General features: G+C 51.9%; 3 protein-coding genes across 8 annotated transcripts in view; 2 read left to right on the plus strand and 1 right to left on the minus strand.

Moving 5' to 3' along the window:
- LPCAT3 (lysophosphatidylcholine acyltransferase 3) overlaps window positions 1-9,062 on the plus strand; it is a 23,167-nt gene extending 14,105 nt beyond the window's left edge. The window contains exons 6-13 of the mRNA XM_073552989.1: window positions 7-185; window positions 270-378; window positions 929-1,015; window positions 1,104-1,270; window positions 2,674-2,821; window positions 2,941-3,099; window positions 4,937-5,065; window positions 8,413-9,062. Of these exons, the coding sequence (XP_073409090.1) occupies window positions 7-185; window positions 270-378; window positions 929-1,015; window positions 1,104-1,270; window positions 2,674-2,821; window positions 2,941-3,099; window positions 4,937-5,053 (966 nt within the window). The 3' untranslated portion in view covers window positions 5,054-5,065; window positions 8,413-9,062. The remainder of the gene's footprint in view (window positions 1-6; window positions 186-269; window positions 379-928; window positions 1,016-1,103; window positions 1,271-2,673; window positions 2,822-2,940; window positions 3,100-4,936; window positions 5,066-8,412) is intronic.
- A 10,095-nt stretch (window positions 9,063-19,157) lies between these two features.
- PEX5 (peroxisomal biogenesis factor 5) lies at window positions 19,158-33,231 on the plus strand. Of its 3 annotated transcripts, none has more exons than XM_073552991.1 (16): window positions 19,158-19,401; window positions 19,484-19,630; window positions 20,158-20,193; window positions 21,236-21,368; window positions 21,569-21,679; window positions 22,009-22,108; window positions 22,373-22,463; window positions 22,982-23,101; window positions 23,772-23,846; window positions 24,110-24,229; window positions 24,511-24,654; window positions 25,136-25,206; window positions 25,282-25,482; window positions 26,556-26,721; window positions 27,226-27,383; window positions 30,202-33,231. In XM_073552991.1, exons 2-16 carry the CDS (start codon window positions 19,493-19,495, stop codon window positions 30,404-30,406), a joined length of 1,869 nt encoding a protein of 622 aa, XP_073409092.1. In that variant the 5' UTR covers window positions 19,158-19,401; window positions 19,484-19,492; the 3' UTR covers window positions 30,407-33,231. The 3 variants fall into 3 exon arrangements, with proteins under 3 accessions (XP_073409092.1, XP_073409091.1, XP_073409093.1); XM_073552990.1 differs by having other exon boundaries at window positions 19,159-19,411; XM_073552992.1 differs by lacking the exon at window positions 22,982-23,101 and having other exon boundaries at window positions 19,160-19,411.
- A 6,707-nt stretch (window positions 33,232-39,938) lies between these two features.
- Window positions 39,939-58,758, minus strand: NECAP1 (NECAP endocytosis associated 1). Of its 4 annotated transcripts, none has more exons than XM_073552996.1 (8): window positions 58,595-58,758; window positions 58,421-58,521; window positions 51,262-51,366; window positions 50,599-50,680; window positions 47,591-47,699; window positions 47,036-47,207; window positions 43,716-43,806; window positions 39,939-40,709 (listed from the first exon to the last, which is right to left on the minus strand). In XM_073552996.1, exons 1-8 carry the CDS (start codon window positions 58,687-58,689, stop codon window positions 40,664-40,666), a joined length of 801 nt encoding a protein of 266 aa, XP_073409097.1. In that variant the 5' UTR covers window positions 58,690-58,758; the 3' UTR covers window positions 39,939-40,663. The 4 variants fall into 4 exon arrangements, with proteins under 4 accessions (XP_073409097.1, XP_073409095.1, XP_073409096.1 ...); XM_073552994.1 differs by having other exon boundaries at window positions 39,939-40,712; window positions 58,595-58,756; XM_073552995.1 differs by having other exon boundaries at window positions 47,036-47,210; window positions 58,595-58,756.
- Window positions 58,759-64,658: the final 5,900 nt, after the last annotated feature.

A 64,658-nucleotide genomic window follows, 5' to 3' on the forward strand; every position in this document is an offset into this window, starting at 1 on the left:
TGGCAGACATCGCTGTCCCCGGACCAGCAGCGCTGTGCAGTGATGGGAGTACCCACCTTACTGGAGGTCTGCGGCTTTTCCTATTATTACGGAGGGTTTTTAGTTGGACCTCAGTTTTCCATGTGCAGTTACCAGAAGTTGGTGACGGGCGAGCTGACCGATGTGGCGGGAGAGAGACCCAACAGGTGAGACGAGACCCGTACAGGAGACGGGGGTACTCCAGACTGGCGCCCTGAGTGTGACCGCCTTGTATCTCTGCCTCCACGCAGCATCCAGCCAGCGATGAAGCGCCTGTGCCTCGGCCTCTTCTTCCTCACCACGTACATGGTGTTCGGCCCCCACCTGCCTGACAGCTACTTCCTGACAGATGAGTATGCGGTAAGGCACGTCTCTGCCTGGCACCAGATGGCGGCACCTGTGATAAAATCTGCAATTAGGCAGCTCGCCATCCCTGTAAATGTGGATGTTTAATAATCAGCACCCTATCTGTGCCGATCGTTAACCCTTTCCTGTCCATTAACCATCTCATAAATGCATCTAAAAAAATATTTTTTTTTTTAGCAAACCATCTTGATTAGAAATCTACCGTTTTGTGTCCGCAGCTCCAGTGCAGACTTATGTGTTTCTATGGATAGAAGTTACATATAAGTGTAGTATGATCACCTCCACGTCAGCAGCAGGGTCAGACTACACAGGGTTTGTTTGCAGCCTGTAGGTAAAGAAACAAAAAAACAACACGGGGCTGTGTACCCAAAACGGTTACATTTTATTTATTTATTTTATTAGAACGATTTGCAAAGATTTTTTTTTTTAATGGCACTTGAGTAATTAAAAAAATAAAATAAAAAAAAAATAGTTTTTGAAGCCCACATAGCGTTAACCAGTCCTTTCTTCTTGCTTTATTGCTATTTTTCTTTTCCTCTTGTAGAACCAACCGTTCTGGTACCGCTGCGTGTACATGACCATCTGGGGCAAAATTATGCTGTATAAGTACGTCACCTGCTGGCTTGTAACGGTAAGTGCAGGTCTGATGATGACGTTGGAGGGGCTGGTCCAGTATCGTCTTCTGCGTCTCATGGGGTCTGTTCCCCTTCTCCCCACAGGAGGGCGTCTGCATCCTTTCTGGTCTTGGATATAATGGCAAGGATGAAACCGGTCAACCGCTGTGGAACGCCTGTGCCAATATGAAAGTCTGGCAGTTCGAGACCACGCCGCTATTCACAGGAACCATTGCCAGCTTCAATATTAATACCAATGACTGGGCAGCAAGGTGAGAATCTCCCATGTATGAGGGATGTTCTAAACAAATAAATTATTTATTGATCTTGAGTTACATCCTGTATTATTCTCCAGAGCTGCACTCACTATTCTGCTGGTGCAGTCACTGTGTACATACATTACTGATCCTGAGTTACATCCTGTATTATACTCCAGAGCTGCACTCACTATTCTGCTGGTGCAGTCACTGTGTACATACATTACTGATCCTGAGTTACATCCTGTATTATACTCCAGAGCTGCACTCACTATTCTGCTGGTGCAGTCACTGTGTACATACATTACATTACTGATCCTGAGTTACATCCTGTATTATACTCCAGAGCTGCACTCACTATTCTGCTGGTGCAGTCACTGTGTACATACATTACATTAATGATCCTGAGTTACATCCAGTATTATACTCCAGAGCTGCACTCACTATTCTGCTGGAGCAGTCACTGTGTACATACATTACATTACTGATCCTGAGTTACATCCAGTATTATACTCCAGAGCTGCACTCACTATTCTGCTGGTGCAGTCACTGTGTACATACATTACATTACTGATCCTGAGTTATATCCTGTATTATACTCCAGAGCTGCACTCACTATTCTGCTGGGGCAGTCACTGTGTACATACATTACATTACTGATCCTGAGTTACATCCTGTATTATACTCCAGAGCTGCACTCACTATTCTGCTGGTGGAGTCACTGTGTACATACATTACATTACTGATCCTGAGTTACATCCTGTATTATACTCCAGAGCTGCACTCACTATTCTGCTGGTGCAGTCACTGTGTACATACATTACATTACTGATCCTGAGTTACATCCAGTATTCTACTCCAGAGCTGCACTCACTATTCTGCTGGTGCAGTCACTGTGTACATACATTACATTACTGATCCTGAGTTATATCCTGTATTATACTCCAGAGCTGCACTCACTATTCTGCTGGTGCAGTCACTGTGTACATACATTACATTACTAATCCTGAGTTACATCCTGTATTATACCCCAGAGCTGCACTCACTATTCTGCTGGTGCAGTCACTGTGTACATACATTACATTACTAATCCTGAGTTAGATCCTGTATTATACCCCAGAGCTGCACTCACTATTCTGCTGGTGCAATCACTGTGTACATACATTACTGATCCTGAGTTACATCCTGTATTATACCCCAGAGCTGCACTCACTATTCTGCTGTGTGATGTCAGGTTTCTGAAGATTTTTGAATCATGAGCGCAGCTCTGGAGGGTAATAATGTACATAACTCGGAATCATTACAGCATGGCAGTTTTTTCTAATCCTCCTCTGCATCTGATGAATTTTGCTGCTGTTTTGTCGCTTTGTTGTCGCTGCGATCTTCGTGCTGTTAACTCCTTGTTCTCCTTTGCTCAGATACATTTTTAAGCGTCTCCGTTTTCTCGGTAACAAGGCCGTGTCTCAGGGAGCCACCCTCTTCTTCCTGGCCGTATGGCATGGTCTGCACTCCGGATACCTCGTCTGCTTCTCGCTGGAGTTCCTGATAGTCATAGTGGAGAAACAGGTCAGGTGCCCGGGGCTGTGGGTGGAGCAGTGGGTACGGAGCGCAGGCAGGCGACGCTCTCTGTATGTGACCGGTGGTTATGGTGCAGTGTATGGATGTGACGTTTCCCCTCTCTGCAGGTGATGGAGCTGGTGAATGACAGTCCGGTGCTCCGTCAGATCTGCTCCGTGCCTCTGCTGCGCCCTCCTCTGTATTTGGTGCAGCAGTTCTTCCACTGGCTCTTTATGGGATACCCGCTGGTGCCGTTCTGCCTTTTCACCTGGGACAAGTGGCTCAAGGTACGTGATAAATGCGCCGGCCCCCTCGCACAGTATGGGGTTAAACCTGGATGGGAGTAGACAGGCAGCGACGGAGCTTCGCACACCACCCAGCAGGTCCAGATGTCGTCTGAAGGCCTCCGCCGCCATCATTATTGTAGATCCCTTTTATGTTGGGGCTTCTGTTACCCCTAAAACTGTTCATGAGACTCCTCCAAACCAGCGAGTGCCGGATCCTGACACCCAGAACATCTCGTACCCCCCATTGTAGACACCCTCCCCTCCCTTTACTAAATGCCTGTGTTCCCCATGAGTATGAGCCGTCGTCCTCCTTCACGGTGATTCTCGATGACCACATTCTACAGATACCAAATAGCCTTGGGTGTTAACCCCTTCCCCTCGCCATGATGTAATAGTAGGTCACAGGGAGGGCGCGGGAGCATGATGAAAAACAAAGTATTAAAAACCCATTGTATATAATCACGTTTGATATCGATGTGACTGTAAAGTCCGATATGAAAAATTTATCACATAAGGTAAATTCACAGAAGGAGGGAAAATAAAACCTTAATATTTTGTGACGACTCAACTTTTTTTTTTTTTTTTTTTAAATGTAAAGACAAAGTGAGCAGAAGCAGTCTGTACTCCAACATGGTGGCAATAAAACTACAGATTGCCCCACAAAAGACAAGCCCCTCGCTGTGTGGATGTAAAAATGTTGGGAGACTTAAATGATTTGCTTTTTGACAGCATTTTCAATTTATTTATTTATTTTTTTTTACACTGCATTCTGTATTTTTTATTTTTTTTAACCTCTAAAAGCGGCACGTTTGGCATCGTCGGTATTGTAACGCCATCTCGCCATTTCTACTGTACAATGAATGCCGTCAGAACTGCATCTCATTATTTTCAGAGCACTGGGAATACTTTTCTTTTTTTTTTTTTTTTTTTAAATCGGTTTTCAGTGCGTAAATTGGCAGCTTGAACGTTGTCATTGAAAAGTACAACCAAAAATAAACCATCCCTCCTCCATGTGTCACTGGAAAAATAAGGCTATGTGCACACGTTGCGGATTCTGCTGCATTTCCGCAGCGGTTTTGGCCCTGCGGAAACGCAGCAGTTCCGCTGACATGGCACAGTACCATATAACCCTATGGCTTTTCAAAACCGCTGTGCTGACGGTGCGTTTTTTTCCGCGCGGTTTTGCTGAGGTTTACAAACCGCAGCATGTCAATTGTTTGGACGGTTTCCGCAGCGGTTTCACACCTTTAACATAGTAGAGGTGTGAAACCGCAGGGCAAACCCGCAGGAAAACCGCAGGTCACTTTACCTGCGGTTTTACCTGCGGATCTGCGTGGAAAAACCCGCAGCTGAATCAGAACGTTTGCACATAGACTCACAATAAGTGATGGCTCTTGGAAGTGGTTAATACCTTTATTATATATGACGAGCTGGCGTGCGCCCCTCTCCTGCGCTGTGGCGGGCTGGCGCGCGCCCTCTTCTGCGCTGTGGCGGGCTGGCGCGCGCCCTCTCCTGCGCTGTGGCGGGCTGGCGCGCGCCCTCTCCTGCGCTGTGGCGGGCTGGCGCGCGCCCTCTCCTGCGCTGTGGCGGGCTGGCGCGCGCCCTCTCCTGCGCTGTGGCGGGCTGGCGCGCGCCCTCTCCTGCGCTGTGGCGGGCTGGCGCGCGCCCTCTCCTGCGCTGTGACGAGCTGGCGCGCGCCCCTCTCCTGCGCTGTGGCGAGCCGCACACCCAGTCAGCAAATGAGAATGTTTCCGGTCACTGACAGTAAGCAGAGATACTAAAGATGGCGAGGATGTGAAAAGCTGCGTACTGATCTACTTTCTCCGTCTCTCCGCAGGTGTACATGTCGGTCTATTTTATAGGCCACTTATTCTTCTTATTGCTGCTGTTTGCACTGCCTTACTTACGGAAAGTCCTGGTGCAAAGAAAGGACAAGTTGCAGAAGTCCCACTGACAGCGCCTGACGGTGAGCGCCCGACGGTCAGCGCCCAGGAGCCTGCGCTCGCTTCTTTCCATCCGCTTTCTTTTAGGTTTCCTCAGGGCTCGTGCTGCTGCTCTGGGTGCAAATCCAGATCACTCCTGACAATCATTGCACCTACCGGCCCCTTGCATCCATCCCACTATGCACCATGCACCCCCTGCCCACTAATGCTCGGTGCACGTGCCGTCATGCCTCTGTGTCGAGACTACCGGTAATGTCTGACAGTTGCCACCCACCGGATATAAATATCTGAAAACTACAATTATTCCAGCTCTCACTGGTGCTTGCGGGTTTAGATGTACGCTCTATGGCCACTCTATTAGAGACCCCCTATAGTGGAGGGTTGGCCGCCACAAGCGCAATTAGTCATCACAAAGAAAACCTTTGCGGGGGGGGGGGGGGGGGGGTAATTGTCCATCCAAAGGTATCAGAAGTGTCAGGCTATGTGCACACGCTGCGGTTCCGCAGACATGGTACTTTACCATGTTAGCCTATGGGTTTTCAAAACGGCAGTGCTCACGCTGCGTCTTTTTCCGCGCGGTTTTGCTACGGTTTTTTTTCTGCAGCATGTCAATTATTTCTGCGGATTCTGCTGCGGTTTCACACCTTTAACATAGTAGAGGTGTGAAACCGCAGGCCAAACCGCAGCAAAACCGCAGGTCACTTTACCTGCGGTTCCGCGGGAAAAAACCTGCAGGTGAATCTGCAGTGTGTGCACATAGCCTCAGGGAGAGCTAAGAAAACCTTCCCCCCCCTACACAACTGTTGACATCTGACCTGGAGAGGTCGCCAATTTCAGACCCTCTCATCAGCACAGGGCAACAGAAAATTGTGTTCATTGGACCGTGCAGTGTTCTCCCTCTGATTAGCGATACATCCCTTGCTCTCTGGAGTCACCTGTTCTTATTACACAATATTGGCGCTGGACGTTGCCGTCTATTAAAGGGAATCTGTCACCCCTTTTTTGAGATATCATATAATGATATTCAATTGTGTGTCACATAAGGATTCTCTTAGTACATTTGCTTCCCCCTGACCCTGCACCTTTCATGCATAAATACCTTTTTTATATTGGTTCAGATGTATATAAACTGCCGCTGGGCGGGGCTTATTCACCTGCTCCCCCCGCCCTCCCTGTCTTGCTCTACACAAGAAGAAATGCGCAGAACAAGACAGGGAGGGGGGGAGCAGAATCAGAAGCATCCGTCACATCCTCCTCCGACCCCTTTCTTCAAGACTATGGTTCACATTCTCTTCTGAACCTTTCATCCCTAGGCTTTGTAAACCTCCTCTGTCCCCTTTCATCACAACGATTCCTCACATCCTCTAACCCCAGAATCATCCTTCACATCCTCCTCTAATCCCAGAATCATCCTTCACATCCTCCTCTAATCCCAGAATCATCCTTCACATCCTCCTCTAATCCCAGAATCATCCTTCACATCCTCCTCTAATCCCAGAATCATCCTTCACATCCTCCTCTAATCCCAGAATCATCCTTCACATCCTCCTCTAATCCCAGAATCATCCTTCACATCCTCCTCTAATCCCAGAATCCTCCTTCACATCCTCCTCTAATCCCAGAATCATCCTTCACATCCTCCTCTAATCCCAGAATCATCCTTCACATCCTCCTCTAATCCCAGAATCATCCGTCACATCCTCCTCTAATCCCAGAATCCTCCTTCACATCCTCCTCTAATCCCAGAATCCTCCTTCACATCCTCCTCTAATCCCAGAATCCTCCTTCACATCCTCCTCTAATCCCAGAATCCTCCTTCACATCCTCCTCTAATCCCAGAATCATCCTTCACATCCTCCTGTAATCCCAGAATCCTCCGTCACATCCTCCTCTAACCCCAGAATCCTCCTTCACATCCTCCTCTAACCCCAGAATCCTCCTTCACATCCTCCTCTAACCCCAGAATCCTCCTTCACATCCTCCTCTAACCCCAGAATCCTCCTTCACATCCTCCTCTAACCCCAGAATCCTCCTTCACATCCTCCTCTAACCCCAGAATCCTCCTTCCCATCCTCCTCTAACCCCAGAATCCTCCTTCCCATCCTCCTCTAACCCCAGAATCCTCCTTCGCATCCTCCTCTAACCCCAGAATCCTCCTTCGCATCCTCCTCTAACCCCAGAATCCTCCTTCGCATCCTCCTCTAACCCCAGAATCCTCCTTCGCATCCTCCTCTAACCCCAGAATCCTCCTTCGCATCCTCCTCTAACCCCAGAATCCTCCTTCGCATCCTCCTCTAACCCCAGAATCCTCCTTCGCATCCTCCTCTAACCCCAGAATCCTCCTTCGCATCCTCCTCTAACCCCAGAATCCTCCTTCGCATCCTCCTCTAACCCCAGAATCCTCCTTCGCATCCTCCTCTAACCCCAGAATCCTCCTTCGCATCCTCCTCTAACCCCAGAATCCTCCTTCGCATCCTCCTCTAACCCCAGAATCCTCCTTCGCATCCTCCTCTAACCCCAGAATCCTCCTTCGCATCCTCCTCTAACCCCAGAATCCTCCTTCGCATCCTCCTCTAACCCCAGAATCCTCCTTCGCATCCTCCTCTAATCCCAGAATCCTCCTTCGCATCCTCCTCTAATCCCAGAATCCTCCTTCGCATCCTCCTCTAATCCCAGAATCCTCCTTCGCATCCTCCTCTAATCCCAGAATCCTCCTTCGCATCCTCCTCTAATCCCAGAATCCTCCTTCGCATCCTCCTCTAATCCCAGAATCCTCCTTCGCATCCTCCTCTAATCCCAGAATCCTCCTTCGCATCCTCCTCTAACACCAGAATCCTCCTTCCCATCCTCCTCTAACCCCAGAATCCTCCTTCCCATCCTCCTCTAACCCCAGAATCCTCCTTCACATCCTCCTCTAACCCCAGAATCCTCCTTCACATCCTCCTCTAACCCCAGAATCCTCCTTCACATCCTCCTCTAACCCCAGAATCATCCTTCACATCCTCCTCTAACCCCAGAATCTTCCTTCACATCCTCCTCTAATCCCAGAATCCTCCTTCACATCCTCCTCTAATCCCTTTCATCAGGACGATTCTTCATACTCGTCAGACCCCTTTTCTCAGAACGATGTGGATTTTCTTAGGTTTTTCGTGGGGCCACATGTCTAACGTCCTCTCGGGGATGTTCCACCCGTGGAAGGGCCGGTGTCTCTAATAAGTGACCACTCAGTACATACGAGCGGTATGCTACATCCAGATCGCTTCACCCATCTTTCCCAGAAACTGAGCGGAGATGTTTTTCTTAGAGCGTTTTTTTTATTTTCTGAGTGCATGAAATATCTGACTTGCCTCCTTGCTTCCTGTCTCTGCAGATTGTATGTTGCTCCTCGTGGCGACGGTTAGCACACCTCCACCTTCCACGCTGGTCCCATCTGTACAGCGGACACCACACTGCCAGGAAGGACACAATTGCTGATATATTTTTTTTTTTTCTAACTACAAACTGGTTGCCGGCGCCAATAATCCTACAGAAATGTAGGACCCCCCTCACCCAAATGTTATTTTATAGACTTTTCTACTACTTGGGGAGGGGGGGGGTATTTTTGGACTTTCTATTACTTGAACTTTTTAGTTTTGCTGGAGACTTTCACCGACTTTTCTCCTTCTGCCGACACCCGCCCGCTGGGTCACGTCACAGGGCAGCTAACGACGGATGCCGATGGTAAAATTGCACTGGATTATGGCGGTCCAGGGACGCTGGATACAACGGCTTACAAGAAAAATGCTGGGGGTGACGGTGGGGAAAGGGGACTATTCATGGGGGAAGGGGTTATAAAAGTACAACAGAGACTGGCCAGAAAGCATGATGCCAAACGTGGCCGATCAGAGCAAAAAAAAAAAAAAGTGCACTTGGATTGGCTTTTGATATCGTGATCATAACGGGGGGTGGGGGGTAAAGAAGGGGGGGTCCGGTCATGTCCTGCCTTTTTAAGAGATGCAATAAAGCACTCTGCCAAGTCAACATGTCTGTGCCATGTATTCATTGCCATGCCCCCAAAGTGTCAGGTCGGACCAGTTTCCATCCCAATCCATCCTCCGTGAGCTCAGCTCATTAGCAGTACAAACACTCTCATTTTTAACCCCTTCCTGGAGCAGGTGCGCCGCCATGGAGTGGACTTGGAAGATCTGTCGTCAGAGACGGGAGCTCGGCTCCGATCGCTTCTTTTTTAATAATTTATTATGTTTCTATAGCGCCATCATCGCCGTCCCCTGTAACAATGCATCTCGCATGGAAGTGATCTGAGGTATCTCAGGAACAGTTTCTATTTCGGTGCCATACAGTAAAATGTTTAAAAAAAAAAAAAAAAAAATCATCCCTCCTTTATTATTTATCTTATTTACAAACGCAAGCATAATTTGTATTGCAATATCTGCAAAAGTCCGATCTGTTAAAATATGATGGTATCGGGGGGGTTCAAACCCCTCTAATCACATCTTCACCCAAAAATACATTGTTTTAATCTCTTCCTATACTGTATGTACCCCAAAATGGTAGTAATAAAAATGTCAGTTCACCACGCAAAAATTTTTTTTTTTTTTTTAAAAAAAAGCTCAATTATAACTCAATTGACAGGTGAAAAAAGTCAGGTCTCGGAAAATGGTGACGCAAATCTTAATTTTTTTTTTATTTGAGGACTTAATATTTTAACTTTAAAATAAAAACGAAAAATCTGTACAAGTGGAGTATCTCTAATTGAACTGACTTGGGAAATTATGGAACCAACTTTTACCATACAGTGCTCCCCCGTAACAGTAGAACCTCCAAAAAATGGCAAAATTGGTAAAACAAAAAAATATTTCACCCCACTAGAGGGCGCTCACTGAATGCACATCTATTATTGAGCTTCATTGGAGATGTAGAAGAGGGAGTGCCCTCTAGTGGTGACTGCTGGCTGCTCGAATATTATGTTGGGCCCGGAATTTGAAGCTCTTTAGCAGGAAAATGGAAGTCCTGCCCAGTATATCGGCAACTCATTTTTAACCTATTTTGGTTTATTTTTAAAAAGAAAAAAAAAAAGCAGAAGGACTTGATGATCACATCTGCCCGTGCCGTCCTGACGCTTTTCCAGTCTATCGGGCACTCCCTTATCTTGGTGAGCTCACATTCAGAGACATGACCCAGATCTGGCGCTCACACATGGCATGGGAAATTGGTGGCGTTTGTGTCACAGCTGGCGCACCACCTGCTTTAAGCATCTCATTAAAAGATGAGCTTCATTCAGGTTTTGCATATCCTCAAGTGTAATATTATAGTCCTGAGCTCCGGGGCCACATGTCAGTAGGAGACTCGCCAGCGTGACATATAGGGTGGAGGGGAAAAAAAAGCGTGTGCAGACATAGAGCACTAAGCTCCAGCATGGCAGAGGCCTTCATAAATCCCGGCTGTCCCCAAACTGCCATTTAGGGAACCAGAAGTGAGTTACCTCCTGTAATATACCTCAGAGCTGCTCTCACTATTCTGCTGGTGCAGTCACTGTGTACATACATTACATTACTGATCCTGAGTTACATCCTGTATTATACCCCAGAGCTGCACTCACTATTCTGCTGGTGCAGTCACTGTGTACATACATTACATTACTGATCCTGAGTTACATCCTGTATTATACTCCAGAGCTGCACTCACTATTCTGCTGGTACAGTCACTGTGTACATACATTACATTACTGATCCTGAGTTACATCCTGTATTATACTCCAGAGCTGCACTCACTATTCTGCTGGTGCAGTCACTGTGTACACACATTACATTACTGATCCTGAGTTACATCCTGTATTATACCCCAGAGCTGCACTCACTATTCTGCTGGTGCAGTCACTGTGCATTACATTACTGATCCTGAGTTACATCCTGTATTATACTCCAGAGCTGCACTCACTATTCTGCTGGTGCTGTCACTGTGTACATACTTTACATTACTGATCCTGAGTTACATCCTGTATTATACTCCAGAGCTGCACTCACTATTCTGCTGGTGCACTCACTGTGTACATACATTACTGATCCTGAGTTACCTCCTGTATTATACCCCAGAGCTGCACTCACTATTCTGCTGGTGCAGTCACTGTGTACATACATTACTGATCCTGAGTTACATCCTGTATTATACTCCAGAGCTGCACTCACTATTCTGGTGGTGCACTCACTGTGTACATACATTACTGATCCTGAGTTACATCCTGTATTATACCCCAGAGCTGCACTCACTATTCTGCTGGTGCAGTCACTGTGTACATACATTACATTACTGATCCTGAGTTACATCCTGTATTATACTCCAGAGCTGCACTCACTATTCTGCTGGTGCAGTCACTGTGTACATACATTACATTACTGATCCTGAGTTACATCCTGTATTATACCCCAGAGCTGCACTCACTATTCTGCTGGTGCACTCACTGTGTACATACATTACTGATCCTGAGTTACATCCTGTATTATACCCCAGAGCTGCACTCACTATTCTGCTGGTGCACTCACTGTGTACATACATTACTGATCCTGAGTTACATCCTGTATTATACCCCAGAGCTGCACACGGACTTTTTTGCCCTGCGGATTTTTCCTTGCAGAATTGAAGAAATCCGCAGGTCAAATGACCTGCATTTTTCCTGTGGATTTCTTCCATTTTTCCTGCGGTTTTTCCCCCTGCGGATTTGAAGACAGGGGAGGTGGAAAATCGCACAAAAGTAGTGACATGCTGCGGATTTTGTACTGCAGGAAAACCGAGCAGAAAAATCCTCAGCGTCTGCACAGCGTGTTTTTTTTTTTTCCATTGCTACTGTACATCACAATGCGGATATGCAACGTTTCTGCGCGGTAAAATCCGCTGGATATCTGCATCGTGTGCACACAGCGTAAAGCTGTCCCACCGTGATAAGCTATGATACCCGATTGGTACAGTTACTACGCTCTCTAAAGGTAAAACCTACCTAGTGTGAAGAGTTGCATTTGTTTTTTCTTTGCTGCTTTTTTATGCAACTTTTAAGCTGCGCTTTACAGTACCAGCAAAAGCTATGAGATTTCATACACACACTGGGTATTTTTTCCTGACTGGAAAACTGCAGCATGTAACTTTTTTTTTTTTTAGCATTTTTCCACCCATAGAAAACAATGAGTAATTGTAAAATCGCAGGTATCCGGTTTTCTTTTCTAGGGAGAGAAAAAAAAACAAAAAAAAAACCAGGAACAGCAGGATGTAAAACCCATTTATTTTTGTGATTTTTTCCCAAGTTTACACCCTAATGTCTCCTCACCTGCGAGAATGGATGTTGGGATTAGTACAGTTTCATTAGTATTAGTGATGTGAGCGCAGTAAACATTGGTGCGACATTGAACAATTCCTGACCAACTCAAAGTATAAAAGTAAACCACGTCCTACAAGCTCAATGCTCTGCCAATGTCTTCGGTAAACTATTCCCGACCAATTCACCTCCCCCCTGCTTTTACATAAGTAATTGTGTATTTTTTTATGAACTCGTGTAAACTTTTGTGCTCAGAATAGTCACTATTTTTTTTTTTTTTTATATTTCTGTGGTGGAAGCAAAGGTGAACTTTGAGATCCTGAAAAAAGCGCAGCAAAAAATGCAGCAAAATCGGCTTCTTTACTGCCAAGAGAGCAGGTGTTGCCTGCAGGAAAAAACGCTACGTGAAAATTTTTATTTTTCATCAAATGAAAATTGCAAATAAACATTACACAACAACCACAAGACAGATTTCATCACCAGGGATCCTTGTAATCATCATAACGGCACCGACCTGACACTGTGTGTAGGTTACGGTGCACAATCCTGCTGACAGGTTCCCTTTAATCCAGCACCCCCCCACCTTCAAAATATACAGATTAGGCCTGTTTTACACCAGCTAGAAACGCGGAATTTTCCGTGAAATTAATGAGCATGCTTCGTTTTTGACCGCGAAGCAGTTTTTTCACAGTAAAAAAAACGCATCAATATGCACAAAAAGTGCAAAATGCATAGAAATGAATGGAAAGCTTATTTTAAGCGGATTTTTTTGGCAAATCCACGAAAAAAACGCTACGTGTGAACACAGCCTTAATGTCACAGCAGTGGTATCAGGGAGACGGCATGACCCACATGATATAAGAGGGCCAGGACCGCTGTGTGGATTCCTAGGGCTGCTACAAGGACCCCCAGGACCAAGTTAAGGGGCACGAACACGAATGGCTGCCACACAGGATGAACCCACCTCTGCTTCTCTGTTGATTGAATTTCAATGGAAGCTGCTGCCTCTAGTGGTGAATGCAGGTGTACTACAGCAGTCATATGGTCCCCTGTATGGGACAGGAGGGTGGGGATTAGGAACCTGTGTGGGGGTCCACAGAATGAGTATCTGCAAAGACCCAGCAGATGTATTTTAATGCACACCTGAAACACACTGCTTCTTTGTGTAGCATCATGGGAAAGTCTCAAGAAATCAGCCAAGAGATCAGGAAGAGATTTGTGGACTTGCACAAGTCAGGCTCATCCTTGGGTACAATTTCAGGATAGGCGAAGGTGCCTCGTTCATCTGTACAATTATATGCAAGTACAAATAAGATGGGAATATCCAGTCACCATGCCGCTCAGGAAGGAGATGGGTTCTGTGTCCCAGAGATGAACGTGCTTTGATCCGACATGTACATATCAACCCAAGGACAAAAGCAAAAGACCGTGTGAAGATGATGGTGGAAGCTGGTAAGAATGTGTCAATATCCACAGAGAATCAAGCACTGTATCAACGTGGGCTGAAAGGCCACTCTGCCAGGAAGAAGCCATTACTCCAAAAGAAACAAAGAAGCCAGATTAATGTTTGCAAATGCACACAGGAACAAAGATGTTAATTTTTGGAGCCATGTTCTGTGGTCTAATGAAACTAAAACTTAGCTTTGTGGGCATAATGATCATTGTTACGTATGGAGGAAAAAGGGAGAAGTTTGGAAGCCTAAGAACACCATCCCAACTGTGAAACATGAAGGTGGCAGCATCATGTTGTGGGGTTAGGCTGCAGGAGGGACTGGTACACTTCACAAAATATATGGCACCATGAGAAAAGAACATTGTGGCAATACTGAAGCAACATCTCAAAACATCAGCCAGGAAGTTACAGCTTGGGCGGAAATGGGTCTTCCAAATGGACAATGACCCAAAGCATACTGCCAAAATGGTATCAAAGGGACTTAAGGATAACAAAGTCAATGTTGTGGAGCGGCCATCACAAAGCCCTGATCTCAATCCTATTGAAAATTTATGAGCAAAGCTGAAAAGTGCGGTGCGAGCAAGGCGACCTACAGACCTGGATCAGCTATACCAGTGTTGTCAGGAGGAATGGGCCCAAATTCTGACAAACTATTGTGAGAATCTTGTGGAAGGAGATCCCAAACGTCTAACCCAAGCCATTCAGCTTAAGGGCAATGGTACCAAATACTAATGAAATGGATGGAAACTTGTGACTTTGCAGTAAAAAAAATGCCTTAAAACATTCTCTCTCTTTATTCTGGCATTTGGCAAATATTAATAATGATGGTAATCCTGACTGACCTAAAACGGGAAAGGTTTATTCTGATTTCATGTCAGATATTGAGAAAAACCTGCGGATGTGTCATTATATACAGTGGATGGAAACTTCTGGTTTCAACTGTATGAAAGCAGCTGCATAATTCCACATTTACAAGAGTGAGGGTCCTGAGAGTGAGGGTCCCAATTACAAGCTACAATCTATGAGGAAAGAGGGCGGACAGGACAGGTAAAAAACTGCCTGTAATGTGCGTCCAGCCCTCAGTATAATACATGTGGGTCATATATAAATGGGCAGGCTCCGTCACCAGCCAGAGAGAGACAGAGTCCCTCCATGTTGTGACTGGCTGTCTCTCTCCTCCCTCCATGCTGTGACTGGCTGTCTCTCCTCCCTCCATGCTGTGACTGGCTGTCTCTCTCCTCCCTCCATGCTGTGACTGGCTGTCTCTCTCCCTCCATACTGTGACTGGCTGTCTCTCTCCTCCCTCCATACTGTGACTGGCTGTCTCTCTCCTCCCTCCATACTGTGACTGGCTGTCTCTCTCCTCCCTCCATACTGTGACTGGCTGTCTCTCTCCTCCCTCCATACTGTGACTGGCTGTCTCTCTCCTCCCTCCATACTGTGACTGGCTGTCTCTCTGCCATTCATGAAAAATATTCAGGATTGAGAGTCCTCAGTGGTTGATACATTTTAATGGCTAACTGAGAAGATGGTAATACATTGCAAGCTTTCGAGACTACTCAGGTCTCTTCATCAGGCTAGACTAATACAAAATCTGAAGAGTCACATATTTATGCACAATACAGCCTAGAAAAAATGCAACAGATGAGACAAGTGACGTGAAGCAGAACTATCAATATGGGAGAGGGAGAAACATAAATATAAACATTGGACCAGTTCATAGATAAGGAGTCCGGATGTTTTATGCTCCTCTGATTGGGGTCTAGTTTTAAAAGGAAATTCCTTAATTGTCTCTCCTCCCTCCCTCCATGCTGTGACTGGCTGTCTCTCCTCCCTCCCTCCATGCTGTGACTGGCTGTCTCTCCGCCCTCCATGCTGTGACTGGCTGTCTCTCTCTCCTCCCTCCCTCCATGCTGTGACTGGCTGTCTCTCCGCCCTCCATGCTGTGACTGGCTGTCTCTCTCTCCTCCCTCCCTCCATGCTGTGACTGGCTGTCTCTCTCTCCTCCCTCCCTCCATGCTGTGACTGGCTGTCTCTCCGCCCTCCATGTTGTGACTGGCTGTCTCTCTCTCCTCCCTCCCTCCATGCTGTGACTGGCTGTCTCTCCGCCCTCCATGCTGTGACTGGCTGTCTCTCCGCCCTCCATGCTGTGACTGGCTGTCTCTCTCCGCCCTCCATGCTGTGACTGGCTGTCTCTCCTCCCTCCATACTGTGACTGGCTGTCTCTCTCCGCCCTCCATGCTGTGACTGGCTGTCTCTCTCCTCCCTCCATTCTGTGACTGGCTGTCTCTCCTCCCTCCATACTGTGACTGGCTGTCTCTCTCCGCCCTCCATGCTGTGACTGGCTGTCTCTCCTCCCTCCATGCTGTGACTGGCTGTCTCTCCTCCCTCCATGCTGTGACTGGCTGTCTCTCCTTCCATGCTGTGACTGGCTGTCTCTCTCCTCCCTCCATGCTGTGACTGGCTGTCTCTCTCCGCCCTCCATGCTGTGACTGGCTGTCTCTCTCTCCTCCCTCCCTCCCTCCATGCTGTGACTGGCTGTCTCTCCTCCCTCCATACTGTGACTGGCTGTCTCTCTCCTCCCTCCATGCTGTGACTGGCTGTCTCTCTCCGCCCTCCATGCTGTGACTGGCTGTCTCTCTCCGCCCTCCATGCTGTGACTGGCTGTCTCTCCTCCCTCCATACTGTGACTGGCTGTCTCTCTCCGCCCTCCATGCTGTGACTGGCTGTCTCTCTCCTCCCTCCATTCTGTGACTGGCTGTCTCTCCTCCCTCCATACTGTGACTGGCTGTCTCTCTCCGCCCTCCATGCTGTGACTGGCTGTCTCTCTCTTCCCTCCATGCTGTGACTGGCTGTCTCTCTCTCCTCCCTCCCTCCATGCTGTGACTGGCTGTCTCTCCGCCCTCCATGCTGTGACTGGCTGTCTCTCTCTCCTCCCTCCCTCCATGCTGTGACTGGCTGTCTCTCCGCCCTCCATGCTGTGACTGGCTGTCTCTCCGCCCTCCATGCTGTGACTGGCTGTCTCTCTCCGCCCTCCATGCTGTGACTGGCTGTCTCTCCTCCCTCCATACTGTGACTGGCTGTCTCTCTCCGCCCTCCATGCTGTGACTGGCTGTCTCTCTCCTCCCTCCATTCTGTGACTGGCTGTCTCTCCTCCCTCCATACTGTGACTGGCTGTCTCTCTCCGCCCTCCATGCTGTGACTGGCTGTCTCTCCTCCCTCCATGCTGTGACTGGCTGTCTCTCCTCCCTCCATGCTGTGACTGGCTGTCTCTCCTTCCATGCTGTGACTGGCTGTCTCTCTCCTCCCTCCATGCTGTGACTGGCTGTCTCTCCTCCCTCCATACTGTGACTGGCTGTCTCTCTCCTCCCTCCATGCTGTGACTGGCTGTCTCTCTCCGCCCTCCATGCTGTGACTGGCTGTCTCTCTCCGCCCTCCATGCTGTGACTGGCTGTCTCTCCTCCCTCCATACTGTGACTGGCTGTCTCTCTCCGCCCTCCATGCTGTGACTGGCTGTCTCTCTCCTCCCTCCATTCTGTGACTGGCTGTCTCTCCTCCCTCCATACTGTGACTGGCTGTCTCTCTCCGCCCTCCATGCTGTGACTGGCTGTCTCTCTCTTCCCTCCATGCTGTGACTGGCTGTCTCTCCTCCCTCCATGCTGTGACTGGCTGTCTCTCCTCCCTCCATGCTGTGACTGGCTGCCTCTCCTCCCTCCATACTGTGACTGGCTGTCTCTCCGCCCTTCATACTGTGACTGGCTGTCTCTCCGCCCTCCATGCTGTGACTGGCTGTCTCTCTCCTCCCTCCATGCTGTGACTGGCTGTCTCTCTCCTCCCTCCATGTTGTGACTGGCTGTCTCTCTCCTCCCTCCATGCTGTGACTGGCTGTCTCTCTCCTCCCTCCATGCTGTGACTGGCTGTCTCTCTCCTCCCTCCATGCTGTGACTGGCTGTCTCTCTCCTCCCTCCATGCTGTGACTGGCTGTCTCTCTCCTCCCTCCATGCTGTGACTGGCTGTCTCTCTCCTCCCTCCATGCTGTGACTGGCTGTCTCTCCTCCCTCCATGCTGTGACTGGCTGTCTCTCTCCTCCCTCCATGCTGTGACTGGCTGTCTCTCTCCTCCCTCCATGCTGTGACTGGCTGTCTCTCCTCCCTCCATGCTGTGACTGGCTGTCTCTCTCCTCCCTCCATGCTGTGACTGGCTGTCTCTCCTCCCTCCATGCTGTGACTGGCTGTCTCTCCTCCCTCCATGCTGTGACTGGCTGTCTCTCTCCCTCCATACTGTGACTGGCTGTCTCTCTCCGCCCTCCATACTGTGACTGGCTGTCTCTCTCCTCCCTCCATACTGTGACTGGCTGTCTCTCTCCTCCCTCCATACTGTGACTGGCTGTCTCTCTCCTCCCTCCATACTGTGACTGGCTGTCTCTCTCCTCCCTCCATACTGTGACTGGCTGTCTCTCTGCCATTCATGAAAAATATTCAGGATTGAGAGTCCTCAGTGGTTGATACATTTTAATGGCTAACTGAGAAGATGGTAATACATTGCAAGCTTTCGAGACTACTCAGGTCTCTTCATCAGGCTAGACTAATACAAAATCTGAAGTCACATATTTATGCACAATACAGCCTAGAAAAAATGCAACAGATGAGACAAGTGACGTGAAGCAGAACTATCAATATGGGAGAGGGAGAAACATAAATATAAACATTGGACCAGTTCATAGATAAGGAGTCCGGATGTTTTATGCTCCTCTGATTGGGGTCTAGTTTTAAAAGGAAATTCCTTAATTGTCTCTCCTCCCTCCCTCCATGCTGTGACTGGCTGTCTCTCCGCCCTCCATGCTGTGACTGGCTGTCTCTCCTCCCTCCCTCCATGCTGTGACTGGCTGTCTCTCTCCTCCCTCCATGCTGTGACTGGCTGTCTCTCTCTCCTCCCTCCCTCCATGCTGTGACTGGCTGTCTCTCTCTCCTCCCTCCCTCCATGCTGCGACTGGCTGTCTCTCTCTCCTCCCTCCCTCCATACTGTGACTGGCTGTCTCTCTCCTCCCTCCATGCTGTGACTGGCTGTCTCTCTCCTCCCTCCATACTGTGACTGGCTGTCTCTCTCTCCTCCCTCCCTCCCTCCATGCTGTGACTGGCTGTCTCTCCTCCCTCCATGCTGTGACTGGCTGTCTCTCTCCGCCCTCCATGCTGTGACTGGCTGTCTCTCCTCCCTCCATGCTGTGACTGGCTGTCTCTCCGCCCTCCATGCTGTGACTGGCTGTCTCTCTCCTCCCTCCATACTGTGACTGGCTGTCTCTCCTCCCTCCATGCTGTGACTGGCTGTCTCTCCTCCCTCCATACTGTGACTGGCTGTCTCTCCGCCCTCCATGCTGTGACTGGCTGTCTCTCCTCCCTCCATGCTGTGACTGGCTGTCTCTCCGCCCTCCATGCTGTGACTGTCTCTCTCCTCCCCCTGATCTCTGTACTATTACTGTCTCTCCTCCCCTTGAGCTCTGTGTTCACAGGAAGAGACATCCGGGACAGAGAGACAGATACATGGCAGCGAGAGACTCCCTCCTAAAATAGAGGGCTGTGCAGGGGGAAGGAGCGCTCCAGACGGAGGTGACACAGGGTAAGGTTATGGGGGGAGACAGTCGTGCCTGGTGGGGCTGGTGTTTCACATGTTGCTGCCTCCATTTTGCAGGCCGTCACCATGGCAATGCGCGGACTGGTGGACGCGGAGTGTGGGGGAGCAAATCCCCTCATGAAGCTGACGGGTCACTTCACCCAGGATAAGGGTCTGCGGCAGGAAGGATTGCCCAGCGTGGCCTGGCCCCCGGGAGCCATCGCCGTAAGTGACGCCACCGCCTCAGTACAAATGGCGACCTCCGTACTGTCCTTAGGGGGAACTACAAGCCCCAGCACAGCAACAAAGCATTGATCATCGCTGGTTTCTTACAAGGATCAATTCTTCGCCATTCTCTAGACCTCTGCTTGCTGTCAGTAAGATGTATCATTCTTGGTTACGCCTAGAACCGGCTCCTACGTCTCACAGCTGAGCATTCGTTTCATTCGTGAGAAGTATTAGCCTACGAATGTAAACAGAAGGGTCGTATTCACCCACAGCAAGCGGAGGTCTTAAAAACGGAGAGGAGACATGTAAAGATAGAGATTCAGGCCGCCGTCTATAAGAGAAGCTGTGACCAATCACAGTGCAGCTTTCATTCTTTAAAAGCAGAATATGAAATGTAAGCTGCACTCTGATTGGTTGCTATGTGTAACAAAGATGGCTTCATCAATGTCCCCAGAGCTTTTCAGAAAGTGATTATTCAGGATTTCCTGATGCCTTTAATTCTTTTTTTTGTCTTTTTCTTGCAGATCTCAAAGCCTCTGGGAGAAGCGACGGAAGATGAGGTGAGCGTAACGCCGTTCAGCAGCAGAGAGGGAATAAGCGCAGTCTTACTAGTATTCCCTGTCATCAGGCTTGATAACCCATTCCTGACATCCGCTGTATATCCAATGTCAGGTGTCCATTACACAGCCGGTGCCTGCAACAGACGGTAGCAATAGGAGCTCGTGCTGATCGCTGCTTTTTAACCCCTTAAATGACACTGTAAATACTGGACAGCGACCTGTAAGGGGCGCCATCCCAATTCAGGCGGCAGGCCTTATAGGAGACCGTCACTTTTGTCATCTATATCAGTACTGACGTATCAAGAAGCCATCAACCATTTTTATCATGTAATTTTTTATTTTTTTTAATAATAAAAGTTTGTCTTTCCCTCCTATTCCTAATACAAAAGTAAAAGAAAAAAAAACCTTTTCTGGTTTTGCCACTTCTATAAGAGTCTGAAATATATAATTAATTATCCCAATGTGGCAAATGCCATAAAATAAAAAATTTATTACTGTTTTTTTTTTTTTTTTCGGGCTGCCGCAAAAGGCGCAATAAAAAGCGAGCAAAATGTTGTACGTACCCCCGAGATGGTAAAAAATAAAAGCGTCAGCTCAGGAGACATAAAGTGGGAAAGTAAGCCCCTCTAAACAACTCTAAAAGTTTTGCGTCGGCAGAACTATTTCATTTTTTTTTTTTAATATTTTGTAAAGTTCTAAACTCCGTCTTACTACTTAAATAATTAAAAAATTAACTATTCAAGTTCAGTATTGCCATAATCATACTGACCAGGAAAATCACATTACTAGGCTGTTTTTACCGCATAATGAACACTCCATAAAAAAAAAAAAAAAACGTCAAAAACATTAGCGGAATTGTGTTTTTAAATGTAAAAATAAAACCAGCCCTCATACGGCGATGTGGACGCAAAAATGAAAACCGTTATGGCTCCAGAAGGGGAGGAAAAAACCAATGTGTGATAATGAAAATGGATGATGGTGGAAGGATTAAAGCCTTTATTGTGCGCTCTTCTGTAATCCCTCTCTCCTTGCTTGCCGACAGCTGGTGTCAGAGTTCCTGCAGTCCCGCGCGCCCTCCCTGCATACTCGCGCTCCTCACACATTTAAGATGGACGGCCTCTTGGCCGAGATGCAGCAAATCGAGCAGAGCAGTTTCCGCCCTGAGCCGCTTCGAGGTAAGAACGAGCTCCGTCCTTCCGCTGCTGCTTCTTAGCATACTTTCTGCATCAGTTCTTCACTTGCTGTCAGTGAGTGGAAGCCTTATTGCCCAGTGGCCTTTTCCGATCATTGCCAGCTGACATTGTACCGCGCCATGCAGCTGTCTGAGCGGCAAGCTGTCCCTCCATACTTCCTCTCTTCCCTTGTTCTCCTGTAGCTCCTGGTGTCGCAGATCTCGCTCTCTCTGAACACTGGACGGATGAGTTTCTTGAGCAAGAACCAGCTGTAGAAGAAGAAGACTGGAGCCGCGAGTTCATTGATCAGGCGGGTAGGAATCTTCTCACCCTGGTGTCATGTGATCAGTGGTGTCCACCCAGTAAGGGAGCCGGCCGGGCCGCGGTGGATCTGCAAGGGAGCCAGCCGGACCGCGGTGGCCCCATACTGGAGCCAGCAGGGCCGCGGTGGCCCCGTAATTTAGCCAGCCAGGCCACAGTGGCCCCGTAATTTAGCCAGCCGGACCGCGGTGGCCCCGTAATGGAGCCAGCCGGACCGCGGTGGCCCCGTAATGGAGCCAGCCGGACCGCGGTGGCCCCGTAAGGGAGCCCTCTTGCAAGTGATAACAGTGGAAATGTCATAAATATTCTTCTCTCTTACAAGACCCCCACTCATCCCCATCTCGCTGGGCAGAAGAATACCTCCAGCAGTCAGAGGAGAAACTGTGGTTGGGAGAGAGTGAGGGAGTGATGGCGGAGAAATGGTGAGATGTGACAATGAGTAAGGGGATTTGTGTTATTAGACAGAGGTGGGACCCCTAATCCGCTACTACTGCAAGTCCCAGATAACCTACTGTACCATGTGACTGACCAGAAGGCATTATATGACCGGTGTAGGGTGCTGATGCCTTCAGGGTAGTAGAAAAGTTGTCCGGGTTCTCATCTCCCCTCTAGAACAATGACTCCCATCATGGTATATATTCCTTTTTTTGCATTTTAATATGTAATCCTTTCTTCCCCTCGTACAGGACGGAGGAGTACCAACCTGAAGACGACCTACAGAGAGAAGCAAAATCTCTTGTTTCCAAAGTCAATGACCCTAAACTAGTTAACAGCCAGGTACTGCGAGGGCGGTTCAGGACAGGCTGTAGGTTGTAAATATGGTATTAATCAATTTCATGATCATTTTTCTGACCATAACGTTCTCCCTCGTTCCACGGCTCTTGAAAAAATATTTTTTTTCTGATACAGAGCTCCAAACTCCCTGCATAGACACAGCTATGATAAAATTCTGCCTGCAGTCACCACTAGGGGGAGCTCAGTGCATTCATTCAATAGTCAGCTCTGGAGTTCCCCCCAGTGGTGGCTACAGAGAATCTGCCATTGGCGAAACAATTCAATTTACGTGCAGATATAGGGTTAATCTGCAAGTAAATAGCATTAGTATGAGCTTCCTGCACAATGTGCAGCCCACTCCCCCCCACCCCCCCTAAAAAGTAAAATCCTCTATAATACTGGGGCCCATCAGATGTAAGCTGTGCTCCCCATATTCGGCTCATATAATGCCCCCTATCTCCTCCACTGCCTCTTATCTGCATGTGTCAATGTCACTGTCTCCATCTCTCTTTCTCTATCAGTTCTTACAATTTGTGAGGAAGATAGGAGACGGGGAGGTGTCTCTCTCGCAGACTCCAGGCGCTCCCTCCCAGACGGTCTCGCAGGCAGAGCAGTGGTCAGAACAGTTTATACAAGAGCAGGTAGTGACCCGCACCGAGGGGTGAGGATAGTGAGAGCTGCCGTTCTTTGTGCCTACATCTTTTTTTTTTTTTTGTCAACTTTTTCAAAATTTCTGCTTGTTGTCAGTGAATTGAAATTCTCAAAACTTGTACAGATCTCATGCAGCTCTGCGTTCGTCACAGTTGTACCCAGTCTAGACTGATGAAACTGTAAGTAAAAACGCGGCATGGCTTTATAGTTTCTGAATATTATTCACTGACAGCAAGCAGAAATTGTGAAAGTGATATGAGAAAAGTGCAGAACTTTATCTAAGCAGGATTGGAAATTCTTTACTAATCTTCACATTGGTGGTCTGCAACCTGGGCCCCACCAGCTGTGGGGGGACGACTACAACTCTCAGCCTCGAGCTGTCAGGATGTGCCTGTAAGTCACGTGCCAGAGGATGTTGAGGCATGCTGAGAGTTGTAGTGTCTCACAGTATTTGGGGAGTGACCTGTTTCCATATAATGACCTTGATTTACCGGACCTGCATAGGAAACGGGCACCGTTGATCGGGGTCTCTCACCAGATCAGTCCTTCTGGTTCCCTTCTGCCGCTTGGGATGTCTGTATGCCGCACTGTCGCCTTAACGTAAGCTTCTTGTGTATCGCCCCCGTCTATTTCCGACCTCACTGTCTTCTTTCTCCGCAGGCCGTGTCTGAACAGTGGGTCGATCAGTTTACCCCCTTGGAGAAAGAGTTCGAGTCTGCCAAGGCCGCAGTGGAGGTAAAACAACAAGAAATGTCATGCTTGCAGCAGCACAGAGTGTTTCAGCCAGCTCTGGTAGAAAGAGACACGGGGTAATGTAGCTCTTCAGCTTTTGCACACCTCCTATAGAACAGAGGTTTTCAGCTTCTGTAAAACTACCACTCCCAGCATTCCCTGGGAGATGTAGTTTTGCAGAGTCATAGGGTGACATTTTTTTCTGGGCAGGACTTTTAGCGTTCAGGTGAAGTTTTACCATCACTCTCTGATCTTTACTCTGATAGGCTGATGTGGATTTCTGGGACAAGTTGCAAGAAGAATGGGAGGAGATGGCCAAGAGGGACGCAGAGGCGCATCCGTGGCTATCAGATTTCCAGGATTTGTCTGCCAAGTCTTACGACAAGGTAAGACATTGATGAAAGTTGATAAGGAGCTCCAAACCCTTTGCGCAGACATAGATACATGATAAAACGTGTTTACCTGTGGCCACCACTAGAGGGAGCTCACTGCATACTGTGTGTACACTGGACTCAATAATACAGTGTGCGGTGAGCTCCCCCTGGTGGTGTCTGCAGGGATTCACGTTTATCATGTAACTCTGAGCTGGGGATTTGGAGCTCTGTATCAGAAATACTCCAATAACTATAAGAAATGAATCGGCACGTCTCGGCTTGTCTTTTACTAGGGCTACGCGTTTGAAGATGATAATCCATTCTCCGAGGAGGCGCAGCCATTTGAGGAGGGTCTAAAACGCCTCCGGGAAGGAGACCTCCCCAGCGCAGTGCGACTTTTTGAGATTGCCGTACAGAGAGACCCCCAACACATGGAGGTAAGAGGACGATCAGGGGGTCAATACATGCTCCTGGCATTGTGGTACAGCGGCGGCCCTCTCTGCTCGCCTTCCACACAAGCTGAACCAGGTACCTCAGGATGAACAGAGCAGTAGCTTCCAGGTTGTTCTGCAGCCCATGGGGCTTCCTGGTGTAGCTGCTTCCTTACTCTTCAGTGCAGACTGCAAACATTAGATTAATCCCTGCTGTTCACTCATTAACAGCCGATGAGACCAAAGTCCCAAAGACATGACGACACAACTCCCCAGCGTGATGCACGGCTGGACGCCATGATGGTGCAAAATCTGTGATCTGTGATGTACCTTTATTAATATTGGTGTCTTACGCCTGCACCCCCTTTAGCTATGTTCCTGCACTGCTGACTGTTTCCTTCAGGCACAGCGTGAAGATCCTGTTGGTGCAGGATACGGGGAGGGACCCGTGTATTGTGTATGATACTTAACCCCTTGTATCTTCCAGGGCTGGCAATATCTGGGCACCACTCAGGCCGAAAATGAGCAGGAGCTGGCGGCTATCAGCGCCCTCCGCAGGTGAGGTCTCTTCCTGTGCTCTCGCACCAGCGTGTATGTCTCCTATATGATTTACCTTGTGATCTTTATTCTCAGGTGCCTTGATCTGAAGCCGGACAATCTCAGCGCCCTGATGGCGCTGGCGGTTAGTTTTACCAACGAATGCCTCCAGCAGCAGGCCTGCGAAACCCTGCGGGAGTGGTTGCGGCACAACCCCAGATACAGCCACCTGGTGAAGGTGGAGGGCGATGCCGCGGAAGCTTCTAGAAAGAAATCTCTGGGGACGTTACTGTCCGAGTGAGTAACAGCTGTCAATCTATACAACTGAATTTATAGGTTTATGGCGTATCCTGGGGTCAAAGTGCATCCAAGTTCTTATCAGTCCCACAGTTGGTTTAGCAAGTGTTCAATTTCCCTACAGTGCCCCCACAGGGGAAATTGCGTATTACATAGGTCTTATTAAAATCTTTAGGCTTTTTTGTGTAATGCTTAGATGTGTTGGATCCCCAAGAGAGAGAGATACTGACTCTTCTTGTAACTCCTCTCCAGCCAGCCATCAAAAGTTCTCTGCTTGCTGTCAGTGAATTGAAACCTCCCTGAAGTTTAAAACCTTGGTTATTCTCAATATCGCACATGATTCCCTATCCTGCTGATGGGTGGGGGTCTGACTGCTAGGACTTCCACCAACCCTGGGGACATGGCTCTGATAGTCTATAGGGCTGCAAACACAACTGGCTAAAGCCACAGGATAGGGAATAATGTGTTATCTTGGGAATAACCCTTTATCACCTGTCCTGATTAGTGGGGGTCCAACAGATCCCAGTAGGACTCTGAAATGCCTCCTCACTGTCGGGTGCCATCTTTGGCAGTCCCATAGACAATGGGGTATTTCAGAGACCCATTTTCCGGTTCGGTGGGAGTCTCAGTGGTCAGACCTTTATGATCAGCAAGTTATCATATTGCCACTTATGAGAGGATAGTCTGTAACTGTAACAAACCCTCAGCTGAGACAAGTATGAGGTTAGGATGGGCTAAAAAAGACACTGGTCCAGTAGCCACGGACATAGGACCCCAACCCAGGCACCTCTTCTGCAGACACAGCATGACGTTACACTTCCTACTAATCAGAAGGGGCACCAGGGCTGCCGGCAGGTTGGAAAAGGTTCTCCGGGCTCTGGTCTGATGGCCGCTGGACCAGCGTCCGTCCTGGGAATCTCTTATTTTCAGCCCATAGATGTAGACAAGAATATTCTCATACACTGCCAGCAAGCACAGGTATTGAAAATATACAAGAAAATTGGAAAACTTTGGAAAAAGATGAATTCGTGTCCAGTCGGTGGAACGATCACGTCTGTTCTTTTTGCTTTCAGCTCCTTGTTCTCCGAGGTGCGGGAGTTGTTCCTCGCTGCCGTCCGAATGGACCCCAATCAGGTGGATCCTGATGTTCAGTGTGGTCTTGGCGTCCTCTTCAACCTGAGCGGGGAGTATCAGAAAGCCGTCGACTGCTTCACGGCCGCGCTGAGCCAGAGACCGGACGTGAGTTGTGATTGTGAGAACACATGGGCGCGAGTGTGAGCTCTGTGGGCAAACAGTGGGGTAGTGATCCCTGGCAGCCAATCAGGTCGCTGCTTCTATTTTCTGGGATTAGTTTGCCATAGGTGACTACTCCACATTTCCATACCACGGCCTGGTGATTGTTGGGGGTCCGGCCTCTGGCTGCTCCACTGATCCCCATAACGGGAGGGGCCACAGGGTTAGTAAAGTATTTTTTGGCTTTCCTTGCCTCCATTTCAGGGCACCTGGTCGGAAGTGACACTGGGGTTTTTTGTTATACATCTTATACTTCTCAAAGCTGAGTGTTTGTTACTATTGTATCCAGTCTCTTCTGCGATCTAATCCTTCATAGTAACAAATAATGACTGGAGAAGGATTTGTGCTGGAGATGCAACTGTAACAAACCCACAGTTGTGAGAAGCGCGAGGCTTTTAGGGTCTCTGCTGTCCCCCTATCTGCGTGTTAATGCCGGGTTGTCTCCTGCAGGACTACTTACTGTGGAATAAGCTGGGAGCCACTCTGGCAAATGGCAACGACAGCGAGGCTGCGGTGGAGGCGTACCGACGGGCACTGCAGCTGCAGCCAGGCTTTATACGCTCCCGATACAACCTGGGCATTGCCTGCATCAATCTGGGGGCGCACAGGTGAGGGAGAAAATCCTATTAAATGTACAAATGCAAAAAAAAAAAAGTAGTGACTGCCCCCTGGGTTTTCTGGAGTCTGATAAAATCAGTGTCCCTCGTCTATTGCCCCTAGTCTGAGACAAATTAAAAAAGTTATTAGATTTGAGGACATTATAGCAGAAATGCCCCTGTGGAACAAAAATTATTTCCCGCTGCTGTTAAACCACCCATCTACTGGCTTTTGGATTCTATATGATGGCTCCTCGGTGGGCGATTTGTATGATCTTGGGACCTTGATGTCCTTTGAGCAAATACAGGCTAAATATAGTGTACTGAGGTCCCAATTTTTCTGTTATCTCCAACTGAGATCGGCTTTTCAGTCACATATACGTGGTATCAGTTTGGGCCGTGCTATCTCGTCTCTCCCTTTGATAGGTATTCTTAAAGCTGGAGTCACACATAGCGACTCACCAGCGATCCCGACAACGATATCAACGTGTCAGGATCGCTGGTGAGCTGTCACACAGACAGCTTCACCAGCGATCAGCACAGCGACGCCGAGCGCGCGGCGTCTCTGTGTTCGTTAGTTACCAGCGTGCTGATGCAGGGAGCTGGTAACTAACGTACGCATCGGGTATCCAAGGGACGTGCGTCCCTTAGAAACCCGATGTGTACTTTACCAGCTCCCTGCGTCAGCGCGCTGGTAACTAACGTACACATCGGGTATCCAAGGGACGCACGTAATTTGGATACCCGGTGTGTACGTTAGTTACCAGCAGATCGCTTGTTTCCCGCCTGTCACACGCAGCGATGCGTGTTGGCCAGCGGGAGACCAGCGACCAAAAAAATGTTCAGCGGTTTCCTTCAGCGATACCGGCAGGGGGGCCTGTCGCTGATTGCTGTCACACACAGCGATCTCGCTGGTGAGATCGCTGTTGTGTCACAAAACTTGTGACTCAGCAGCGATCTCGCTAGCGAGATCGCTATGTGTGACGGGGCCTTAACTCGCAGGGCCTTATCTCCTCCTTGTATACATACATGCGATCAGTGGGAGCTGAATCTGCTATAAGATCTATTAAGGGAAGTGGGAAGGGCTCAACCCCGATGTGCAGGAAGAGGAATGGGAAGAGATCCTGGAGTCTCCAATCAGGGTGTCCCCATCTATCAATGACAGAATGACACAGTTATATATAACATACCTATCATACTTAACTCCGACACGACACTTCAAGATGGGTTGATTCCAATCATCGGAATATCTGCGATGCCACTCATCAGATGCAGATTTTATACATATGATATGAGTATACCCTGTTAAGGGCCTGTCACACTAAGCGATATCGCTAGCAATATCGCTATAACGTCGCTGGTTTTTTATCGCTGTGTCTGATGCTTACCTCCGACTGCTCCCCTGCTGGTTATCGCTGATTGCGCGAGAACGTCCTGGGCCGCTTCTCGTCGTCAGCTTCCTTCTGGGCTTCCTGCTGTGACGATGAGCGACGGGAGGACGTCAGGATCGCCTCGTCTGACAGGTAAGTAGCGACCCCCGACCGCTGCTATGTCGCTGGTGAGATTTGCCTGTGTGGCAGCTCACTAGCGACCACTTAGCGATGCACCAGCGATCCTGACTGCATCATATCGCTGGTACATCGCTAAAAGTGACAGTACCTTTACTCTTCTCTACTGGAAAGAGGTGACATCATTGCTGACATCCCTGGTACAAGCTCCTGTTCCACTTGAACTGCTGTTCTGTTTATTTGGGGTGTGGGATGAGGAAACTTGGGGTCACTATGTTGGGATTTTTCTACGGGAGACGCTTTTTATGGCACGGAAGGTATTGGCATTACGCTGGATGGGGGGCTCACGTCCCTCCCTCAGAGCCTGGATTAAATTGGTGAATTCAGTTATTCCGTATCAGCGCACACTGTATCAGAATAGAGGATTTCCGAAAACAGTTGGGATAGCTGGATCTCTTCCCACCTTACTCTATTAATGTGTGATGACTCGACATCATCGTAAAAAGTTAATTTCTGTTTTGGGGCATCACATGGAGGGTAACACAATGTCAAATATTAGGCGGCGTGCTAGTAGTTGTTGTTGTTGTAGTTTAGGGACTTTGTCATATCTTCCCGAACATGTATAAGACTGAATGATACGCGATGTTCCTTGTTTATTTGTTCATAGGTTTATTACTTATGCAACAATATAAGGACTTGTATAATCCACATAGTACAATTGATTTAATGTGCACAACTTATTGTCCTTTTGCAAATGCTCCGTAGATCACACATATGTCATTTTGGATGTATATGAGAGTGTACATTCTATTTTATGTTTAATATTGTATACAAGTATGTACATTCTATTTTGTTTTTAATAAACAAATTAAAAAAGAAAAAAGAAATCTCATAATATGTCTACAGCTCCGATGAAGACGAATGTGTCTGATCCTCCACTCTGTGATGGAGGAGGAGGAGGCAGCAGCAGAGTGAGGCTACACAGTTGTTTGTAGTCTGTAAGCATGGAGACACAAAGGTCTGCATTAGCGCTGTGGATATAAAACAATTTTATTAAGTTGCTTTATTATTCAGTATTTTTGTTTTTTTTTAAGAAAATGAGTTTCAGAAGTCCACAGAGGCCTCTACTAAGGCCGAGTCTCGCATGTTAATACCTGGCATTGCCACCGGCACTCGGATCAGAGCGTGCGGCCGCATAGCAATACATGGAGCCGCACGCTCCGCTCCTGAGTGCCGGCGGCAGTGCTGGGTACTAACATGCAAGACTTGTCCATGTTTCACGCATGTGTGATCCCGGCCTAATTAGTATTCTTGGTTTGCAGGGAGGCTGTGGAGCACTTCATAGAGGCCTTGAGCATGCAGCAGCAGAGCGGAGGCCATGGAGGAGCCATGTCTGACAATATCTGGAGCACCCTGCGGATGGCGCTGTCCATGTTAGGACAGAGTGGCTTGTACTCGGCTGCGGATGCCCGGGATCTGGCTACTTTACAAGCAGCATTTCCTCCTCCCTCCGCATCGGCGCAATGACTGCAGTATGAGCAATTGCTGTGCGAGTGCATGCTCGCAGGTGTCAGTCAATGTACCGGGAAAACGGAACCCAGAACCATGCACTAAGCCTCCGCAGACCCAGACGGAGCCACAGATAACCCCCATCGAGTAGTGGCTGGACCTGGCGTGACCCTCACTAAGGCCTTGATCTTTCACTCCATTGGCTGGTACAGGAATGAAGGGACAAAGCTGATTTTTCTTTTTTTCTAATTATCATTGATTTTCATTTAATTACCTTGTGTATTGGGAGACGGACACTACAGACGAGTCCCAGCCATACATCTGACTTATCATCGTGGGTCGTCTTCACCTCTCAATACCTGCGTCCCTCTTCCCCGATGCTGATGAGACATTATAACCAGCGACGTATCATTATTTTCTTATAAATCTAGTATTTGTGTTCCTGGAGAAAACGTCCTGACTGTGAGAATCGATCCTGGGCCATGAGAACAACGCTGCAGCTTTCTCTGACACATTGGCCCGATTCATCCTTTGTGGGTTTTTTTTTTTTTTTTAAGTCTAATGGTACGGATAAAATTTAAATTTTTTTTGCCAAATTCTTCAGCATGGTGCAGATGGCTCATGAATTCTGCGCAAAATGGAAAAAAAAAAGCATTTTTGGGGTGTAAAAAAATCTCACATTTCACTAAACGTTTGCAAAAATAATAAAATATAATTTCGGACAAACATAGAAATCACTCCAAGAAGGATGAAAATTTGCGCAAAAATTTTGCAACTTTTTAAAAGAAAAAATGTATGAATTGGGCAAAAACATCCGGAAACTACAAAAAATGACTATTATAAAAAAAAAAAACCTGGCGTTACACATAATAAGACTTTAGAAAAACACCAAAAAAAGACGCTTTTGCAATAATGAATGAGACCCAATGAATTTCAGTTCTCACTACTGCCAAGATGCCTGCTTGCTGTCAGTGAGTAGGAGGTATAAAAATTGGTCCCAAGGACGTCCAGCTGACGTGGGCCAGGTAAGACGCAGCTGCCACGTGTTTGATGCAGTCTTCAGACTGACTGAGTATAGCCATGTGGCTTGGCACTGTAAGATAGTGCAGCCGTAAAGAGATTTACTTGCCAAACCGTGCGGCCATTATGTATAAAAAACAATAAACCAAACGGCACATGGCCATATTGCGGTACACGGTCAGATGGACGAACCTTGCAGCTGGGTCACTTGGACACGATTAGGACGTGTTTCTGGCCTCTGAATGGGTTACAATTCACTGACAGCAAGCAGAACTCATTTAAATGCTGGAGTCGGTCACACTTGAGAGAAACTCGCACGAGTCTCGCGTCTCAATGCCCGGCACTGCCGCCGGCACTCTGGACCGGAACGGTCAGCTGCATAGAAATACATGCAGCCGCACACTCCGGTCCCGAGTGCCAGGTATTGAGACGCGAGACTCGTGCGAGTTTCTTGCAAGTGTGACCCCGGCCAAAAGGTGAGAAACGGGAGTAAGAAGGTCTCCGGAACCTTTCGCTTGTGCAGCCTAAGGCGCTGCAATGACACAGTGTGAAATCCGCAGTTGTCTGGTAAGCGGCTGCGTCGTGCAAGGCCCTTTTTGCCTCCTAATGCGTCTCTAGCCATCCCCTTTAGAGCAGTGATCTGCAGATATCAGGCCATGCTGAGAGTTGTAGTACTAGAACATCTGAGCAGTCACGGGTTTATGTTATCGCTTAGATTCTCCCTTTCTTAATGTATGTGGCTGAGGATGCAGATAGATGAATGACTGCTCTGAAGCACTTAACGTGACTGTGGTGTTGTGTTTTGGTCTCTGTGTCTGACTGCATTTACTACATATCTATGCAATGGCTCCAGTGTGACGTAGCAGAGACTGGGGCTAGAAGAACAGCGCCCCCCGTCTGTAGGTGACGGTACTGTTACTTGTAGCTATTTATATTCAGTCTTATTGTCGTCCGTGCTCCAATATTACAGAATTGTCTTGGAGGACACGATGTGTGGAAGGTCTAGGGTTACCGTACAGACTGTAGTCCTCAGTGTATGGTGTGATGGTGGCGTGGCTCTTATAGAGAAATGCATAGGAATGCCGCCACCAGGTGCAAAAGTGACAGCAGGACCTGCCGCCAGCATGATAGACACTTACACAGAAAGTTTCTAACATAACAGGAGTGGGAGCGGTTTGTGAAAATGGCAAATATCTCATCTGGGAGAAGAGTCCATGGTCAGAGAGCACGTGGGCGGCGAGGGACGCTGTCCTCAGCTTCACCTGCACGCACGCCCACTGACCATGGATGGCTGATCCCTTTCATTACATAGTGCTGAAACAGACAAACGTGTGTAGAACGGGGGCCAGGATTAGAAATACAGCACCCCAGTGCCTCACGGGGTGTGTCTGGTCCTGTATGGATGTAATAAGTACCGAGATGCAATACCACACACAACCTGTGGTCAAGTGTGGTGCTGTATTTGGAAGACTATGACCCTATCCATGTGGCCCAAGTATGAACTTTGATGCACAGACCGGCCCCATAGGAAAATATCAAGTGGTCAAATTCATGCCAGGAGTCCTGAAGCCGGTCCGAGCTTTGGGGTAGTCCAACCTAAGCCACGGTTTTGCAGTTGTGTACATCCCTCTGGCATAGCAGTGACCCTCTCCCGGTTCGGAGGCGACAGGTGCTCGCTGATCACGGACGGTATGTGGGCGCATTGTGGGGCGGAATAAGCCGTAATGATGGCGTCCTGCTGGAGGAGCAGAGCGCAGATGTCGCTTTATTACACAATTATGTATACAATTGTAATAAAATATAAATAATGTGGAAACCCAAAACGCTGCAGACGATCCTTATTGTGTTGGGAACTTCCATAGAGGTGAATGGAGCGAGCCGGTGGCCCATCTCCGGGACAGGAGACGCGGTGTCACCTCTGGGCTCCGCACCTATCCGGCAGATCACGTAGATATGAGAGGGACAACCCCTTAATAGTCTGAGCAGATCCTAACATAAGACTTGTATAATAAGGTTATTTTCTCTATCGCTTCATTGGGGGACACAGAGACCATGGGTGTATGCTGCTGCCACTAGGAGGCTGACACTGTGCACAGAAAAAGGTTAGCTCCTCCTCCGCAGTGTACACCCCACCGACGGTCACTAATTTCCTCAGTTTAGCTTAGTGTCAGTAGGAGGTGGACACGGGTCTTTCATTAGAACCATATCTACCTCGGTGTGCGTCGTTTCTTTCCAGGTTTCCGGAAGGATACAGAGTGAATGGTCACATCTGTACTCACACAAAGAGACTATGAGTACGGCGTGTACTGCCACCCCTTATCCTCATAGCTCTCCACAGCAGGACCAAGAGCTTAGCACGGGTGCGTGCCAGCAATCCAGATGGTCCTCGCCCCCCGTCTCCCACCCACTCGCCTACCAGAGCCTGTCGGTTTGGATGAGGCGCGGACACAACAGAAGACGGATCAGACAGCGTTTGATAACGACAGGTACCTTTATTGACGGCAGAAACAGAGGTAAGTATGGGGCCCGAGTCGCGTCCTCAGCGGTTTCAAGATCCTTCACAGCAGTCTCTGCGCCGCCGGCGGGCGCCGCATTTACTCCAGGCCCCGGCTTCAGTGTGGGCCTTGTTCTACTCTTCGCCCCCGCCTTCATTCTCCCGCCCGGCAGACATCAGGCGGCGATCTTTAGGAGTGTTGCCGCGGCAGCGCTGTGGGACTTCCGCGCCAGCCCACGCTGACAGGCGGCCGCCGCTTTTACTTTAGGCCCCGGCTTCATTTCGGGCCTTCTCCAGGGTCTCGGCCAAGCCTCCCGCCCTCTTTCCTAGGCGGGCTTTTCTCCCGTCCGTTCTAGGCCCGCCCACCACCTCTCTCATGGACCCTAGCCTGTTTGCCAGCGGGTGGTGCCTTCTTCAGTTCGGCGGCTAGCTCCGCCCATCTTCACTGAAAGCGCGCGTTCCATCCTCTGCTCCTCTCAGGCTGCCGCCATCTTCTCAGCCTGTCAGCTGGACACAGTTCTCCTCTGCTGGGGCCCTGCATGTACAGACGGGCCATGTAGCATCGCTTTCTGGGAGTATCTACCGGACACCGGACCGTGAGTAGCTCTGCAGCTGCAGACTGACACCCTCCTCTGCCTCGGTCCCCCAACCTTCCGGCACTGCTTCAGTGACTTTCCTTCATTATGCCTAACTCTAAGCCTGACCGTGCCCGTCCTCTGGCTCCCACTGGCACCTTATTCAAGTTCTTTGCTTGTTGTTCTTGCAATCGCAAACTTCCCTCAGGTCAGTCCACTCCCCTCTGCCTAGATTGCAGCAATCCCATTCAACCCGACGCCACCCAGGAGCCATCTATTGCTCCACCTGAGAGAGAACCCCCATTCCTGGCTGGGCTTCTTCTCTATCACAATCAATGGCGGATCTCACCAGGGTGTTTCAGTCCCTAGTGGCAGTTCTTGATAAGTTGCCCCTGGACACTTCTGCAGGGTCCAGCAGGTCTCAAGAGGTTCCATCTGAGCCAGCCAGCATAAGTCGCAAAAGACCCAGACAGGATCTCCGGCCGGAATCCTCCCCTCGCCCCATCTCACCACATAGTCCTTCCCAGCAGTCTCCTTCCCGTGCCTCCTCACCCGAGTCAGGCGAAGTCTTCTCGGATGCGCCATCCAAAGAGATTTTAGAGCTGGATTCAGACCATGACGCGGACATGAAGGTTACGGTACAGAACCTCATTTCTGCGATTAACCACACTTTCGAAATCTCAGACTCCCCTGCGAAACCCTCAGATCAGGAGCTTTCATTCAGACAGGCAGAAGCACCTTCCAGAGTCTTCGCCTCCCACTCTGAGTTTGGCAATCTCCTTACCAGGGAAAGAGAAAATCCGACCAGGAGCTTTCAAAGAGCTCACCGACAACTGGTTGGCTTCCCCCTCTGTAGACGCTCCCGTGTCCAGACTATCTAACAACACAGTCCTTCCGATTTCAGGTGTGACATCTCTAAAGGATTCTAATGATAGGATCATAGAATCCTTTGGAAAGTCAGCATTCGAAGCGGCTGCGACGGTGCTAAGCTCGGTCTTCGCTTCAACTTGGGTAGCAAAGGCCATAGCTACTTGGGCGGAAGATCTCCGCCAGGGCATTCTAGATAGAGCCCAACCAGAGCGATTGGCCGAACTGGCCAACCAGATCTCCCATGCAGGGGATTATCTGGTCTCTGCCTCCTTGGATGCCGCATCTTGCGCAGCTCAGGCGTCCAGCAACGTAGTTGCAATCCAGCGTACAATTTGGCTCAAGGCTTGGCAGGCGGATTTGTCTTCAAAAAAGTCCCTTACCAATCTGCCTTTTCAGGGAGCGCGTCTCTTTGGCTCCCAGCTGGACCAGATTATTAAGGACGCCACTGGAGGTACAAGCTCTCTTCTCCCTCAGTCCAAGCCTCGTAGACCTCCTCCAAGGTGTCAGTTTCGGCCCTTTCAGTCTTTCCGCCGCTTCGCAACGGCAGAAACCTTTTCCGACCAACAAAGGCCGCAAGCACGCCAGGATAGGAAGAAGGTCTCCTTTAGACCCACTCCCTCCTGGCGTTCTCACTCCTCCCAGGGCAGATCCTCCAGGTCCTGAACTGGACAGTCCATATCAGCATGACTATTAACGAAATCTCGAGGCGCCTTCCCAACTAGGCGGTCGACTCCTTCAGAGACGTCTGGCTTGCCTCAGTAGAATACGCTTGGGTCAGAGAAGTTGTACCCTCAGGATACAAGATAGAGTTCGTTCTCGTCCCCGGGATCGTTTCTTCGAGTCCCGACCTCCAAAAGACCCTGCCTTAGTTCCGGGTTTCTCTGTATCCATCGACTCTCTCCTCAGTTCCGGGGTGATTGTGCCCATTCCCGAATCAAAACGATTCACAGGGTTTTATTCAAACCTGTTTGTAGTGCCGAAAAAAGGCGGTGCAATTCAACCCATCCTGGACCTCAAGTTACTGAACAAGAGGGTCCGCCTACGACATTTCAGGATGGAGTCTCTTCGTTCGGTAATCGCTTCCATGGAGGCGCAGGAATTCATGTGCTCAGTAGACATTCAAGATGCCTATCTGCATGTTCCCATCTTTCCCGGGCATCAGAAATTCCTACGTTTTGCGATTCACCAGGTCCACTACCAGTTTGTTGCCCTGCTGTTCGGTCTCGCCACCGCGCCAAGAGTATTTACAAAGATCTTGGCGGCGTTGATGGCCTTGTTGAGGATCAGAGGTCTCGTCCTCTTTCCGTACCTCGACGACATTCTAATCAAAGCTCAGTCTTTTCTCCAGACTCGCCAAAGTCTTACCATCGTTCTCGACACCATGTCCAATTTCGGGTGGCTCGTCAACAAAATGAAGTCCTGCCTGGTTCCGACACAACGTCTTGTGTTTCTAGGCTTATTGTTAGACACCCGTCGATCGAGGGTTTTTCTCCCAGTAGACAAGATAATCTCTGCAGCGAGATGTACAATCGCTGCAGAGCTCACGGCTTCCATCTCTCCGAGCAGCCATGAGATGGTGGCAACGACCGAAGCGGTTCCCTTTGCCCAATTCCACTCCAGACCGCTCCAACAGGCCATCCTGTCTCGGTGGGACAGGTCTGTTGCCTTTCCTACCTGGTCAAGCAGACCCTCAATTGGTGGCTGACGTCTCCCCTCATTTCTCTGGGCCGGTCATTCCTTCCAATCCACAGGCAGATTGTGACAATGGACGCCAGCCTCCTCGGCTGGGGGGCAGTGTTTCGCAATCAGACTGTTCAGGGTCGGTGGTCGACTCAAGAGACAGCTCTGCCGATCAACGTCCTCGAGATACGGGCGATCTGTCTCTCATTCACTGGGAGAGGCTTCTCAAGGATCTACCGATCCGGATTCAGACAGACAATGCCACAGCGGTGGCATATGTCAACCACCAAGGGGGGACATAGAGTTCCTCAGCTCTAGCGGAAGTGTCCGAAATTTTCCGCTGGGCAGAAGTTTCAGTCCCAGAAATATTCGCGGTGCACATTCCCGGCATGGACAACTGGGCCACCGATTTTCTAAGCCGCGAGAGTCTCGCGGCGGGAGGGTGGTCCTTACATCCGGACGTCTTTCATCAGCTTTGCCGTCGTTGGGGGACTCTGGACGTAGATCTGCTGGCGTCTCGCCTGAACAGGAAGGTCCCTCAGTTCGTATCCAGGGCTCGCGATCCTCTCTCAATGGGCGCCGACGCTCTGACCATTCCCTGGTCTCAGTTCAGGCTACCCTACCTGTTCCCTCCCCTTCCCAAGCTGTTAAAGAAAATCAAAGCGGAAGGGGTTCCAGTCATCCTCATCGCTCCGGATTGGGCCAGAAGGTCTTAGTTCGCGGACATCGTCAACCTTCTCGCGGACGCCCCCTGGAGGCTTCCAGACAGGGCAGATCTGCTGTCTCAGGGTCCGATTTGCCACCCCAATTCTCGGCCGCTCAATTTAACGGCGTGGCTGTTGAGACCGCGCTTCTGAAATGGCCAGGTTTTTCGGATCAGGTTATTCACACCATGATCCGGGCTAGAAAGCCATCGTCTTCCAAGATTTATTATCATACATGGAAGGCCTATTTCACTTGGTGCGAGGCCAATGACATTCCGCCCATTTCCTTTTCACTCCCTTCTGTCTTGGCGTTTCTCCAGACAGGCCTTGACGCGGGCCTTGCCCTCAGCTCTTTAAAGGGTCAAGTCTCGGCACTTTCCATTCTGTTCCAGAAGACGTTGGCCTCTCGTCCGCAGGTCAAGACCTTTCTTCAGGGAGTGGCTCATACGGCACCTCCGTACCGGGCACCTGTGGATCCATGGGATCTTAATCTGGTTCTCGAGGTTTTACAGGGTCCACCCTTTGAACCTCTCAGAGAAGTTTCCCTAGCCCTTCTCTCCTGGAAAGTAGCCTTCCTTGTGGCCATCACCTCCATTCGGCGCGTGTCGGAATTGGCGGCTCTTTCTTGTCGCCCCCCCTTTCTTGGTGCTCCACCAGGATAAGGTGGTCCTGCGGCCCCCACCTTCCTTCCTTCTTAAGGTAGTGTCTACTTTCCATCTGAATGAGGACATTGTTCTCCCGTCCTTTTGTCCGGGTCCAACTCACCCTCTTGAGCGCTCCTTGAACAAGCTATACCAGGTCAGGGCAATGAAGGTCTACCTGGCTAGGACGTCTCCCTTGCGGAAGACAGACTCTCTCTCCATCATTCCAGATGGTGCGTGGAAAGGTCAGCCGGCCTCCAAGGCTACTATTGCTCGCTGGATCAGATCGGCAATTTTGGAGGCCTACCGGGTCAAGCATCGAGTGGCCCCTCCTGGAGTCAGAGCTCACTCTACCCGGGCGGTGGGTGCCTCCTGGGCGGTGCGCCACAGAGCCTCCGCGCTGCAGCTTTGCAAGGCTGCAACATGGTCTTCCAATCACACGTTTGCCAAATTTTACAAGGTCCACACCTATGCTTCGGCGGACGCCAGCCTAGGCAGAAGGACCTTGAAGGCAGCGGTGGTGAGTTCTCAGACCTAATGGAAGTTTGCTTCTCCCTCCCCAGGAACTTTGGGACATCCCATGGTCTCTTTGTCCCCCAGTGAAGCGATAGAGAAAACAGGATTTTTGGGTTACTTACCGTAAAATCTGTTTCTCGGAGCCTTCATTGGGGGACACAGCACCCTCCCATGTTCTACAACTCCTGTTCTTATGTGGTTTGTTAATTAGTTGAGTTGTCTGTTTCTGTTTCAATCTATTTTGTTACTTCTCCTACTGCTTTCTCACTAACTGAGGAATTCCTTGCCGGTCGGTGGGGTGTATACTGCGGAGGAAGAGCTAACCTTTTTCTGTGCATGCTGTCATCCTCCTAGTGGCAGCAGCATACACCCATGGTCTCTGTGCCCCCAATGAAGGCTCCGAGAAACATTTTTCGGTAAGTAACCCAAAATTCCTGTTTTTCATTATATGGCGGATTATTGTGATGTGTGGCCTCCTCGCTGCCAGACGAAGGCTCTGGCTCCGCAGCGACGCACTGTGACCTCCCGTCATTCCTTTGACTACTCAAGTAGCATGAGACTCAGGCGCCGTAGACTTCAATGCGTCTCAAATTCGACTGCAACTCATCTACAATTTGGACTTTTTTTTTACCGCACAATCACAGCTCTAAAACATCAAAACTGCACAGAAGTTTTGTGTTGCAGGACTTTTCTGAAAAATGCCGTCCTGCAACCCTTATTGCCTTGTAGGTCCAGACTTGTACGGAAATTGTATAACTAAAAAAGATGTCAGTTTCTTACAATAAGATCCCGCCTGTCTCTTGTGCCTGGATGCAGCGTGACAGACCGCCGCAGCGGAAGGGCAAAGCCAGGTGTCTGCTGTTGGAGACTGATTACACCTGACAACAGGCAGCAGCCTGCAGGTGGCACACAAGGGAGATACCTGGTGGCCGGCGCTTTTGTAGGGATTTATGGGATCTCTATTAAATTAGATCAAGTCACGTAAAAATCCAGAGGTCAAATAAACACTGATGACGACGGTGAAAATAAGGAGACGCGAACACACAACTCTGAAGTGTCCATACATTAAATTTATTTTATATACACTTTGTTCTTTTCTTCCAGAATGATCACTATATAATAAATATGTTTCATGATTACGAGACAAGATACACGAGTCCATCTACCCCCTCCCCCATCTACCCTGCAGGAGGACATGATACGAGCAAAAAAAACCCATACGAGAGCCCCCCCAAAAAACGGCAGGAAATCATATCCTAGTAATGGCTGTACTCCGGGCGCCAGATCGGCTGAGTGCAAAGTCTCCCTGGCCAAGGACGGATCCACAGCGGCCCGGAGGACACAAACTCGGAAAGAAACAATTAAAAAAAGTAATGAATACATTGGTCAATCGTCAGTAAATGAAGCAGCTCTGGTCCAGGTTGGGTGCTTGGGCCGGGTGGGCATCTTGCCGCCAGTGCACAATACCCCGCATGTACGTGTGGAATGATTACAGCGTGGAGCTAGTAGTTTGGGGGTAGACAGACAGCAAAACAATGACATGGTAACGGGGCGCAGGCAGGGATGGGGGGGGGGGGGGGGGGTGGGACAGGGTGGCGGAAAAGGAAGAAAGAATGAGATGCACAATACGATGCCCCCTGGGAGACCCGCACAGCCCATATAATGAGGAGACGTCACAATGATAACGGCGGCACTGAGCAGCTGAGCTTCTGGCAGAGGACTTGGGACTGTCAGTTCTCCAGGGGACAGAAAGGAAGAGGTTCCAGGTGCGGCCATCAGAACTGAACCCAGCTAGAAGACTGCGGAGCTTGAGAGGACAGACTGCTGGACAGAAGAGAGCGCAAGCAGGTGAAGACTCAATGTCACACATCGCACAGGCAGGAAGAACTGTAAGTCTCGGCATGCTGCAGTGGCCCCTCCACCATCAAGAATACCCCGAGGGGAGCACAAAAGCCATAAGTGCAAGGTCAAGTTCAGAGTTGGTGGCGAGACACAACAGGACACTACTACTATGCAACACAAAACACGGCCAAAGCGAAGAGGCCGAACGATGGCTGTCCATCATCTTAAAGAAGGCAAGAGACCTGCAGTATGTTAAACAAAATCTTATTTTTCTGTAGACAGTTTTATTAAGATCACAATTTTATCCTGGGATTTTTGTGAATGAGACATCTCTATATTTATTTAGCACAGAGAAACCACTAAGTATGAACTTCACCCATGACGACCTAGCGCCCTAATCCCCTGAACACCAGCACTTATTCCTTATTATACTCCAGAGCTGCACTCACTATTCTGCTGGTGCAGTCACTGTGTACATACATTACTGATCCTGAGGGCCTCTTCCTGGTGCCCGGACCTAGTACTCACAATGTATCTATCTTGTATAGAGCCCTGAATGATCCTGACCCAGAGGTTAAACTGCAATTCATGAGACAATGGGAGGATGACTTGCAGGTCACCCTAGCGCCTGATGGGTGGCGGGAGACGGTGTTAGAGGTTCGGAGAGTTTCCTCTTGTTTAAACCATCTTTAACAATTGAAAAAAGTCAACTTACGCTGGTACTATTACCCAGATAAAGTTGCTCACTTTGCCCCTCAGTGCTCCCCATTGTGTTGGAGAGGCTGCGGTATGTTGGGGACACTTAGCCACATGTGGTGGTCGTGCCCGAAATTACTACATTTTTGGGCTAGCCTAGAGGACGTGATAGCTGAGGTAACTGGCATCCGGATGGCCTTACAATCCAGTATGGTTTTATTGCATATCGGTTTGGATGAGATCCCGTATGTGTTGAAAGGAGTGTTCTCACATTTGTTTATAGCCCCTAGACTGGCAGTGGAATCCAAATGGAGAGTGGCCAGCGCTCCGACCATACAATTTGTGATTGACAGGATGAACCTTCATTGCCAATACGAAAGGGCTCTGGTGTTATCTGCGTCATCTAAAAAGAAAGTCCCAGATTTGGGAACCATGGCTTGGTAGCAGTCTCTCCTTCAATCCACCGTGATGATGCTTGTGCTACTTCGATTCAGGGTCTGATATTCCCTGCCCACGAGGAACCCTGCTATGTGTCTAGCTTATATGCCACTTTGATATTCAGGAACCTGCACTTAAGCAGGTCAGTTTCTGTTAAGACCTTTGATCTAAGTAATTTCCAGTCGTATACTTAGGTGTACCTACCCCCTTTTCCCCCCTTATTCCTTGCCTCCTACGTTTGTATGTCTGTTTTCTTGATGTATTATTAATCTACTCTGCACTGTTTGCGGAATTGATGTGTTTTCCTGTTTTAACTATGTAAAATTTCAATAAATATGATTTTGGAAAAAAAAAAAAAAAAAATTACTGACCCTGAGTTACCTCCTGTATTATACCCCAGAGCTGCACTCACTATTCTGCTGGTGCAGTCACTGTGTACATACATTACTGATCCTGAGTTACATCCTGTATTATACTCCAGAGCTGCACTCACTATTCTGCTGGAGCAGTCACTGTGTACATACATTACATTGGTAGACAGCAGACTTCATTGTTCCAGTTACCACAGCAAGTCTTCCGGGTCCTCAAGCTGCAAAACAGCCCCAGACCATTACACTACCTCCACCATATTTTACTGTTGGTATGATGTTCCCTTTCTGAAATGATGTGTTACTTCTATGCCAGATATAATGGGACATTCATCTTCCAAAAAGTTTAACTTTTGTCTCGTCAGTCCACAGAGTATTTTCCCAAAAGTCTTGGGGATCATCAAGATGTTTTCTGACAAAACCGAGACAAGCCTTTACGTTCTTATTCCTCAGCAGTGGTTTTTGTCTTGAAATTCTGCCATGCAGGACATTTATGCTCAGTCTCTTTCATATGGTGGAGTTATGAACGCTGACCTTAACTAGGGCAAGCGAGGCCTGCAGTTCTTTGGATGTTGTTGTGTGGTCTTTTATGAACTCTTGGATGAGTCGTTGCAGCGCTCTTGGGGGTTATTTCAGTTGGCTGGCCACTCCTGGGAAGATTCACAACTGCTCCATGATTTAACCTTTTCCAGACTGATAGATCTCAATTACTTTGTTTTTGGTTTGTTCAACAATTTCTTTTGATCACGGCATGATGTCTAGATTTTGTCAGGCAGGTCCCATTTAAGTGATTTCTTGATTGAGAACAGGTGTTGCAGTAATGCGGCCTTGGTGTGGCAAGGGAATGTTAACTCAGCTTCCCGAAGATAAGAAACAACTAGGGTTGATCAAATATACAGCGCTTACCGAATAGTTGCCTCAGTAACCTGGAGCTCTCCCGATAATCAGCTGTTCGGCGCCGCAGCTGCACGTGTCGCGGCTGTGTGACAGTCACAACACATGCATGGAGAGCCCAACAAACAGGCTCTCCATGCATGTGTTGTGACTGAGAAACAGCTGCGACACATGAAGCTGTGGTGCCGAACAGTTGATTATCGGGAGCGCTCCAGGTATCCAGGTTACCAAGGCAGCTATTCGGATAAGTGCTTATCTGAAGCTATTAGATCAACCCTAGAAACTACTAAACCACAGTTAATTTATATGTTTTAAGGGGGGCCAATGACTTTTTCACACAGGACCCTGTAGGTTTGGATTTCTTTTTCCCTTAATAATAAAGACCTTCATTTAAAAACTGCATTTTTTGTTTACCTGTGTTTGGTGATTTGAAATATTTAAGTGTGACAAACATGCAAAAGAATAGGAAATCAAGAAGGGGGCAAACACTATTTCACACAACTCTACATCCTGAATTATACCCCAGAGCTGCACTCACTGTTCTGCTGGTGCAGTGAAGGTGTACATACATTACATTACTTATTCTCACCTGCTGGCAGTATTAAAGTCACCCCACAGGTCAGCGGAGGCAGGGGCAGCTTTAGGAGGTGGCAGCGGGGATCCCAAATCTAGCAGAATGTCTGAGGGAAAGAGATTAAAAAAAAAAATTACACTCACCCCAATTAGCAATGTAATTATTTATGTCCACTAGGGGCGCTGCTTTGGAGGGTTACCCTTGCTGACAGGTTATAGCTGAATCAGCTTGTTGTTTGGTAACCATTCCTTAAAACAAGAAGGGTAAAGGACCCCTGACATTTTTCTCTAGTTTATAGCCACACTAGCCGGGCGCGGGAGCGCCGCTTGAATTCCACTCATACTAAGGTCCAAAATTGGCCAGGATCACATATTAACTCCTTCCGATCGATGCTGTCAGCACCAACTTCATATTAGTCCCATATCCTCCAGGGACTATATGCCTATTTTCTACTTGAATCTTTTCTACAATTTGAATGGACTAAAGCGACAAATATGATTAAGGCTCTGGTGTTGCCGAAACGTCATTATTCTATTTAGTCGCCGTCCACCATCTATATTTGCTCCCACTATCTATAAAGTATATATAATTGCCTTAAATTGTCTGTCATCCACTTCCGTCTGGATGTCTACGAATCCCGCAATCCACTGCGCTGCACCGGAAGTACGCCGACCGCCATTTTGGTACACCCAAGTGATGCAACTGTGAACCGATCCCGAACGCAGCTGCGCTCTCGATGGCGCTCAGATCCAGGCCGCCGCTGCGATCATGAGGCTGTGAAAGGGGTGTAACAAGGGGGTATAACGAGAGGGGTGTAATAAAGGGGGTATAATGAGAGGCTGTAATGAGGGGGAGTAATGAGAGGGATGCTGCCGCCGGACCCCGTCAGGACCCACTGCCTAACTACACGCATCGGATCCCGCCGCTGCCTACCCAGCCACCCCCATGCAGTCACAGCCGGCAGGAAAGACCGCGGCTTGAGACCTGTGCTGGAGATTGGGTGCAGCCATCCTCTGGTGGCGCCACACACCATCTCCAGCACAGGCCGCAAAACACCATCTTTCCTGCCGGTTGTGACTGCATGGAAGTGGGTGGGCTGCCACCCCCAGCGCCACAAAGCTGCCCCCATCATGATGTTACTGCCCTCCTGATGCGATAGCATCGGGCACACATCTAGTTTGTTAATAAATTTACAATTTGCATGAGAAATCTTACTGATGTATGGGGAAAGATTCTGATCGTGGGTCCCCCGTCTCACAATAAGTTAAAATCTGTTGCTGCGCAGGAGATTCCTCCCGCATGGCAACAGTTAACAGCCGCCAGCCAATCACAGGCCGGCAGCTGACGTCAGCGCTCGCGTCACTGTCATACGCCGACACGACGCTGCGCGCCTCATCTGAATCGGAGAAGACGACAACGCTGGAGCTCGTCCAGGTAAGGAAAACCTTTTTTTTGTGTAAAGCCGCGGTATGGGACCTATTATACCGGTATGGGGGTGCATTGTACTATGGAGGTGGGGGAGGGAAAACGGGCTGCATTATACTATGGGGGTGTGTTATACTCCTATGGGGTGCATTATAGTACTAAAGAGTGCATTATACTACTCCTATGAGGGAGCATTATACTGCTATAGGGTGCATTATAATACTACTAAGGGACTGCGTCATACCGCAGTGGGGGTACATCATACCGCTATGTGAGTGCATTATCTACTATATAATCGTCTAATTCTGTCTGTCTGTCTGTAATGGAAATCCCGCATCGTTGATTGGTCGCGGCCGGCCGCGACCAATCAGCAACAGGCGCAGTCTGGTCGCGAATTGGCGCGGAATTTGAAGGACGCACGCCACAGCTACCGTAGGGAGATCTGCGGCGCTAGCTGCTGATCTCCCGACGGTTGCCGTGGGTCATCGCCAGCCGCACGGAGGTCAGCGGCGACGCAGCCGGGAGATGACCGGCGCTAGCCGGTACCCAGGGTCCGGAGGAGAGGAGACTGTCCTCCAGGCCCTTGGTACCATAAACCTGTAAAAAATAGAATTAAAATAAAAAATAGTGATATACTCACCTTCCGACGGCCCCAGGACTCTTTCCCTCCTCTCACCACGCGCCCGGCATCTTCCGGTCCCAGTAGTGCTTTGCGCGAAAGAACGCCGATGACGTTGCGCTCTCGCAAGAGTGTCGTCATCTCCGGTCCTTCGCACTAAGCATTACTGGGACCGGAAGATGCCGGGAGCGTGGAGAGATCGGGGGCCGTCGGAAGGTGAGAATAACCTTTTTTTTTTAATTATTTTTTTACATTCTATCTTTTACTATTGATGCAACATAGGCAGCCTCATCAATAGTAAAAAGTTGATCACAATTGTCAAACACTATGCTTGACGAGTGTGACCAACCTGTCGATCACATTCCAAGCGATGCTTCAAAACGCTTGGAATGTGCTTTAATTCCGCACGCGAAAATACTAGAATACCCGATGCGTTAGAATCGGGTCACCATCTAGTACTATATAAGACTATGGGGTAGATTATACTGCTATATAAGACTATGGGGTACATTATACTATTATGGATGACTATGGGGGCAATATGGAGAGACATGAGGCAGAATGGGATAAGATGTGGGGTCCAGAATGTGGGATATTATTACTGTACGGGCCAATTAAAGGATATTATTTTTGAGGATACTGTTTTCATTGTGGGGGAGGACACTATACACTGTATACAGAGCTCCTGTGTGTAATGCCACTGGTGATCACTGTATTACCTGTACACGGACACGTTATACAAAGTACAGATCTCCTGTGTATATAGGCACTTATGATATTAGTACTGAGATTTTTTTATAATGATCAGTATTGTAGTATTCGGTCACTATGTGGTGGTAATGTGGGGTCTGGACATGGTGCGCTGCTATTTATTCCTTGTATGTGCTATTGTTCGGTCACTATGGTAGCAATATGTGGTCTGGACATAAATGAAAAATAAATAAAAATACACCGAAATTGCATTGGATCCTTTAACAAATGTTTAGCAAATTACAGTAGAGTAGGGCTCGGCCAAAAGAGTCTACCTTGTCATGGTGGCGGACTAAAAAAATCTTTTGGCCAAAACCAAAGCTGCTGGCTATGTATGTGGTAATGGGAACTGTAAATGTGTGATTGATGAGGACGTGGTGCAGAAGTGGAGTTTTTCCAAGAGAGAGCGGTGGGACTGTTGATGGTTCAAGGGGTGGAGGCGGGGTTGGGGGTGGAGCCTGGGCAGACTCTTAAGGGGGCCTTGAAAATTCTGCCAGTATGGGGCCCTGAAATTCCTAGTGGCAGCCCTGGGCGCACGTACCTGGGCTGGTGGGCGTAACACTGGGCGGAGGAGTAACATGATTCGATATTGGAGTCGTCATGGGAGCAGTTGGTGTTGTGATTTTTCCCCCAGGAGGAGGAGGAAGCAGAGCGATGCCCCCTGTGCCTGCATTCCCTCGGGGCTTACAGGGACCATCTTTCTTTTTTATGTTCTGCTAAAAAAAGAAAAAAAAAAGGTTTAAGAAATTACAGGGATTTTTTAAAGGAGCTTTGTAAAAACAGGAAACTCTCCGCTCATCCTATTAAAAATCATAGCAGGATTCCTAATTCTATATCAGCAATGGCCGGTCTCCTAGGCAAGGAACGCAGCACTTACAAGCCCAGCTGCTGTAAAGCTGGCTGGCTCATCCCAGCCTGAGGGTCCCTGTGCCCCACCGATGCCAGAGAGGTAAAGCCGCTTCTTTTTGCAGCTTGGGGGAGTGCACGATTCAGGAAGTTGGGAGGATGGAGAGGGGAGCGTTCCCGAAGAAATAGGATGAGAAAACAATGACCCCACATAAGACACCAAAGCGGAGCGGACACATGAAGCACCTACCCCGATGTTCAGCTTGATTGTCTGGCCTTCTTTAAATCCCAAATCCAGCTTGGGTTGATTGTCCTGCCCTTGGGGTTCTTTGGAGAAATCAGATTCCTGCTTCACCCACCTGCAAGGAGAGGAAAGTGGCAGCAGGGCTTAGTTTCCTGACATTTTGTCACGTTTCTATCAGTTCCTAGTGACAACTATTGAGGCGGCCGTTCCCATGTGGGGTGGTCCCAGAAAGCTCCCATATTACTCGGGTGTTAATCTGCCCAGTTCTGCAGGGACTCCTAAAAGGACAGTGCAGCGCTGTCCCCTGTGGTGCTGGCCATACTGGTTGTCAGCTAGACAGAAAATGACAGGATCTGACGTTATTAAAGGGGTATTTCTTCCTGTAGGGTGGTGGAATGTCACCACTTCACTATAAATGGGGTCCGATCTGATCCGGAAATTGAATGGTCACAAGTCTAATCACTGGGACCCCCCATTTATCGAGAGACCGTGCCTGTGTGAATGGACCTCCGGTGCGCGCGCTCGGCCACCGTCAGTGCACGGACCTCCGGTGCACGCGCTCGGCCACCGTCGGTGCACGGAGCTCCGGCGCTCGGCCTCCGTCGGTGCACGCGCTCGGCCACCGTCGGTGCTCGGCCACCCTCAGTGCACGGACCTCCGGTGCACGCGCTCGGCCACCCTCAGTGCACGGACCTCCGGTGCACGCGCTCGGCCACCCTCAGTGCACGGACCTCCGGTGCACGCGCTCGGCCACCCTCAGTGCACGGACCTCCGGTGCACGCGCTCGGCCACCCTCAGTGCACGGACCTCCGGTGCACGCGCTCGGCCACCCTCAGTGCACGGACCTCCGGTGCACGCGCTCGGCCACCTTCAGTGCACGGACCTCCGGTGCACGCGCTCGGCCACCTTCAGTGCACGGACCTCCGGTGCACGCGCTCGGCCACCTTCAGTGCACGGACCTCTGGTGCACGGACCTCTGGTGCACGTGCTCGGCCACCCTCGGTGCACGGACCTCTGGTGCACGTGCTCGGCCACCCTCGGTGCACGGACCTCTGGTGCACGTGCTCGGCCACCCTCGGTGCACGGACCTCTGGTGCACGTGCTCGGCCACCCTCGGTGCACGGACCTCTGGTGCACGTGCTCGGCCACCCTCGGTGCACGGACCTCTGGTGCACGTGCTCGGCCACCCTCGGTGCACGGACCTCTGGTGCACGTGCTCGGCCACCCTCGGTGCACGGACCTCTGGTGCACGTGCTCGGCCACCCTCGGTGCACGGACCTCTGGTGCACGTGCTCGGCCACCCTCGGTGCACGGACCTCTGGTGCACGTGCTCGGCCACCCTCGGTGCACGGACCTCTGGTGCACGTGCTCGGCCACCCTCGGTGCACGGACCTCTGGTGCACGTGCTCGGCCACCCTCGGTGCACGGACCTCCGGTGCACGTGCTCGGCCACCCTCGGTGCACGGACCTCTGGTGCACGTGCTCGGCCACCCTCGGTGCACGGACCTCTGGTGCACGGACCTCTGGTGCACGTGCTCGGCCACCCTCGGTGCACGGACCTCTGGTGCACGTGCTCGGCCACCCTCGGTGCACGGACCTCTGGTGCACGTGCTCGGCCACCCTCGGTGCACGGACCTCTGGTGCACGTGCTCGGCCACCCTCGGTGCACGGACCTCTGGTGCACGTGCTCGGCCACCCTCGGTGCACGGACCTCTGGTGCACGTGCTCGGCCACCCTCAGTGCACGGACCTCCGGTGCACGCGCTCGGCCACCTTCAGTGCACGGACCTCCGGTGCACGCGCTCGGCCACCTTCAGTGCACGGACCTCCGGTGCACGCGCTCGGCCACCTTCAGTGCACGGACCTCTGGTGCACGGACCTCTGGTGCACGTGCTCGGCCACCCTCGGTGCACGGACCTCTGGTGCACGTGCTCGGCCACCCTCGGTGCACGGACCTCTGGTGCACGTGCTCGGCCACCCTCGGTGCACGGACCTCTGGTGCACGTGCTCGGCCACCCTCGGTGCACGGACCTCTGGTGCACGTGCTCGGCCACCCTCGGTGCACGGACCTCTGGTGCACGTGCTCGGCCACCCTCGGTGCACGGACCTCTGGTGCACGTGCTCGGCCACCCTCGGTGCACGGACCTCTGGTGCACGTGCTCGGCCACCCTCGGTGCACGGACCTCTGGTGCACGTGCTCGGCCACCCTCGGTGCACGGACCTCTGGTGCACGTGCTCGGCCACCCTCGGTGCACGGACCTCCGGTGCACGTGCTCGGCCACCCTCGGTGCACGGACCTCTGGTGCACGTGCTCGGCCACCCTCGGTGCACGGACCTCTGGTGCACGGACCTCTGGTGCACGTGCTCGGCCACCCTCGGTGCACGGACCTCTGGTGCACGTGCTCGGCCACCCTCGGTGCACGGACCTCTGGTGCACGTGCTCGGCCACCCTCGGTGCACGGACCTCTGGTGCACGTGCTCGGCCACCCTCGGTGCACGGACCTCTGGTGCACGTGCTCGGCCACCCTCGGTGCACGGACCTCTGGTGCACGTGCTCGGCCACCCTCGGTGCACGGACCTCTGGTGCACGTGCTCGGCCACCGTCAGTGCACGGAGCTCCGGTGCACGTGCTCGGCCACCGTCAGTGCACGGAGCTACGGTGCACGTGCTCGGCCACCGTCAGTGCACGGAGCTACGGTGCACGTGCTCGGCCACCGTCAGTGCACGGAGCTCCGGTGCACGCGCTGGGCCAACACTTTACATCTCCATCAGCGCACGCACACCAGGGTTCCATTAGGACAGAGGGTTGCAGAGACCCCCAGCCAAGTGACGGCGCAGGAGCAATGAGGGGGTTACACTAGAGGCATACTACAAGTCTCCTTGTAGGTTTCTATTCCTTACAAGTTGCAGGATTTTTACTAAAGTGTCAAATCCTATACGGGAGATTTTACTGCAAAAAAAAAAAAAAAGACAAATCCTGTTGTGGCATTAGATTCGGCTAGGTCTCGCGCTCACTTGAAGTGATCTTGTAAAGATACATTGAAGTCGAAAGCGTCCCCCCGATCTGCAAACCCGATGCCGATGAAGGCGCTTCTTCCTGAGAGAGAAGAGAAGTAACAATGAGATGGAGGGAGATGGCGAGATGTGCGGACCCCATTACCCCACCCATACGTATATGTGCAGTGAACCCCATGGGGGGGGAACGATTCCCAGAATTATCTTATCCATGAGGGATGTTATTCTCGCCGTGATGTGATTGGTTGCGGTGTGACACATGATGTCATGCTGGTACTACTAATCAGAGAAGCCAGCAGTTAGGAGGCGGGGTGCAGGGCTTCTGTCTGGTGGCCATGGACTACTGAAGTGGCCGCTGGACCAGGGTCCTGCAGAATTACCCCCTTAAGGACAAGTCCATATTTTTGCATAAGTAAAGGGGCACGCTTTGTTTCATCTCCGCCATCCTGTACTCCATATTGAAAACTTGTAATTCAACCAGGATGACATTGGTGTAAGATATCACTTGTCCTGAAGGGGTTAAAGTGAGATCATCCGACCGCTGCGCTCCTGGCAGAGCAGGGATTATATTCCACCGGGGAGCCCTCCTTGCTGACTTCCTCCTGGCAGATGCTCACATATCTGCTGATGCTTCCTCCACATCAGCACTTACTTATCACTCACCGTTTCCGTCCTGAATCCTGATCACAAAGTAACGGCTGGAATCAGTCACCGTCTCCACTGCGATCCCAGGAAACTGATCCACCGGAGCCTGAGCAAAGAGCTCCCCTGCGAGAGAGATGTGAGGTGTGAGGCAGACGGGGCCTCGCTGTAGGGACAGGCTATGACATGAATGGCCCCTGCTCCGTAGGGATCAGTGTACGCCCCATAGCGCCCCGTGTGCTCAGCACAGGCTTCAAGTCCCGGCCGTCAGATGTCACTGAGGCTTGTGCATCCCACCACTAAGATACCTGGGGTGTCAGCGTCCCACGCCTGCACTGCTACCCCTGACACGTCCATGTCATACACCGCTCTCTATAATGAGGGGCGACAGCGTTCTAATATGCTCAATTCTTCACTATTTTCAAAATATCTGAATGAAGTCACTTAATAATCCCACCCTGGAAGAAAGGAGGCAACCGGGGGTGGAGGGGTGAGACGACGGGAGGTGTAGTGGGGGGGTGAGACGACGGGAGGTGTAGTGGGGGGGGGGGGGAGACGACGGGAGGTGGGGGGGGAGACGACGGGAGGTGTGGGGGGGGAGACGACGGGAGGTGTGGGGGGGGAGACGACGGGAGGTGTGGGGGGGGAGACGACGGGAGGTGTGGGGGGGGAGACGACGGGAGGTGTGGGGGGGGAGACGACGGGAGGTGTGGGGGGGGAGACGACGGGAGGTGTGGGGGGGGGAGACGACGGGAGGTGTGGGGGGGGAGACGACGGGAGGTGTGGGGGGGGAGACGACGGGAGGTGTGGGGGGGGAGACGACGGGAGGTGTGGGGGGGGAGACGACGGGAGGTGTGGGGGGGGGAGACGACGGGAGGTGTGGGGGGGGGAGACGACGGGAGGTGTGGGGGGGGGAGACGACGGGAGGTGTGGGGGGGGAGACGACGGGAGGTGTGGGGGGGGGAGACGACGGGAGGTGTGGGGGGGGGAGACGACGGGAGGTGTGGGGGGGGGAGACGACGGGAGGTGTGGGGGGGGGAGACGACGGGAGGTGTGGGGGGGGGAGACGACGGGAGGTGTGGGGGGGGAGACGACGGGAGGTGTGGGGGGGGGAGACGACGGGAGGTGTGGGGGGGGGAGACGACGGGAGGTGTGGGGGGGGGAGACGACGGGAGGTGTGGGGGGGGGAGACGACGGGAGGTGTGGGGGGGGAGACGACGGGAGGTGTGGGGGGGGAGACGACGGGAGGTGTGGGGGGGGGAGACGACGGGAGGTGTGGGGGGGGAGACGACGGGAGGTGTGGGGGGGGAGACGACGGGAGGTGTGGGGGGGGGAGACGACGGGAGGTGTGGGGGGGGGGAGACGACGGGAGGTGTGGGGGGGGAGACGACGGGAGGTGTGGGGGGGGAGACGACGGGAGGTGTGGGGGGGGAGACGACGGGAGGTGTGGGGGGGGAGACGACGGGAGGTGTGGGGGGGGAGACGACGGGAGGTGTGGGGGGGAGACGACGGGAGGTGTGGGGGGGTGAGACGACTGGAGGTGTAGTGGGGGGGTGAGGTGATGGGGGGTGTAGTGGGGGGTGAGATGATGGGGGGTGAGGTGACGGGAGGTGTAGTGGGGGGTGAGGTGACGGGAGGTGTAGTGGGGGTGAGGTGACGGGAGGTGTAGTGGGGGGTGAGGTGACGGGAGGTGTAGTGGGGGGGTGAGGTGACGGGAGGTGTAGTGGGGGGTGAGGTGACGGGAGGTGTAGTGGGGGGTGAGGTGATGGGAGGTGTAGTGGGGGGGTGAGGTGATGGGAGGTGCAGTGGGGGGTGTATTGGGGGGTGAGGTGACGGGAGGTGTAGTGGGGGGTGAGGTGATGGGAGGTGTATTGGGGGGTGAGGTGACGGGAGGTGTAGTGGGGGGTGTGATAATGGGAGGTGTAGTGGGGGGTGAGGTGATGGGAGGTGTAGTGGGGGGTGAGGTGATGGGGGGTGAGGTGATGGGAGGTGTAGTGGGGGGTGAGGTGATGGGAGGTGTAGTGGGGGGGTGAGGTGATGGGAGGTGTAGTGGGGGGGTGAGGTGATGGGAGGTGTAGTGGGGGGTGAGGTGATGGGGGTGAGGTGATGGGAGGTGTAGTGGGGGGTGTGATGATGGGAGGTGTAGTGGGGGGTGAGGTGATGGGAGGTGTAGTGGGGGGTGTGGTGATGGGAGGTGTAGTGGGGGATGAGGTGATGGGAGGTGTGATGATGGGAGGTGTAGTGGGGGGTGAGGTGATGGGAGGTGTAGTGGGGGGTGTGATGATGGGAGATGTAGTGGGGGGTGAGGTGATGAGGTGTAGTGGGGGGTGAGGTGATGGGAGGTGCAGTGGGGGGTGTGATGATGGGAGGTGAGGTGATGGGAGGTGTAGTGGGGGGTGTGATGATGGGAGGTGTAGTGGGGGGTGAGGTGATGGGAGGTGTAGTGGGGGGTGTGATGATGGGGGGTGTGATGATGGGAGGTGTAGTGGGGGGGTGAGGTGATGGGAGGTGTAGTGGGGGGTGTGATGATGGGAGGTGCAGTGGGGGGTGTGATGATGGGAGGTGCAGTGGGGGGTGTATTGGGGGGTGAGGTGATGGGAGGTGTAGTGGGGGTGTGATGATGGGAGGTGTAGTGGGGGGGTGAGGTGATGGGAGGTGTAGTGGGGGGTGAGATGATGGGGGGTGAGGTGATGGGAGGTGTAGTGGGGGGTGAGGTGATGGGGGGGTGCAGTGGGGGGTGAGGTGATGGGAGGTGTAGTGGGGGGTGAGGTGATGGGAGGTGTAGTGGGGGGTGAGGTGATGGGGGGTGCAGTGGGGGTGTGAGGTGATGGGGGGTGCAGTGGGGGGGTGAGGTGATGGGGGGTGCGATGGGGGGTGTGATGATGGGGGGTGTGATGATGGGAGGTGTGATGATGGGAGGTGTAGTGGGGGGGTGAGGTGATGGGAGGTGTAGTGGGGGGTGTGATGATGGGAGGTGTAGTGGGGGGTGAGATGATGGGAGGTGCAGTGGGGGGTGTATTCGGGGGTGAGGTGACGGGAGGTGTAGTGGGGGGTGTGATGATGGGAGGTGTAGTGGGGGGGTGAGGTGATGGGAGGTGTAGTGGGGGGTGAGATGATGGGGGGTGAGGTGATGGGGGGTGCAGTGGGGGGTGAGGTGATGGGAGGTGTAGTGGGGGGTGAGATGATGGGGGGTGCAGTGGGGGGTGAGGTGATGGGAGGTGTAGTGGGGGGTGAGATGATGGGGGGTGAGGTGATGGGGGGTGCAGTGGGGGGGGTGAGGTGATGGGGGGTGCAGTGGGGGGTGAGGTGATGGGAGGTGCAGTGGGGGGTGAGGTGATGGGGGGTGCAGTGGGGGGTGAGGTGATGGGAGGTGTAGTGGGGGGTGAGGTGATGGGGGGTGCAGTGGGGGGTGAGGTGATGGGAGGTGTAGTGGGGGGTGAGGTGATGGGAGGTGTAGTGGGGGGTGAGGTGATGGGGGTGCAGTGGGGGGTGAGGTGATGGGAGGTGTAGTGGGGGGTGAGGTGATGGGAGGTGTAGTGGGGAGTGAGGTGATGGGGGGTGAGGTGATGGGGGGTGCAGTGGGGGGGTGAGGTGATGGGAGGTGCAGTGGGGGGTGAGGTGATGGGAGGTGCAGTGGGGGGTGAGGTGATGGGAGGTGTAGTGGGGGGTGAGATGATGGGGGGTGAGGTGATGGGGGGTGTAGTGGGGGGTGAGGTGATGGGGGGTGCAGTGGGGGGTGAGGTGATGGGGGGTGTAGTGGGGGGTGAGGTGATGGGAGGTGTAGTGGGGGGTGAGGTGATGGGGGGTGCAGTGGGGGGTGAGGTGATGGGAGGTGTAGTGGGGGGTGAGGTGATGGGGGGTGCAGTGGGGGGTGAGGTGATGGGGGGTGCAGTGGGGGGTGAGGTGATGGGGGTGTAGTGGGGGGTGAGGTGATGGGAGGTGTAGTGGGGGGTGCAGTGGGGGGGTGAGGTGATGGGGGATGCAGTGGGGGGCTGAGGTGATGGGAGGTGCAGTGGGGGGGTGAGGTGATGGGAGGTGCAGTGGGGGGGTGAGGTGATGGGAGGTGCAGTGGGGGGGTGAGGTGATGGGGGGTGCAGTGGGGGGGTGAGGTGATGGGAGGTGCGGTGATGGGAGGTGTAGTGGGGGGTGAGGTGATGGGGGTGAGGTGATGGGAGGTGTAGTGGGGGGGTGTAGTGGGGGGTGAGGTGATGGGAGGTGTAGTGGGGGGTGAGGTGATGGGGGGTGCAGTGGGGGGTGAGGTGATGGGAGGTGTAGTGGGGGGTGAGGTGATGGGGGTGCAGTGGGGGGTGAGGTGATGGGAGGTGTTGTGGGGGGTGAGGTGATGGGGGGTGTAGTGGGGGGTGAGGTGATGGGGGGTGTAGTGGGGGGGTGAGGTGATGGGGGGTGCAGTGGGGGGGTGAGGTGATGGGGGGTGTAGTGGTGGGTGCAGTGGGGGGTGAGGTGATGGGGGGTGCAGTGGGGGGGTGAGGTGATGGGGGGTGCAGTGGGGGGTGAGGTGATGGGAGGTGCAGTGGGGGGTGTAGTGGGGGGTGAGGTGATGGGGGGTGCAGTGGGGGGTGAGGTGATGGGGGGTGCAGTGGGGGGGTGAGGTGATGGGGGGTGCAGTGGGGGGGTGAGGTGATGGGGGGTGCAGTGGGGGGGGGTGAGGTGATGGGGGGTGCAGTGGGGGGGGGGGGTGAGGTGATGGGAGGTGCAGTGGGGGGTGTAGTGGGGGTGAGGTGATGGGGGGTGCAGTGGGGGGTGAGGTGATGGGAGGTGCAGTGGGAGGTGCAGTGGGGGGTGAGGTGATGGGGGGTGCAGTGGGGGGGTGAGGTGATGGGAGGTGCAGTGGGGGGTGAGGTGATGGGAGGTGCAGTGGGGGGTGTAGTGGGGGGTGAGGTGATGGGGGGTGTAGTGGGGGGGTGAGGTGATGGGGGGTGCAGTGAGGTGATGCGGGGTGTAGTGGGGGGTGTAGTGGGGGGTGAGGTGATGGGGGGTGCAGTGGGGGGGTGAGGTGATGGGCGGTGCAGTGGGGGGGTGAGGTGATGGGGGGTGTAGTGGGGGGTGTAGTGGGGGGTGAGGTGATGGGAGGTGTAGTGGGGGGTGAGGTGATGGGGGGGTGCAGTGGGGGGTGAGGTGATGGGAGGTGTAGTGGGGGGTGAGGTGATGGGGGTGCAGTGGGGGGTGAGGTGATGGGAGGTGTTGTGGGGGGTGAGGTGATGGGGGGTGTAGTGGGGGGTGAGGTGATGGGGGGTGTAGTGGGGGGGTGAGGTGATGGGGGGTGCAGTGGGGGGGTGAGGTGATGGGGGGTGTAGTGGGGGGTGTAGTGGGGGGTGAGGTGATGGGGGGTGCAGTGGGGGGGTGAGGTGATGGGGGGTGCAGTGGGGGGTGAGGTGATGGGGGGTGCAGTGGGGGGTGTAGTGGGGGGTGAGGTGATGGGGGGTGCAGTGGGGGGTGAGGTGATGGGAGGTGCAGTGGGGGGTGCAGTGGGGGGTGAGGTGATGGGGGGTGCAGTGGGGGGGGTGAGGTGATGGGGGGTGCAGTGGGGGGGGGTGAGGTGATGGGGGGTGCAGTGGGGGGTGTGATGATGGGAGGTGCAGTGGGGGGTGTAGTGGGGGGTGAGGTGATGGGGGGTGCAGTGGGGGGTGAGGTGATGGGGGGTGCAGTGGGAGGTGCAGTGGGGGGTGAGGTGATGGGGGGTGCAGTGGGGGGGTGAGGTGATGGGAGGTGCAGTGGGGGGGTGAGGTGATGGGAGGTGCAGTGGGGGGTGAGGTGATGGGAGGTGCAGTGGGGGGTGTAGTGGGGGGTGTAGTGGGGGGTGAGGTGATGGGGGGTGTAGTGGGGGGGTGAGGTGATGGGGGGTGCAGTGGGGGGGTGAGGTGATGCGGGGTGTAGTGGGGGGTGTAGTGGGGGGTGAGGTGATGGGGGGTGCAGTGGGGGGGTGAGGTGATGGGCGGTGCAGTGGGGGGGTGAGGTGATGGGGGGTGTAGTGGGGGGTGTAGTGGGGGGTGAGGTGATGGGGGGTGCAGTGGGGGGTGAGGTGATGGGCGGTGCAGTGGGGGGGTGAGGTGATGGGGGGTGTAGTGGGGGGTGTAGTGGGGGGTGAGGTGATGGGGGGTGCAGTGGGGGGTGAGGTGATGGGGGGTGAGGTGATGGGGGGTGCAGTGGGGGGTGAGGTGATGGGCGGTGCAGTGGGGGGGTGAGGTGATGGGGGGTGAGGTGATGGGGGGTGCAGTGGGGGGTGTAGTGGGGGGTGAGGTGATGGGGGGTGCAGTGGGGGGTGAGGTGATGGGAGGTGCAGTGGGGGGTGCAGTGGGGGGTGAGGTGATGGGGGGTGTAGTGGGGGGGTGAGGTGATGGGGGGTGCAGTGGGGGGGTGAGGTGATGCGGGGTGTAGTGGGGGGTGAGGTGATGGGCGGTGCAGTGGGGGGGTGAGGTGATGGGCGGTGCAGTGGGGGGGTGAGGTGATGGGGGGTGTAGTGGGGGGTGTAGTGGGGGGTGAGGTGATGGGGGGTGCAGTGGGGGGTGAGGTGATGGGGGGTGCAGTGGGGGGTGTAGTGGGGGGTGAGGTGATGGGGGGTGCAGTGGGGGGTGAGGTGATGGGAGGTGCAGTGGGGGGTGAGGTGATGGGGGGTGCAGTGGGGGGGTGAGGTGATGGGGGGTGCAGTGGGGTGTGAGTTGATGGGGGGTGCAGTGGGGGGTGTAGTGGGGGGTGAGGTGATGGGGGGTGCAGTGGGGGGTGAGGTGATGGGAGGTGCAGTGGGGGGTGAGGTGATGGGGGGTGCAGTGGGGGGTGAGGTGATGGGGGGTGCAGTGGGGGGTGAGGTGATGGGGGGTGCAGTGGGGGGTGTAGTGGGGGGTGAGGTGATGGGGGGTGCAGTGGGGGGTGAGGTGATGGGAGGTGCAGTGGGGGGTGAGGTGATGGGGGGTGCAGTGGGGGGGTGAGGTGATGGGGGGTGCAGTGGGGGGTGAGGTGATGGGGGGTGCAGTGGGGGGTGTAGTGGGGGGTGAGGTGATGGGGGGTGCAGTGGGGGGTGAGGTGATGGGAGGTGCAGTGGGGGGTGAGGTGATGGGGGGTGCAGTGGGGGGGTGAGGTGATGGGGGGTGCAGTGGGGTGTGAGTTGATGGGGGGTGCAGTGGGGGGTGTGATGATGGGAGGTGTAGTCGGAGGTTGTCGGTACCTGACACCTTGTCCTCCAGTTTGATGAAGGCCACTTTCCCCTTGGAGGTGAGCCGCATCCTCCCCGTCCAGTCCGGCTGATCCAGCTTCCAGTCCGAGGCCCTGAGGACACATCGTGCAGTCAGGACTCCGGTGACACAGCGGCGCCCGTCCACGCTGCTGCTCCGCCTCTCACCTGTAGCCCCGGTTGGACGCCCTCGGCGGGATCCGGTATACGCTGATCTCAGGCTTCACACACAGCACGGACTCGTACTCAGCCTCCGCCGCCATCTTTACCGAACCTACCTACCAGCTGACAGGCCGACTTCCGTCATCACCATGGAGACAGCATCCGGCCGCCATCTTCACCGTCACCTGAGACACGTGACAACAGACGCCGCATTCCTGCTCTACAGGTGACGTCATGGTGCAGTACCTACATACGGACTGTGAGTGTCGCTGTCGCACTTCTGGCGATCTGTGCATCTGTTACTGCTCGGTTTCGCCTCCCCTACAGTGTAAATGCCGTTGATGCGACAGCGGCGCCCACAGGCCATAGACGGAACTGACGGAGTGCACTCTTCAGCTCCTGTATATCGGCTGTGAAGATGCAGACAAAGCAAACAAGGCGTCCAGCGTGTGACAGAAAACTTCCCCAACTTATGCACACAGCTTACAGGGACGGTAAAAATATCCCAAAAAGGCAAGACTGACGCGTTTCGGACACAGAACTGTCCTTTTACAAGGAGTGGAATGGGATTTTCTGTCTGAAACGCGCCGGTTTGCCTTGGGGCAATATGTTTAATGTCCCGGAACCTATTAAGCTGTTACTAATAAAGTGGTAAAGTTTTATATTCACTTTGCTGGACACCTTCCTCTTCATAGAGTGTCCTGTGTTGGATGTATCATCACTTAGTCACCAAACACTACAAGTCCCAGCATGCGCAAATACACCACGTCTGCCAGGGAGAGATGAGGGTCCGCAAAGAAAAAAAAAAAAAAAATGTTTTAACCCCTTCACGCCCAAGGGTGGTTTGCACGTTAACTCCCGGGCCAATTTTTACAATTCTGACCACTGTCCCTTTATGAGGTAATAACTCTGAAACACTTCCATGGATCCCGGTGATTCTGAGATTGTTTTCTCGTGACATATTGTACTTCACTTTAGTGATAAAATTTCTTCGCTATAACTTGTGTTTATTTATGAAAAAAATGGAAATTTGGCAAAAATGTAGAAAATTTTGCGATTTTCAAGCTTTGAATTTTTATGCCCTTAAACCAGAGAGATACGTGACACAAAATAGTTAATAAATAACATTTCCCACCTGTTTACTTTACATCAGCACAATTTTGGAAACAAAATTATTTTTTCTTAGGAAGTTATAAGGGTTAAAAGTTGACCAGCGATTTCTCATTTTTACAACAAAATTTACAAAACCATTTTTTTTTTGGGACCACCTCACATTTGAAGTCACTTTGAGGGGTCTATATGGAAGAAAATACCCAAAGGTGGCACCATTCTAAAAACTGCACCCCTCAAGCTACTCAAAACGACATTCAAGAAGATTATTAACCCTTCAGGTGCTTCACAGCAGCTAAAGCAATGTGGAAGAAAAAAATGAACATTTAACTTTTTAGTCACAAAAATGATCTGTTAGCAACAATTTTTTAATTTTCCCAAGGGTAACAGGAGAAATTGGACCCCAAAAGTTGTTGTCCAATTTGTCCTGAGTACGCTGATACCCTATATGTGGGGGGACCACTGTTTAGGCGCACGGCAGGGCTCGGAAGGGAAAGAGCGTCGTTTGTCTTTTTCAACCTAAAATTGGCTGGAATTGAGATTGGACGCCATGTTGCGTTTGACGAGCCCCCAATGTGCCCAAACAGTGGAACCCCCCCACAAGTGACCCCATTTTGGAAACTAGACCCCCCAAGGAACTTATCTAGATATGTGGTGAGCACTTTGAACCCCCCAGTGCTTCACAGGAGTTTATAAAGCCCGGGCGTGAAAATAGAAAATCATATTTTTTCCACAAACATGATCGTTTAGTCCCCAATTTTTTTATTTTCCCAAGGGTAGCAGGAGAAATTGGACCCCAAAAGTTGTTGTCCAATTTGTCCTGAGTATGCCGATACCCCATTTGTGGGAGAAAACTACTGTATGGGCACACGTCGGGGCTCGGAAGGGAAGTAGTGACGTTTTGGAATGCAGACTTTGATGGAATGGTCTGCGGGTGTCATGTTCCGTTTGGAGAGCCCCTGATGTACCTAAACAGTGGAAACCCCCCACAAATGACCCCATTTTGGACACTAGACCCCCAAGGAACTTATCTAGATGTGTGGTGAGCATTTTGAACCCCCAAGTGTTTCACTAAAGTTTATACTGCCCAGGCATGAAAATAAAAAATCCTATTTTGTGCTCACAAAAATGATCTTTTAGTCCCCAATTTTTAATTTTCCCAAGGGTAACAGGAGAAATTGGACCCCATAAAATTTTGTGGCTGCGGGATGTGTAGGAGGAGGTGGCGCAAAGGGGGCTGAGTGAAAAAAAGCGAGAGCGAGTGTTGATCAGTGAACTGCGTCACCGATCAACGCTCGGCTGCTGCGCACGGAGGCGGCGCAAAAGGGGGGGTGAAGAATGGGGGGGTGAAGATAGATTGGGCAGGGGATCAGGCATCAATTAACACTTACAGTTGTAGTGTTCTTTCTTCTTTCTTCTGCAGGGATTGTGATGCTACATGCTGTGGCACCACAATACCCAGCACAGGAGCTCTTGCTGCGTCCAACCTCTCTGCAGGAATTCTCAGCTAGAGTGAGGACCCCTGCAGACAGGTCAGAGGCAGGTCAGGGGCAGGTCACAGAGCGGTTACATCGCTGCTGTGACCTGTCATTGGTGGGATCGAATGATTACATCGATCCCACCAATCCCTGCTCTGCCTGGTGACCATGGTAACTGCCTAGGATCGGAGCTCACAGCTCCGATCCTAGGCAGGTCATGGCCAGGTCATCAGCAGGGCACAGAGCTGTCACAGCGTGACCGCAGCTGTGCCCTGTGGCTGGCGCAATCGCCGATCTAATCGATCGCGCCAAACACTTCCTGCAGGCCCTACTGGGCCTGTCCTAGGCTCCGGCCTAGGATCGGTGCTATTACAGCACCGATCCGGGCCGGTACCGGCAGGGCACAGCGGCGATATTGCGCCACTGTGCGCTGCGATTGGCGCGATCGATTAGATCGGCAATCACGCCAATCTGGGGGCTTTTCTTCATCAGTACTCGATCCTAGCCTAGGATCCTGTTGTTTCAGCCAATCTTAGTGCAGTGGTGGGATTAGTTTCCGCACCGACCAATTCCCTAGTGAGGGTTTAGGGTCAGGGCGAGTCAGGATTTGAGGTACGCGTGCGTCGCCCGGTGCGGAACCGGCATAGGGAACGTTAGGAGTGCAGGGACACTGGCTCAGGGGAGTACAGGAGGTCTCCACGTCCGTATTCCCTATCGCAGGGCCCACCATTGTTATTGTTACCCAGGTTTCCCCTTTATTATTTAAATTCGCCTTACTGGAGGCGGGGTTTCCAGACTACTGTATATATAACGTGTAATACCTAAATTCGTCAGATGGAGGCGGTGTATCCAGCTGTAGGGAAGGTGACCTGACGGACGGACGGACTAGTCAGAGTGAAGAAAGATAGGTTTGCACAGTGTAGGTAGGAGTCAGTGATTACAGTGGGGAAACAACTAGGAAAGTGTAGTGGACGTGCAGTACCTTGGGATGACCATTAGATGGCAGGGTGGAGTGTGAGCAAAGGACTTTACAGCAGCTTAGGGCTTTAGAAACCGTTGGTCATGGGGGGCGTGGTGACAGTTAGAGTGACAGTTTCAAGGAACCGGGGGAGTTATAAATACTGAGGGAGGGTTCCAGAAAGTTCCAGTCCCCAGGGGGAGCTCAAGTGACAGGAGGACTACGACAGTCTGTGCACTCTGAGGAGAATCCAGACCAGGGGGACTGAGGAGAGAGGACGTCAGGGGGGTGGTCCTGACAGGAAGGACCGCAGTTGAGACGAGGTACTGGGTGTAAGACACCGTATGTGACACGACGACTGAGCAGTAGAAGCGCTGTTGGTTAATGGGCCTAAGGCGGCCACAGTGACGGAACTGTCAGGAGCGTCGACAGTAAAGGAGGGGACGGTGTGTGCAGACACGTCTCCAGTGTACGGTGTGAGAAGCGGCTCTGGAAACGGAGGGCCGCGAGGTGTGCCGTCAGTCGGACGGCAAGTGAAGAAATAAACTTGGACCTGTTGCACCCAGAATCTGCCTCCATCGTGTCTCTGTTGTCATCTCTGCGCGGTATAAAAGTAGGACCACCCCCCCCAGCTCGGCACCCCACCACCGACACTACATTTGGCGTAGTCGGCAGGATCGCCGCCGCTAATACCCCATCTTCTGCGGCAGACCTGCCTCAAAGAATGGAAAAGGACTTGGACTACTCTTTGGATTACAATTACCTGTGGATTACAAATGACCTACCTGTGGAATACAAATGGGAAGTGCTGTGGCGGATCTGTGTGGCCAGCAGAGGATCCGGGGCGGTACCAGGTACTGTGCAGTATGGCGGTGTTGCTTCAGCGCAGAGGAGAGGTCCGGGTGTTTGCAGTCGTGTTGAATGGACTGGGACCCCCTCCAACGTACCCCAAAAGGAAGCAGTATGTGCCTGGAAATCGACGCTTCCATATATTGGACCCTGACAGGATGGTGGAGAGGCCTGCCGACACCTCACCTCACAGAGGGAGTGGCACAGAAGAAAAACTTGGCTGCGGCTGTCTGATGCCATTCGAGTGCTGCCCAACGGACGGTATGAGACTCTGCAGGTGTCGGGGCATCGGCCGCCTAGAGTGGCAGTGGCGGCAGGGGATGGAGCTGTGCCAGAAGTCGCCCTCAGAGCCACGGGAGAGCAGCGGGATGCTGAGCTGGGGAGCGGAGCCTGAGCGGAGTCAGCGAAAACGGCCGCCACCAATACCAGCAGAGGACTTCTCAGCGGAGCCCCCGAGTTTAGGGGAAAAACCCGCGGGACAGTGGAGCGAGGGACGGAGGCTGCGGGTGAAGCCACGTATTGATGTGATGGAGGCCGCAGCGCCGGGGAAGGTGAGAGTACCCCCGGCACCACCAGTGCCTCCGCCAGCGGCCCTCATCATTCCGCCGCAGCACGCTGCCCCTGCGCACCGGAAGGCCTGGGTACATCGGGCCCAGTGGTGTATGCAGAGTTGTGCGAGGCCCCTGCTCAAGTCCCTGAGGTACCCCGCCTGGAGCCGCCAGTGCGGAAGTCATCCAAAGAAGACGCTGCTGCGTTCCCCCTGCTGATAGCAGCTGCGTCGTTGGAACCGGCCGTTACTCCGGCTCCATTGGAAGTAGTGGATGCGGCCTGTCCTGAGGCCGCGGTTATGCCGCTGCTGAAGTCGACTGCGGCCGACTTAGTGGGCCTTGTGATTCCAGCCTCCAAGGACCCGGTTGTCCCCATTTGCCACCTGGCCCCAGCGGCTGTTGAGCCGCAGGAATCATCGGCCGCCTCAGATCCACGTCCTTCCTCGGTTAAGTCCCGCCCACCGGACTCCAGGGCTCATGCCGGACCCTCTGTTTGGGTCGCAGGAGTTATAGAGAAGAAGAGGGCCAGGGGGCAGGAAGTCTGGAACCTGCTCCATGAGAGGGGAGAGGCTGGCATGGCGGCTGCACGACCCCCGGGACGGCTCGTTTATACTATCTTGCAGAAAGGGACACTTCTTGCATCCTGGGAGCTCCACGGTTGTGGGGTCCCATACTACTGACCACCGAAAGGAGGATTGAACTGTCAGGAGTTCGTTGCACCGTTGTGCAGGTCAAAAGGACAGTTCGCGGTCAGCTTTTTAAAAAAAAAAGGAAATGTTTATCTGTGATTTTTATGTCTGTTTTTCTATGTTCCTCTTACAGGATAGTTTGTGTTTACTTGTTAGACTGACAGAGCGGGGATACTTAGAAGAGAGGGAGTGTCCATGTCCAAGGAAGGGGGGAGAAAGAAGACATGCAATGTTATGTTGTTATATGTTGGTTTTAAAATGAGCAAAAGAAAACGGAAAAAAAAAAATTATAAAAAATGGGGTACTTGTGCTATTATAAAGTTGTATGATGTATAATATGCAAAGTAAAATGCAACAGGTCCGGGTAAGGGAAGGTCTGCGGGACCAAAGGAAAGTGTGAGATCCGGTAGGGATCTAAGAGTTGAGGAGGTCTGGGAG

This window comes from Dendrobates tinctorius, unplaced genomic scaffold, assembly GCF_039654945.1.
Source record: "Dendrobates tinctorius isolate UK_male_01 unplaced genomic scaffold, ASM3965494v1 ptg000196l, whole genome shotgun sequence".
NCBI lineage: Eukaryota > Metazoa > Chordata > Amphibia > Anura > Dendrobatidae > Dendrobates > Dendrobates tinctorius.

Excerpts from the sequence above, each read along its gene's own strand:
- PEX5 (XM_073552991.1), top strand. The coding sequence starts at position 19,493 with ATGGCAATGCGCGGACTGGTGGACGCGGAGTGTGGGGGAGCAAATCCC. Across the intron at positions 25,483-26,555 it reads CTGGGGACGTTACTGTCCGA|CTCCTTGTTCTCCGAGGTGC; the intron begins GTGAGTAACAGC and ends TTTTGCTTTCAG. Across the intron at positions 27,384-30,201 it reads ATCAATCTGGGGGCGCACAG|GGAGGCTGTGGAGCACTTCA; the intron begins GTGAGGGAGAAA and ends CTTGGTTTGCAG.
- NECAP1 (XM_073552993.1), bottom strand. The coding sequence starts at position 58,689 with ATGGCGGCGGAGGCTGAGTACGAGTCCGTGCTGTGTGTGAAGCCTGAG. Across the intron at positions 58,522-58,594 it reads GCGTCCAACCGGGGCTACAG|GGCCTCGGACTGGAAGCTGG; the intron begins GTGAGAGGCGGA and ends ATGTGTCCTCAG. Across the intron at positions 50,681-51,261 it reads CAGGATTCAGGACGGAAACG|GAAGAAGCGCCTTCATCGGC; the intron begins GTGAGTGATAAG and ends CTTCTCTCTCAG.